Source organism: Electrophorus electricus, chromosome 3 (assembly GCF_041902795.1).
Source record: "Electrophorus electricus isolate QZ-2024a chromosome 3, ASM4190279v1, whole genome shotgun sequence".
Taxonomy (NCBI): domain Eukaryota; kingdom Metazoa; phylum Chordata; class Actinopteri; order Gymnotiformes; family Gymnotidae; genus Electrophorus; species Electrophorus electricus.
The window spans coordinates 8582501-8642500 of NC_137499.1; the positions used below are offsets into that span (position 1 = coordinate 8582501).

General features: G+C 42.2%; 5 protein-coding genes across 13 annotated transcripts in view; 3 read left to right on the forward strand and 2 right to left on the reverse strand.

The window, feature by feature from the left end:
- slc16a2 (solute carrier family 16 member 2) overlaps window positions 1-7085 on the forward strand; it is a 30013-nt gene extending 22928 nt beyond the window's left edge. Inside the window, exons 6-7 of the mRNA XM_027031460.3 lie at window positions 1040-1307; window positions 1522-7085. Of these exons, the coding sequence (XP_026887261.2) occupies window positions 1040-1284 (245 nt within the window). The 3' untranslated portion in view covers window positions 1285-1307; window positions 1522-7085. The remainder of the gene's footprint in view (window positions 1-1039; window positions 1308-1521) is intronic.
- An 11027-nt stretch (window positions 7086-18112) lies between these two features.
- On the reverse strand, window positions 18113-35746 carry f8 (coagulation factor VIII, procoagulant component). Of its 2 annotated transcripts, XM_035527170.2 has the most exons (25): window positions 35494-35746; window positions 35086-35183; window positions 34742-34864; window positions 34008-34220; window positions 33063-33236; window positions 32695-32919; window positions 32272-32539; window positions 31728-31884; window positions 31329-31416; window positions 28045-28262; window positions 27593-27728; window positions 27167-27376; window positions 25547-26741; window positions 25230-25395; window positions 24654-24899; window positions 24032-24260; window positions 22989-23171; window positions 22097-22213; window positions 21794-21865; window positions 21515-21600; window positions 20736-20894; window positions 20372-20516; window positions 20133-20281; window positions 19144-19326; window positions 18113-18821 (listed from the first exon to the last, which is right to left on the reverse strand). In XM_035527170.2, exons 1-25 carry the CDS (start codon window positions 35640-35642, stop codon window positions 18666-18668), a joined length of 5145 nt encoding a protein of 1714 aa, XP_035383063.1. In that variant the 5' UTR covers window positions 35643-35746; the 3' UTR covers window positions 18113-18665. The 2 variants fall into 2 exon arrangements, with proteins under 2 accessions (XP_035383063.1, XP_081566259.1); XM_081710133.1 differs by lacking the exon at window positions 24654-24899.
- A 1857-nt stretch (window positions 35747-37603) lies between these two features.
- ints10 (integrator complex subunit 10) lies at window positions 37604-50239 on the forward strand. Of its 8 annotated transcripts, XM_035532280.2 has the most exons (18): window positions 37604-37847; window positions 38016-38083; window positions 38420-38523; window positions 38831-38970; window positions 39204-39285; window positions 39412-39552; window positions 40983-41154; window positions 41309-41478; window positions 41741-41880; window positions 42032-42185; window positions 42990-43072; window positions 43438-43581; window positions 45480-45588; window positions 45815-45894; window positions 47210-47375; window positions 47557-47650; window positions 48439-48507; window positions 49134-50239. In XM_035532280.2, the coding sequence occupies exons 1-18, from the start codon at window positions 37719-37721 to the stop codon at window positions 49288-49290; spliced, it is 2202 nt and encodes a 733-aa protein (XP_035388173.1). In that variant the 5' UTR covers window positions 37604-37718; the 3' UTR covers window positions 49291-50239. The 8 variants fall into 8 exon arrangements, 7 of the variants coding, with proteins under 7 accessions (XP_035388173.1, XP_035388178.1, XP_081566261.1 ...); XM_035532285.2 differs by lacking the exon at window positions 48439-48507 and having other exon boundaries at window positions 41309-41487; window positions 41741-41895; XM_081710135.1 differs by lacking the exon at window positions 48439-48507 and having other exon boundaries at window positions 41309-41487.
- A 99-nt stretch (window positions 50240-50338) lies between these two features.
- tlr1 (toll-like receptor 1) lies at window positions 50339-53472 on the reverse strand. Its single transcript, XM_035530175.2, is given in 7 exon segments — window positions 50339-50503; window positions 50505-50675; window positions 50677-50882; window positions 50885-51060; window positions 51063-51737; window positions 51740-51951; window positions 53431-53472. Coding segments are annotated over 6 exon segments (1530 nt in total). The 5' UTR covers window positions 51927-51951; window positions 53431-53472; the 3' UTR covers window positions 50339-50388.
- Window positions 53473-55485: 2013 nt separating this feature from the next.
- klb (klotho beta) overlaps window positions 55486-60000 on the forward strand; it is an 8261-nt gene continuing 3746 nt past the window's right edge. Inside the window, exons 1-4 of the mRNA XM_026995911.3 lie at window positions 55486-56350; window positions 57017-57530; window positions 57673-57941; window positions 58091-59207. Of these exons, the coding sequence (XP_026851712.2) occupies window positions 55583-56350; window positions 57017-57530; window positions 57673-57941; window positions 58091-59207 (2668 nt within the window). The 5' untranslated portion in view covers window positions 55486-55582. The remainder of the gene's footprint in view (window positions 56351-57016; window positions 57531-57672; window positions 57942-58090; window positions 59208-60000) is intronic.

A 60000-nucleotide genomic window follows, 5' to 3' on the forward strand; every position in this document is an offset into this window, starting at 1 on the left:
AAGGGTGAATTCCAAAGATCTAGGGCTGGTTGTAGGTTATATCTTGTAGCCTTCTGATGTGCCCAGTTCACTTGTGCTTGTTGCACTTGGGCTAGGGTTAGGGTTAACATTCACCCTGAGATCTCCTCTCGGGAAAAGAAGAAACACCAGAACGTTAAGCTGCACTTTTTCAGTACATCTGGGGAATCATTTCTCAGAAAAAACAGCTCTAGTTCCAGTCCATTAGGATCACATATGGAATGTTGAGAGGTCTTCAGAGCAGTTTTAAAAGCTCTCCTGCTGCTCCCCCTGAAATGTTTGGTTTGGGTTCTGACTGGCATTCATTTGAATGTTGTAGATACTTGGCAGCACTGCCTAACCCCCCTGCTGTTACCCGAGAGGCCCCACTGACACTGCCACACACTTCGCCACGTTACTGCTGCTCCTGGGGGCGCCGTCCTGGACACAGTCTGGAATCTGCACTGTAAACCATAAATGGGCTTTGCATATTTTGCTCAGCTTATGTTTTTTTTTAAACTGCAAACATGAGTAGCTTTGCACGTTAAAGCAGGTTTAAAAGTCGGCCTACGTAAACATATTCACCAGTCCTCCTCCATGGGCCGGCCTCAGACGCTCTGCTGTTTTAACTAGCCGGCCTGTGTGAATCGGCCCTGCAGTTGGATTAGTCAGAAATGATCAAATCTCTGAGATATTTAATAACTAAATAAACTCACATAGCAGAATTCATTTTTAAGATGATAGTGTGTGCGTGTGTGTGTGTGTGTGTGTCTGTCTGTGCATGATCGTGCCCAGGCATGTGGCCAGTTTAACCTTGAGTTAAATTCGGAGTAAGGAAGAGGTCCCTGTTGAGTGGTGTTTAGTAACATTTGCAGTAGCTTCGTTTTAGTTTCTAAACTCTCTGCTTGCTCTGCCCCCTGTCACTTTATCTCTCTCACCTCTCCCTCTCCCTCATTCTCCGTATTTTGGCACTCCTGCCGTCCTCGCTGTCTCCGCCCCTCAACTCAAGCTCACTCCGCCCCTCCTTCCCAATGTCCCTCAGGTCTTCTCCATGACTACTTTGGCAACTACCACGTGGCATTCTACCTGGCAGGCGTGCCCCCAATGGTGGGTGGCATCGTGCTGTTCTTCGTGCCGATGGCATATCGCCGGCTGCAAGGGCGGCAGGGCGAGGCGGCCGACCCCGGTTCCAACCCCGGTGCCGAACCCGGTGCCGACCACATGCTGAAAAACTGCTCCAACGGGGACATGCTGCCTGGCTACACAGACATGGAGGCTGACATATGACCCACAGCTGAGCCCACACAGAGGTGAGCTCGCAGAGATGAGAAATGTCAGACATCTGTGTTCTGACTGTGTAGGACCAGTTTTAGTGCTAATAACTGATCTATAATCTAACCTTTATCCTTTTTGCATTTTCCATTTGATCCCTCATTTTTCTGTTTAGGCTTCTATTTACTTTCTTTCTGATTCATTCTTCTTTTGTCTTTAACTGACTCAGTTCTTTTCTTTCTGTCTCTGCAGGGACTTATTTGACCAGCCGTGTTCCTGGTGATCTGGAGATGTGTGTGCGTGTGTGAGAGAGAAAGAGAGATGTATGAATGTGTGTGTGTGTGAGAGAGTGAGAGAGAGAGATGTGTGCAAGTGTGTGTGTGAACGTCGCTGAGCTTGTCCCTCCTCGGATCAGATCACAGATCATACAGACTTCCTGCCTATTCCTACTTTCAAATCAGGAGAGGTGACCTGTGCAACTATCAAACCTGCCCGCCTCTCTGAACACCCCCTCCCCACACGGCACTGGGGCACTTTAGGGAGGTGTTTCCAGGCATCAACACTACCTCTGTCCCCTGTGGTGTTTCCGGAAGGAAACAAATTGATACACGCACACACGCACATGCACACACACACCACAAGGGTTGAAACCCACAGGAACAGAGATGTTCAGTCCAGTGAGCATACATCATTAGAAGCAGTACTAGCAGCTTTGAGTCAGGGCTAAAGGAAAAGCCAAGACATCTCTGACTTTACAGGGGAAAAACATCTGTACACTTTACATGGAAAAAAAAACATCCGTAAACTTTATATGGGACATACAAACATCTGTATACTTTACACGGGACAGACAAACATCTCTACAAGACTTTTGGTCACATCTTTTTTGGTTTTTCTTTTTATTCCTTTGTGTAAACATCTCATTTTATGAGTTCCTAGTTTCCAGAAAATGTACCTTCTCCCTCTCCTCCACAGCACAGCCAGGTTTTCCATGCTGTGTATCTGCCCTGGACTTTGATAACCTGCTTCATGGTCATTTGAAACAACACACACCGATCAGCTCCATCAAGCGCTAGTGTCACGCCGATCGGCTCCCTCAAGCGCTAGTGTCAGGCCGATCGGCTCCCTCAAGCGCTAGTGTCGTACCGATCGGCTCCCTCAAGCGCTAGTGTCGTACCGATCGGCTCCCTCAAGCGCTAGTGTCGCACCGATCGGCTCCCTCAAGCGCTAGTGTCGCACCGATCGGCTCCCTCAAGCGCTAGTGTCGTACCGATCGGCTCCCTCAAGCGCTAGTGTCGCACCGATCGGCTCCCTCAAGCCCTAGTGTCGCACCGATCGGCTCCCTCAAGCCCTAGTGTCGCACCGATCGGCTCCCTCAAGCCCTAGTGTCGCAACGATCGGCTCTCTCAAGCCCTAGTGTCGCACCGATCGGCTCCCTCAAGCGCTAGTGTCGCAACGATCGGCTCTCTCAAGCCCAAGTGTCACACCGATCGGCTCCCTCAAGCACTAGTGTCGCACCGATCGGCTCCCTCAAGCCCTAGTGTCGCACCGATCAGCTCTCTCAAGCCCTAGTGTCGCACCGATCAGCTCCCTCATGCACTAGTGTCACACAGATCGGCTCCTTCAAAGACACACTGTAAAGATGGTATTCCATGGTATTCTGTGGTATTACATCTATGTGGACTCACTACAGGTCTCAAGGTTTTTCTATGCAGTAACAAAACTCAAGCTGTGCCAGTGTTTTAGGTGCAGTCATCTCCAGCGTAACACTTACAACTAGCCAGCTCCTCTAATAACGCCTTACTTGCTCTATGTTATAATTGTGTTATACCGCTGGCCTGTTCGGTGATAAGGGCCCACTTCAGATATAGCTTTCATAAAGGAATATCCCTTTGCTTGAAGTATGATAGTCATATTATGTTACTTATTTTTATTTGTGTTTAATTTTATTTTATCAGAGATTTTTTTTATTTAAAGGCTTGTAACTTGCATTTGGGAAATGCTAAGATTGGTTGTTTATGTCTGGTGATAAAAAAGAGAAGTAACTAACCCTTACCCCAGTAATTGACCGGTGTTGGCATTTTGTGTCTCGAAGACAATCAGAGTGTAATTCAGAGGGTCTGTATATAAATGGACAATCAGAGTGTGATTTAGTGGGTCTGTATATAAATGGACAATCAGAGTGCGATTTAGTGTGTCTGAGTAGGAATGGACAATCAAGGTGTGAGTTAGTGTCTCTTAATATGAACAGGAGATGCTTCTGGCATTTTAAATGCAGTGTTCGAAGTCAAGCTGTAGGTCAGTATTTGTGCTAGGATATTTGAAACTGAGAAACACCTCAAGATACTATTCTGTTGTCCTTTATTTTCTTCTGTTCATTTTTGCCTTTTATCTTTGATCAGTGATAAAGAACATTTACTTTGACTGGTCAAAAAACAAAAAAATCATAAATGAGAGCTTTTATTGGATGTTCTTCAGCTATTGGCCTTTTTCCTTAAATGTTGCCATGGATACAGTTATCTCCAGTATAAAGAGTGTGTTGATATCATTGATTTCGTGTCCTTAAGCCATTTACCTTATTGGTCACTATGGTGTTGTTATGGATACCTGTCTGTCCAAGCTCCTCATTCTTAGCTAGCAGTGGTCTGCTGCATCACAGACACATCTGGCCACCGCTTATAAAAAGAAAAAATACATAAACAAGAGATGGTCACGATGGGAACCAAGCTGCCTCAGTCGAACCTGTTCATGTTTAACCATGAACCCGTGCTGGTGTCACTACGGCAACCGAACCACATACCTCTGCACATTGCTCTGAAAAGGAAACTGGAATCTGTTCAAGTAAATGTTTGACAGAAAGCTTGAGGGGGTAAAATACTGATGGCGATTGGATGATACTTGGACTATTACACATTAGACATGTACTTTCACATTAACTGAAACAAGGAAACACTTGAGTGGAAGACGGCTTCAGAGCTTTTTTGTGTAGGATTAAGACAAGGTCGCACTTACCTCAGAAATCTACCTGTTAAGATGCATACTGTCATAACAATCTACCTGTTAAGATACTGTTTATCTAGTATGGTGCACCTTAGTGATTCACCTGCTGGGATTTAGTGATTGTTGTGTGAAGAGTTTGAGCCTCAACATTAATGATACTCAATACAAACATCCCTCTTTCTGTTTGTCATTCTCTCATCTCTCTCTCTTTCTGTCTCTGTGTCACTCTCATCTCTCTCTTTATCTCTCTCGCTCTCCGTTTAACTGCCTGCATTTAATTTGCCAGTGCTTACTGTTGGTAACCATGGAAACTGCAGCGTCTCCATTTTCTTTTTACCTGTAAACAGCTGTAGCTGTAGTTAGTGCCGACTCAGATCCAGATTTTGTGTCTGCTGTGTTGGTCTGGGTGTGTGTTGGTGTGTATGGTTGTGGGTGTGTCTGTGACCTCAGATGGCAATCTTTCCATTCTTGTAGTGTTGCAGAAGCTCAGGGAATGTGGTTTCAAGAGACATTTGTCCTTCATGAGAGGTTTGCATGCTCCAACCTCACTGGACCCGTGCAGAGACGTCTGGGGGGACGTCTGCGTCAGTGCAGGGACGTCTGGGGGGACGTCTGTAACAGTGCAGAGACGTCTTGGGGGACATCTGCGACAGTGCAGCGACGTCTGGGGGGACGTCTGCGTCAGTGCAGGGACGTCTGGGGGGACGTCTGTAACAGTGCAGAGACGTCTTGGGGGACATCTGCGACAGTGCAGCGACGTCTGGGGGGACGTCTGCGTCAGTGCAGAGACGTCTGGGGGGACGTCTGCGTCAGTGCAGGGACGTCTGGGGGGACGTCTGCGTCAGTGCAGGGACGTCTGGGGGGACGTCTGTAACAGTGCAGAGACGTCTTGGGGGACATCTGCGACAGTGCAGCGACGTCTGGGGGGACGTCTGCGTCAGTGCAGAGACGTCTGGGGGGACGTCTGTAACAGTGCAGAGACGTCTTGGGGGACATCTGCGACAGTGCAGCGACATCTGGGGGGACGTCTGCGTCAGTGCAGAGACGTCTGGGGGGTCTAGCCCACACTGGGGTACAGCTGCCGTGTGCAGGTATTTAAGCAAGAGAGTGGCTTTATTGAAAGTGACGGCCTGTGGGCAGGTCCAACTTGTTTTATGAGATATTCATCTCAATTTTTCTGTCCAAATATTAATTTTCATGTTCTTATCATCATAGAAATAGAATGTTGTAACCCAGCTCATGAAATTTGTCTTCCATAAAAAAGCCTAATTTAGGTCAAACTGTGTGTAGATATCATTGAATGGCTCTGTGCGTATAAGTGTGTGTGTGTGTTTCATTTACTTAACCTCTAGTTTTCATCTGCCGTTTGTTCCACATTTTGCAGAATGTAAGCATGAAATATTTTTTCATTATATGTGATGATGTAATTTTCCTCTCTTAACTCACATGCCTTCCTGCTTCAGCCCCGACTGACCAATCATATCCAGACTTCACAGATAAATATGCATATTTTTTATATCAGTGAATGACTAATTTCTAAAATTGTTTTTTTTGTAAAATTATATAGAGAAATTTTTAGAAACGAGGGCGTTTCCTGTTTCACATATTCCTGTGAATATTTAAGATGCTAAGTTGATAATGTTGCATTTTACATGTGGTTTTTTAACAATGTTAAATTGTTGATTATAATACTTATTACATTTTAATACTTATTGAATGCATTATAATGTCTATTGAAATTTGAACTCCCCAGCATGTCTCATGCTCACAGGTCAATAATCAATAATCAGTATTGACCTGTAAAGTTGACCATATGGCTTTAAGCCATCACATCTGTGCCTGCTTTAAAAAGGGCCCATAGACCTACCATTTAATTAGCTTTCTTCTTGATTAGGAATTGGATTAACTGATTGAATACATTTCAACAGACTCAGTTTATGATGTACCAGTAACAGTACTCTTAAAAAAGTGTAATCTCTCCTTATTTCTCTCACTCTATCTAGATAGATAGATATACATATTTATATGATAGATATACATATTTATATGTATATGAATATATGTTTTTGTTTTGTAATATTGTATAATTGTATATATTTTCATCTTCTGTGGCTATAGCTTTATGATCTTGCAGAGTTTTGCAAGTTTCTTTGAAAAAACTTTTTTGTAATGGAAACGTGTGAACGCCTGTAATGATGCAATCCTAAGATAACTAATGATATTAGCACAGACCAGAGTACGTCACTCTGAGTTTCTCTGAGTATGATTTCACCACCTGGTGCAGGTCTGGTAAGATTTTATATTGATAATCATGCCATCTTACCTATATAACCAAATATTTACCTTAAAATCATTTTCTAATCATCGACATAACCTTGAATGGACAACCTGAATTGTTAGAAGCAGAAATGGACGGGTCTGTTTAACATCTCACTTTAAGCAATATTAACACTGGCATCCTCAGTATAACATGTAAAACAGGTGAAAAAAGACACAAATATAGAAGATGACGCAAGCATGAAAGTACTCATGCTATTTACGTGGAAGTAAATAGAACATTAATTACATTATATTACTTTATTTTTTTCCTCAATGTTTCTTTCATGTAAGGCTGCTTTTTCTTTGATTGTTTTTCATTCAAACCGTGATTCAGTTCAAACTGGTTAAAAGGATTAAAGCTATGCTGCTACATATGTGTAATTTTGGGTTCATGTGAATAGCATTTTAATAATCCAACATAAACAATACTTTACTTTTTGCTTCTATTTTATATATATAACCAATAATAAACATCACAATACTCTAATATGTATTGTCTGTATGTCGTACGATCTGTATGCCATTGCTTGGTCACAACCATCCATTTCAGTAAGGTTTTATTAGACGCAGGGTTGTAGAGACACAGTGAGCTTTCACCTCATTTTGCACCCTCTTGTAGAACTGTGAGTATTCACCCTTATACACGATATTTCCTTTCAAACCTTTGCTGTGATTTGACATCACACTATTACTATGAGGTAGGAAAACACATCTGTGATTGAGCCTCTAGTATCCACCTCCTCCAATACATACATACACGTCCACACATGCACGACCACCAAACCGTTTTTAGTCTCCTGTCAGCACGTTAAATGTAGTATGTTTTGTATGCATGTTAGGGCAGGGCCAGTTCAATCTGAATAAATCTTTTTCTCACACGGACCATTTTTGGCTCAACGGACCACCCTATAGGCCTATATGGCCACTGCCATTTCTATGCCCTGAGCAACAATTTCATGCAATGGCACAAGTTCACCACAAGAGGAGGCATTTGCACTGTCATATGCGCAAAAAATGACATTTGCCCAGACGTACTCTACGAAAATGTGTTTGTCCATATCATGTAGTCATGACAAGCCATAGCTGTATAATACCACACACTGAACCACAACTAATGATATATATTTATGATATATATGTTTTCAGTTTGTGTTTAGTTGAGGCCTTTTTAGAATAACCTGTTCATAGAACACTGACAGGGAAACTTAGGAAATTAGATAATAGATTTTTTAAAATAAACTTTAACACTATAGTTTAATGTATGTACATGGTGGCTTTCTCTCACACACACACACACACACACACACACACACACAATGGATAGAGGTATTTTGCTTCTGAGTCAATTTTGCTATTGACTCTTGAGTCCATGACTAATGGGATGTCATGCCTGCCTGTGTGTGTGGTTTATATATAATGCAATGTATGTGTCACTTAAGACAACATTTAGATTCACTGTAACAACCGCTTTTTCAATCTCTAGCCTCTCTTTGTCTCTCCACTCTAAAGCAACAAGGTATTATGAAAGAATTCTGTTGACATGCCATGTTTTTTTTTTTTTTTAAAGAAAGCTGCCATAATTACAATAGAACATTCAACAAAATATGTGATACACACACACACGCACACACACAAACCTGCTCATCTCATCTCAGTGACTCACCTTTGAGATATTATCCAGTATCAGTATATTATCCGAAGCATCAGGCACAGTGAGGATTTTACGTAGTTTTACATGAGCATGTGTGTGGTCAGCTTCCCATTCATATAAATCGAGGGGATTAGTCATTAATCACACTTCTCTTACCCCCATCCTATAATACACTGTAAAGTGAATTCTGGATGAAAAATATGGATGTGGCACCTGTTTGCGTAGAACAGATATGACAAGGGCCCTTGGAGTCAATATAGGAAACATGGCCAGTAGTGACACAAAGTGATGTAAGAGGAGCAATTGATAAAGAATGGGCAAAGCATGACTACCACGATTACTATGCTTACCATCTTGTAAACAAAAGAACATTTTCCCCACTTACATGGCTTCCTGTCAGAGCTGTGTAACAAAAAAATGTATCTAGCAGCATTTCTGCCAGGTGCTTTGGAATAAAATCTTTAAATAGCTAACAAAATATCCTGAATTCAAACTTTGATTCAAATCCAAGAACCTCCAGTCCAAACATAACTTTTGAAAAGCCACCTTTAGTGGACAGATGTCAGACACAAGGGCCGTGTGAGTAGAGTGAGCAAAGGGGCCCTGATCTTCTCCCTCCCCTGGTGGATTAGTCAAGGTAGGACAGAGCTGTTAGAGTCAGATCCACTCACACATGTGACAAACCTGAATAATATGCACACATGCAATGCTGTGGTCAGCTACGTAATGTATGGAAATTCTTCAGGTACACCGGCAGACCCAGCGTTAGTAAGAGTTCACTCAGATCTGCCGAATGGCAAGAACGCTGAGTCATGGCTGCATGAGACACAAAAAATCAAACATGTCAAGAACGTGGCTGTTCCACTGATACACTTTGGGAAAATGCAAACCTGTCAGCCCATGAGCAGATCCATGTGGCCCTACTGCCTTAGGCCGGTGCTGCCTGATATAGTCTCTGACCAGTCAGAACCTCCAACTATAACAATAAGAGGAAGTAAGGAATTCGTCCTCATGAAAGCGAAGATTTTCACAGTTGTAGGAAGGACAGCAATATTGTATCAAACATACTATCATCTTCATCAAGAAGTATTCACCAAGAAGTTTGTGTCTTTTATTTAAACAAATGTGAAGGCCTTCAGCATTCTGTGTCAGATGGCGAGTTTCCCAACATAATTGGCCGCAGGCTATTACATAAGGGCAACACACCACAGAGTCTGTTCTTTGTTCTTTTTGATAGAGTGAAGTTGTTTTTTGTTTTGGTTCAGATAGCAGGTGACGCATGGGGTGGCCAAAATCTTTTCCACAAACGTTTGTTCAGTCGGGGGCTTTAACTCTCCCACTCCAAACCAAACACAACTAGCAGCACTCTTCCTGTTACATAGGAACTGATAGTACTGTTCATTTATCACCGTGAGATTGGAAACAGAATCTTGTGCTTTTGGTTTTAATTTTCTCAGTCCAACACACACACACAGAGAGACAGCATACATATTCTCACACATATTGCACAGTCAAGATTTTACTAATGTTTTTACTGAATGAAAGTCTTGATCAAGCCTTTCTTGAGCATCACCGACCTATTGGAAAACCACTGAAATGAGTAAAACCTGAAAATCTTTAATGAAGGATATTATGTCATAGGAAGGAAATGTGTACATGTTGCTTTACTGAACTGCCACAGTAACGCTGGACACCCCAGAATTATATTACAGCAACTCTGCCTGTGATCATATACTTTGGACTTTACTTTGGAAAGAATTGTTCATGTAAAACTCCACCTGTCTCTAACTTATCATGTACCAGATGTTCTGTAGTCTCTTCTTCATCAGCTACACTGTCTACTACAGGACGGCGCTCGTATCTGCCAGGTTCATAGCCCATCTTGAATACAAACTATCGCCGTGTCAAACTGTCTGCAACCCCTGAAGAGTTGAGCAGAAATGGTGGATGGTTTTAAAAACGTGGACAATTCAGCATTTATTGGGATGGCTTGCTGAGAGTGTAGCAAACTAGTCAGAGAAAGTCTAAAACAACTGTACTGAGTTATCAATCAACCAAACTGATTGCACTAGTCAGTCATTGCATGAATGTGAACAGCTCCGTGTTGTGTGCGAGTGAGTGTTAGCATAAAGTAAATATTTATATAGCACTTTTTTGGAATAAGCCTGAAAGTACTTTATAAAGTGCTTACACTTTATAGTTCTATACATTGAAACACAAATCCTATACATATAAAAAAATGCCTAAAATACATACCAACATAAAATATACATAGTTTAAGATCTATTTAAAGCATGTAAATACAAATAAGTCTTTAAACGTTTATTGAAAACATGAATCACAGATGAACATGATATCAGTCTCTAATCTCAGTAGGCACTTCGAGTGTCTGATATCAGGAGGAAGATTATTCCACAATTTCAGGACATAAGATGCAAAGGCTCATTAACATGTGGTAAAGAGAACATAAGAGCTCAGTAATGTGTGCAACAGAGGACACAAGAGCTCATTAACGTGCTAAAGAGGACATAAGAGCTCATTAATGTGTGTTGGAGCCTCGTTATGAAAGGCCTGGTAGATGAGCACTAAAATTTTAAAATCAGTTCTGTAGCTGTAACCAGTGGTAAGAGGCCAGCACTGGGGGAATGTGCTCCCTGTACTGTGTCCTAGTGAGAAGACAAGGGTGCTGCGTTTTGTACAAGCTGCAGACGAGTCATCTCTCTCTGACTCAGACGAACTGCAGACGAGTCACCTGTCTCTGACTCAGACATGTGAACAAGGCATTATAGGGGTCCAAACTGGTGGAGACAAATATATAAATAATTCTTTTCAGTATAAAGGGCAGGGAATTGTTAACTCTGCTAGTGCAGAGTTGAAAAAAATTATTTTATTTAAAGTAATAAAAAACAGGATTGAAGAAGTCTCTTGATGTGTTTAGTAAAAGTAAGATTGGGGTCAAAGGTCAAACCCAGAAATCTCAGAAAGGGCTTAGCCTAAAGCACTGACAAAGCATTCTTAAAACTAAAGATTCTGACAAGACACACTATGCTCTATCCTGTTTACTATATAGTCACATGCCCCTTAACATTTTAAAGTCATGCATTTGATTTTATATCGTTATTTTTTTAACATACAGTTACCATAGCCGATATATGCTTCACTGCCTGTTGATTGCAGACAGTAGGACAGCTGTCAATGAGCAACAAACATTGTGTCAGCTTAGCAGTAACCAAGAATATACAAGTGTGTACTGAAGCATTTTTAGACTTGGAGAATAAAAGATTTGGCAACAATTTCTTAAATCTGAACAAGACAAACTATTCTCTATCCTGGCATGTTTTCTGTTGTTCTGGGGTTAGGGTTGTCTTTAGAATTGAACCTTTCTTAATTGAACCTTTTCTGACTGACCAATCCATTTTACTTTTTATTTTTGAACCTTTTATTTCTTAAATAGAAATATTTTTGCATAAAAACACCTGGAGTGTTGGTACAATTTTATGTGCTGAAACCCCAACTGCATCAGATGCCAGATTAAGAAAGACCATTTTAGAATGTAGTGTGGGACTGCAATGGGTTATACAGCTGACAACAGTGGAAAAACAATATTCTACCTGCCTGCTTATGAACTGAAGCAGCAGCAGCTCCAATGGTTTTCACAAAGTTTGCTGCTTCACTTTTTATAATGGTGATTTGCATTAACTCTAGATTGTGAAGAGTGATCAAATGAATTGCAATTAATTGCAAAGTCATTCCTTGCCATGAAAATGAACTTAATCACAAAAACTACTGCATTCCAGCCACTGCATTTCAGCCCTGCCACAAAATGGCCTGCTAATCATTTCAGTGATCTTCTCGTTAGCTCAGGAGAAAGTGTTAACAAGGACAAGGCAGCTGATATTACTCTGTCGTGCTGATTAGAAGAGCAGACTGGTTGCAGACTGCAGTGCTTGAAGTTTTCTTCTGTTAGCCATGGTTACCTACAAGGAAACACAAGCAGTCATCACTGCATCGAATCAAAAGGGTTTGACAGGCAAAGACATTGCTTCTTGTAAGATAGCACCTAAATCATCCATTTATTGAATGAATCATCAAGAACTTCAAGGAGAGAAAGATTCAGTTGCAGTGAAGAAGGCTTCAGGGTGCCCAAGAAAGTCAAGCAAGTGCCAAAACTTTCTCCTAAAAAGGATGCAGCTATGGGATTGGGTCACCACCAGTGCAGAGCTTGCTCAGGAACAGCAGAGTCAGGTGTTCAAAGTTCAAAATTCAAAGAGGTTTTATTGTCATTTCAGCTATATACAAGTACACAACAAAAACGAGACAATTTTCCTCCAGGACCATGGTGCAACACAAAAACAACAGTGCAACAGACAACATGCTACACAAGTGCAAACAGTCCAATATAGTGCAAAAATACAATACAACAAATACAAAATGAGTAGCCAGTGCAATTATTTAGTAAAGAACACAGCACTGGGCATATGTAAAGCGAGTTGTGCATAGCAATCAGTGACATGCTACCCTGAACATAGCAGTCACCGGTAGCAGCCAGAACAGTTCCGAGTACAGTGCTGGTTTAGTACAGTACTCTAGCAGCAAGTAGGATAATGTGCAAGACTGCAACAGGAGTGCATAGTTTATTTGTGTGAGGTTTGACTTCAGCACTAGTCCGAGGCAAAGCAATGTGTGAGTGTATGTATAGATATGTATGTATGTATGTATGTATGTATGTGTGTGTGTATGTGTGTGTGACTGTGTGTGACTGTGTTGTTCTGGGAAGAAGCTGTTGCACAGTCTGGAGGTGCAGGACTGGATGCTGCAGTACCTTCTTCCAGATGGCAAAAGGGTGAACAGTTCATGTGAGGGGTGTGGGGGGTCTTTCACAATGTTGGTGGCTTTCCGGATGCAGCGTGTTATGTAGGTGTTCGTGATGGAGGGAAGAGAGACCCCAATGATCTTCTCAGCTGTTCTCACTATTCTTTGGAGGGTCTTGCGGTCAAAGGCAGTGCAGTTCCCAAACCAGGTAATGATGCAGCTGCTCAGGATGCTCTCTACAGTACCTCTATAAAAGGTAGTGAGGATGGGTGATGGGAGATGGGCTTCCCTCAGCTTCCGAAGGAAGTAAAGACGTTGCTGGGCTCTCTTGATGATGGAACTGGTGTTCAGGGTCCAGGTGAGGTTCTCCGCTATGTGAACACCAAGGAACTTGATGTTCTTGACGATCTCCACTGAGGAGCCGTTGATGGCAAGCGGGGAGTGATCTCACCTTGCTCTCCTGAAGTCAACAACCATTTCTTTTGTCTTGTCAACATTCAGATACAGGTTGTTGACCTTACACCAGCTCACCAGTTCTCACACCTCCTCTCTGTATGCTGACTCGTTGACAAAAACAAACACACCCACCTTCTCTAGCTGTGTTCCTTGCTCAGTGACAGCAGACCAGATGTTTCCATCATGACTAATGGAGATGGTAAACTCAGTGACCATCATGTGTGTGAGGACAGATCGAGCTCCCTGCATCAAAATACCAGTGATTCTCTTCACTACCTCAAAGTCCACCTGCAGCCATTCATGTGGGTTATTACTCTGACAGAGAGAGGAATGGAAATAGAGGTTAAACCCTTGCAATAAATCTACATCTATTTATCTGTCGCATGCATTTTTAATCAATTTAATAGAAGACATTGAATCTAGAAATCATCTGTAATACTGATTCAACATACATTTAGTTGTCTATATATCTGGATCTCTTTGCACCTCTTTTGACCTCTGGTTTTAAACTCATCTGAGAGTTTTCTGCTCCACAAAACAGAACCTAACAAGGAATCAATATTGACACTTTCACCCACACCCACATTACCCACATTCTGTTGTCTTTGTTGATGAGACCCACCACGGTTGTGTCATCAGCAAACTTGATGATGTGATTCGAACTGTGCATCGCTGTACAGTCATGAGTCAGCAGTGTGAACAGCAGAGGGCTGAGTACGCTGCCCTGGGGAGCACCAGTACTCAGTGTGGTGGTGTTGGAAGTGCTGCTCCTGATCTGGACTGACTGAGCTCTACCAGTTACGAAATCCAGGATCCAGTTGCAGAGGGAGGTGTTCAAGCCCAGTAAGCTCAACTTTCCAATCAGATGCTGAGGAACAATGGTGTTGAATGCTGAACTGAAGTCTATGAACAGCATTCTTACGTATGTGCCCTTTTTATCCAGATGTGTGAGTGCCAGATGAAGTGTGGTAGAGATGGCATCATCTGTAGAGCGGTTGGAGTCTCTCGAAGCACTTCATGATGATGGATGTGAGTGCGATGGGACGGTAGTCGTTGAGACACGACAGTGTGGGCTTCTTAGGCACGGGGACAATGGTGGTGGTCTTGAAGCATGTTGGGACCATGGCGCAGCTCAGAGAGATATTGAAGATGTCTGTCAGGACATATGCAAGCTGGTCAGCACATTCTCTGAGCACACGACCCGGGATGTTGTCTGGTCCAGCAGCTTTCCGTGGGTTAACTCCACGCAGAGTATGCCTCACATCAGCCGCCGTCAGGCACAGCACCTGGTTATTTTGCAGAGGGATGGACTTTTCTGCTGCAACGTTGTTCTGCGCTTCAAACCATGCATAGAAGTCATTCAGTGCATCTGGGAGGATGGCATCACTGTCACAGGAAGGTGGTGTTTTCCTGTAGTTAGTAATGGCCTGAATGCCCCCCCACATGCGCCGTGAGTGCATCTGCATGCACACTGAGGCAAATGCATTTGGTGGATGGTTTGGACAAATGAGAAGAAAAGGTGAGCGCTATCATGAGTCCTGTGTCATGCCAACAGTGAGACATTCTGGGACCATTCATGTGTGGGGTTGCATCAAAATTTTGCCTAAGAACACTACAAATGAATAAGGAATGGTATCAAAACATTCTCCACAGCAACTTCTCCCAATGTTCCAGGAGCCATTTCGTGATAAACAATGCTTTTTCCAGCATGACGGAGCACCATGTTACAAGGCAAAAGTGATAACCAAGTGGCTCGTGTGAACAAAACATTGAAATTTTGGGTCCATGGCCAGGCAACTCCCCAGATCTCAATCCCAGTGGTCAAGCCTCCCATTGTGGTCAATCCTCAAAAAGAGGGTGAACAAACAAAAACACAGAACAGTGATCAACTCTAAGCACTGATTAGGTAAGAATGGGTTGTCATCAGTCAAGATTTTGCCCAGAAGCTGATATCCAACATGCCAATGCAAATTGCATGCTTTATACAATATGTTCATTTAGCATATACCTTTATACTGTTACACTTTATACAATATGTTTGTTTATCATGTACCTTTGTTCTTTCACTGTTTATGGACATAAAGTCATACCAGAGCGGGCCACACCAGCTCTGCTTCCTCAGTCACATCCTTAATAAAGCGTCCATGGCTATGAACTCAGTTTGGGCACATATGTTTAGTTGTAATATACATAGATTACTTACTCACAAAAAATGAGCAAAGCCGACAGGTTTACAGTCCTGTTAATAAAAAACCATAAAAGCGGAGTTTAACTGAATTTAATGATTACGTAACTGGTACCTTAAACAATTAACCAAGCGCTCCAGCACCTGTTCACAGGTCATATCGCTAGTTTTATCTTAGGTTAGAAACATCGCTAGCTAGCCAACAGACTGTTATGTAACCATGCCCCGAGACTAACATTAGCTAGCTAAAACATAACTGTGTTGCACAAAAAGCTCAGACTTTTAAACAAGTGCTAAATAATAGTATGCAAAGAATGTCTCATGTTTTGGGCTGCTTAGCTTGGATTTCAACTGATTTTTCACCTGTGCTCTTCGTGACTGCTCTACGGGGTGCACGTGAACTTGAACTGGTCAATCCCAACAGTGTTGACCATTTGAATTTTCTGATGGTGCGAAGGGCCAACTGGAATCACGAGACCCTTTCATCTATTTTTTGGTTGGAAGGTGACGGATGCGTTCACAGCATGCGTTCCTTTCAATTCAGTTCAATTCAATGCTGCTTTATTGGCACCACAAATATTCATATTTGTATTAACAAAGCTTTGATAACGGAATTTCAATACTACAACCACTAACAATAATATTAATAACAACATCACTACAACAACACTCCTATTACCATTATATAATAATAATAATAATAATAATAATAATGAGCTTCCCTGCAGGAAGAGTTTGAAGGGTCTTACACTGTGAGCAAACGAAGCAAGACGAGACACATCTATGAACATCGTTGGCTAGTGACTCCCACCAATACCGGTTTGACAGCAATTGCAGTGTGCAGGTCTCCCCAGGATGTCCAGTTGTCAGAGATGAGTGTGCCCAGGTTAATAGCCTATAACGACATTGAACGGGTACAAAGAACTTAACCTCTGAACACTCCGCAAGGATCTCTGCCTCAGTTAGTAGCTCCTTAATCTCCTCATCAATCTTCCACCTTATTGATGTGACTTTTATCTGTGTAGGAAGGATGGTGTCAGGTGTCTCTGGGTCCTCTGTCTCCCCCAGGTGCATACATGACAGGGCATCAACCTTAGTGTTGCGGGAGCCTAGACGTGAAGTAATCGAAAATCAAAACACGGAAAGAAAATAGACCAGAATCGAGGCATTTGGCTGTGCACATGTACTCAAGTTTTTATGGTCAGTGAGGACTAGAAAAGGATGGTTAGCTCCCTCAAGCCAGCGTCTCCACTCCTCCAGAGCTACGTTCACAGCTAAGAGCTCCTTTTCCCCAGTGCTGTAGTTGCACTTTGCTGGTGTTGGTTTGTGGGAATAAAAAGCTACTGGATGCAACTTGGAATTTTCAGTTCTCTGAGACTTATGCTGAAATCTAGTTTGTCTTTCCATCTGATCTCACTGTTGTCTAGGAGAAACTATAGTGATATTAAGGAGATCTCCTTTTTTATTTTTATTTTCTCTGGGCAAATTCGTCCGACAAGACACACTAATATAGGCCTAATGTACTGTTCATGGCAAGCAGTAGGACGGCTGTCAATGAACAACAAACACCGTGTCAGCCTAGCGGTAGCCATGAAGATTCAAGGGTGTACTGAGCCATTTTTAAACTGGGAGAATTAAAATTTTGGTAACACGTTTTTAAATCTGAACCTTCTGACAAGACACACTACTCTATATGCTGGTTTTCAGTTATTCTAAGGTTGGGGTTGTCTTTATGGACACAAATGAACTTATCCTAAAAAATTCATTGATACACTGTCACATGCCACTTACCATTTGAAAGTCATGCATTTGATTTTATATCTAGTCATTTTTTAACATCCAATTACCATAACCAATATATGCGGAACTGCCTGTTGACTGCAGAGAGTAAGACAGCTTTCAATGAGTAATTACCATTTTGTGAGCCTAGTGAAAACCAGCAGCAGTAAGCTACGTTCTGAAACATTTGCTGAGTTGGAGAATTAAAGCTATAGCAACTTTTTCTGAAAAGTGAAGGTTCTGACATGAAATACTGTGCTCTGTCCTGTCCTGATTTCTTCTATTACAGCTTTTTTTGCTTAGTGTTGTCTCTATAGCTTTCTGGGGAAAATCCATAAAAATAGAGAATGCACTGTTTAATATTCTGTTTTATTCTTGACTGACAATATGTCATGGTGCCACTTGTGTGTCATTATATCTTTATTTCTTTCATGTAAAAGCCCTTTTAATTGCTCCAGCAGATATTAATGTTATGTTGGGTTTGTAGCACTTTCACTTGTGCACTAGTTTTGTGTTTTCCTTTCTTTTCATTAAAATCCTTCATTTAAAACCTGTCCTTGCTCCTATTTCGCATGTTCTTTGCCTGTGATACAAAAAGGATCAAAGTAAGAAAGTCAGTCTTAAATACACATCACAAAATGTTTAGTTTCATATTAAATACTTTATTTAAAATAAATCATAGAATAGTAGTTTTCTTTTGACAGTGCAAATGCTCAAAACTACAACAGAACACATACTCAGTAGTTTCTTTATTATGTACATATGGTTGCCATAGCTACGATGAGTTTCCTACATCTTGTAATAGCCTGGGATACAGGGTTATGAATAGTGACGGTAATTCTAAGCTGAGAGTTTCGCCCGGTGTGGTCACACAAGCAGATGAAGATGTTAAGTCTTTAAATAAGCAGCTTGTTCACACAGGATACTTCCTTTTAAGCACATCGTTATAAGTGATGGTTTTGTTTTAGTTGTATCATACCGGCAGCATAAATTCCAGCTCTGTGTTACTTCTGCAGATACCCAGTTAGCAAACCCAAATCAGTGTATGGTGCCAGAACACTGAGTGACATCAGCAGCTTTGTAACGCTGCCAAGTGCATCAGTGGAAAATGACTAGTTTACATTCAGTGTCAGTGACTAGTGTCTCTTGCTCACTCTCGTTCTCACATTTTCTTTCTTACTCTCTCTCTCTCTCTCACAGTCTCTGTTGTGTATCGCAACCCAGGAACTCCACCCGCAGGGCGATGTCGTTAACCCAGCCTTTAGGGTGGATTCGAATGAATCGGGTGAACAGTGGTGGCTCGAACAAATTCAGTTTCTCCTCGTTGTAATCGCTGTTACCTTCAAATACCTGTGGATCAACATAAACATGTGTAAGGCCTAGTAGGTAATGCCATTAATGTTATGAGTGAGCACAACTCACTTAGTAGCTGATGATTAAGGGCCTTGCTCAGGGACCCAACAGTGGCAACTAGGTACTAGTGGGGCTTGAACCAGCAACCTTCTGATTACTAGTCAAGTACCTTAACCATTTTTTAATATTTTTTAATGTAACTTTGACGTACCCACTCGATATGAGTCATTAACTGTAATAAATGTGTGACTAGTGACCTCATATCTCTCTCGCTTTCTCTCTCACACACACACACACACACAAAAACAAACACACCCACCTTCTCTAGCTGTGTTCCTTGCTCAGTGACAGCAGACCAGATGTTTCCATCATGACTAATGGAGATGGTAAACTCAGTGACCATCATGTGTGTGAGGACAGATCGAGCTCCCTGCATCAAAATACCAGTGATTCTCTTCACTACCTCAAAGTCCACCTGCAGCCATTCGTGTGGGTTATTACTCTGACAGAGAGAGGAATGGAAATAGAGGTTAAACCCTTGCAATAAATCTACATCTATTTATCTGTCGCATGCATTTTTAATCAATTTAATAGAAGACATTGAATCTAGAAATCATCTGTAATACTGATTCAACATACATTTAGTTGTCTATATATCTGGATCTCTTTGCACCTCTTTTGACCTCTGGTTTTAAACTCATCTGAGAGTTTTCTGCTCCACAAAACAGAGCCTAACAAGGAATCAATATTGACACTTTCACCCACACCCACATTACCCACATTCTGCCGCAACATGCAGCAAATTTGCCAAACTCTCTGAACTGCTGGCGAGGGGAAGCAGAGAGTCATAACTCACATGCGGCTCAGAGAGCGAGACAATGGCCTGAATGTCTTTTCCCCAGCAGACAGATCGCTGGAGGAAATGCCCACAATGGTGTTTAAACTGAGCACCTGCCAGCCAAGCTTGATATCCTTAGCTCTCTCCGAAGGGAAGAACAGCAACATTTATTCAGTAGCAGGGCTGCTACCATGCCCAAACTTTCCTTACAAGCTCAGACAATTCTTATATATTTGTAAATATGTGTATCATTTAGTACTGTTTCAGAACTGGACCGAACTGTATAGATAACTGGACAGAAACAAGTATAGACATTTGGACAAGTGGGTGAACTGATAGATGATAGATGAATGGAAAGATGGATGGATGCTCTACATGGAGGTGGTTAAGGGGAATTAATGGATGGACAGATGCATGGACAGCAGCTGTTGTCAGTAGTTCAGAAGATAGCTTTGTGGAGATGGGGGTACCTTAGGTCTCCAGGCATTGGCACGACCCTCCTGGTTGAGTCTGGAGAGACCAGGGCTCCAAGAAAGGAACCATTTCTGGAGGAAGGAGGAGGCGCTGATCCGACTGTTTGGAATCAGCTGCCGTTGCATGCCTAGTGGCAGGAAGCAGCCTGCAACACATATACACACACGTGTGTTTGTGTGTGTGTTTGTGTGCACATGTGCATGTGTGTGGTGGGGGTGTGTGTATTTCTACTCACTGTTGAGATCACAGCCCAGGAGTTCAAACCTCAGGGTGGGTCGACCCCCATAGGTTAACGGGTAAATGCGGATGTACCGGCCGATGATTGGAGGAGAGAATAAGTTCTCCTTTATCCTGTACCCGTCCATGTTTCCATTAAATTTCTGGTTAAAGATTAATAATCAAAAATATATATGTATTGACATCAAATTTAGAACCTCTGCATGCAATTAGATATCAATACATGTTACTTTGTACAACACTCTACTAAATAATTCAGGCAATCAGTGTAAAAGTAAAATATTACAAGGTGTTGGGTCTAGCTATTGGGCCTCAGTGCTATGGTGTAAGGTGAAGGGTGTGAACTGAGTTTGGCCACTAACATAAGCAGACCCGCTGCTGTTCCCTCTATAGGTCCTCCAGGTTTCCTGGTCCAGGCTGTAGCTGATTGTGAAGATCACTGTGAATGCTTCATTCAGACCCCAGGTCTTGGCTCCCTGAGTGTGAATCCCATGCACCAACATGGGCTGCAGCAAATCCACCTAAAACACACACAAACACACACACACCAGGCATGATAGACAACAACACTAAAGCAAGGTTTCCAGGTAGAAAAACTGCCCAAATGACTCATAATCCAAAAATGTGTCAGCATGCAGAGAACGTGTGGAACATCTGGTAATCTAGCACCTCCACCTTCTTTGTTCATCAGGCTCTCTTGCTTTGGGACTCCAGGTACACGCACATGTTTAAGAGTAGTTCTTCACACAACTGTAGCTTACATTTATCTTACTTCTATCTGCAGCAAATAGTTGCCAGTTGGATTTGATTAATTGTTTATGGACTGCAAATTCATAAGAAAAAAATCAAACAAGAAAATGCCTGAAAAAAAAAAAAACTATCACAATGGCTAATCTTTGGAGTAAACGTCTCACAGTTCTGAACTAACTACTCTTTATAGTGTATTGAACTGACTACTCTTACCGTGTAAATCTTGGTGCTTTCACACTGAGTTTATTTTGGCAATATCACACAGCTATGTGCTTTGAGCAAATAATAACAACTTTAACCACAGTTACAGATAAAAAAATATGGTCCATTAGGTGTCTTAGGAATGTTCCATTAATGCTTGCTGTGTTTTCAAGTGAGCATGCTGTTATACCTGGATCCAGGAGCTCTGTCCATTGCCAATCCAAGCATTTATAGATCCGGATAAGTGAAGTCTGGCTAACCTTGCCTCCCAGTTACCTGATGGAGAAATGTGCTTTGAAACATCAAACTTAATATATGAATATAACCTTGATAGATGTAACCTTAGCAATAATCTTGATAAGAACCTTGATAATAATCAATGGATGCTTTCACATGTTACCTTATGTATGTATACATAGCATTATGTATAGATAGCATTATATTTGTATTTACATCATATTAATTTTACCATAATGATCTGATTCAGTGATCTGGTCATCAGTTATCCACCCTGACTGCATTCCCAATGGCTGGACACATCCTGCAAGACAGAAGCAATCAAAATATAACCAGACAAAAATTGTGACATGCCTCTTTCTCTGGAATATTCTCAGTTATTCCTAACTGACCAACGTACTGGCTGTAACATTGGTATTGGATGTAACATTGGTTTTTGAGAGCCTCTTGCCAACACCAAATTTCACTGTATACCTGTATGAGGACAGTACAGACCCCAGTACAAACACCAGAGTTTCAGCAGGGCGTCTCTTACGTGGGTTGTAAACAAGCAGTTTGGCCCTCATTCCAGACAGCTGGTGCTCTCCAACAGTGCATTCCACCAGCCAGGTGCCAACTGTAGCAGGCCTCATCTCCACAGTCCCAAACACACCTGCAGTGGGCGAACAAGCCGGTCTTAGAAACATCCGCCACTACCAGTGAATCTGAGAAAGGGCGGACTGTTACAAATCAATACTATGAGATATACTATGAGAAGAAAACAAAATGTGCAACTTTGCATTCTTACATATCTTGAAAAATTTTCTAGTTAAAAAAAGGTCTCTAAATGAGATATGTAAATGAATGCTTTGAGGTATATAAATAAGATGTGTAAATGAATGATGTGAGGTATGTAAATTAAGTATGTAAATGACTGTTTTGGGGTATGTAAATGAACGCTTTTAGGTATGTAAATTGTATATGTAAATTATGTATGTAAATTAATGCTTTGAGAAATGTAAATGAGGTATGTAAATGAAGGCATTGAGGTATGTAAATGAATGCTCTTTAATTGTGAGGAAAGATTGTAACTCTCCAGCATTAGATTCATTGAACACAACCACATTTACACAAATGGACACAACCAGATTCTACCACACTGTAGTATCTAGATATACTGAGTGCAGTGAGGCCTGGTAGGGGTAAATGTTCACTCTGTTAATGAGTGAAGAGAGTAAGACTGTCTAGGTGCACTACTGATGAAGGCTTTAAATGTTCTCTGGGTATGTTAATCACTAAAAGGGACTTGAAAACACATTTACCTCACATCCTTAAATTCCATTTTGCCTACTAATTGAAGCTAATGTTAATTCTTATAGTATTTCTATGTCCAGTGGTCAGAGTTGATTTAGGCTGAAATGTGTGGTCTGAGAGACATGTTGGTTTACCTGGATAAAGGTTGAAAATCCCCATTCGGTGGTCCTGGTGTTTCCCAACACTGAATGGTATTCCGTGGAAGTGCACAGCATGAAATTCTCCTCTGCCCCCCACGTTCAGCAGATGCCATCTAGAGGTGCGGTGCTGTGCCACCACCAGGCCAGGCAATGTCTCCGCAACATACCCGTTTATTGCTACGCAGAGACAGTGATGGAACATGGAGCGGTGAAAGAGTTGGATGATAGCAGTAAGGGATAGTGTATGCCGAGCACTGTATGCCGAGCTCAAGAGTTAGCAAACGTTTTTGCCAGATAGAGTAAGACTTTTTGCAAGTAAGACAGAAGATATGTTGATTTGACTTAGCTTCCTTATACTACAGTACTGAAGACTCACACTCTGGGTTACCTGGTCATCCATAGTTAAAACAAAGTGGTTTGTATATATTTTCTATTGTGCATCTTTCCTGAGTGGGCTGGTTTTGACCAAACAGTAGATGTTATGTGCATGGCTTTAATATATTTTTACTCTGTAAATACACTGTATATAGACTGTATATATTTATCCTGTGCATGCACGGTATATATACTGTATATGTGTATATATATATATATACTGTACATGCACTGTATATATATATATACACTTTATATATACTTATAATGCAAATGCACTGTATATATACTGTATGCTCCTGTTTATGCAAACATTTATGAATACAACAAAACTAATATATGCATTTATAAATATTTATCAATTGATTCATGGAAGAGTCCACTCGAAATAAGGCACAATCACATGGATAGCAAGATAATCAGTCAGTTAACTTCTGAGCGCATAGAGCTGATCAGAAAATGATTAGCAGCATACAGACTTAGATAGTTAGAGCCTGGTGTGGTCACCCTGTGTATGTACATTCATTGTCTACAATTTCTGTGTAGATTATTTTACTTATGTACTGCATCCAACATAGAAAGATATAATACTAGGCTAATAATATACTGGATTGTGCTGTTAGTAGTAGAATTAGTATTACTTTTTCAATATTGTACTGTACCAGCAAATCTATTGCTGTTGTCGAACCAGGGATCGTCTGTGTTGGCCTGGCAAGGTGGGGTACAGAACTTCCTGATGTTATAATCGAGGTACCAGCTCTTCTGCTCATCAAAGATTGTGAAGAGGAGGAAGACGTCCTGCACTCCAGGCTGCAGCAGCAAGCGGGGCACCAGTGTCCCAGGGCGACAGATCAGCAAAGGTCCAATCAGACCAGAGTTTATGTCCTTCTCCTGGGCGAGAGAGTGACACATATAATTACATGCCCACATGTCCACTTACATACAAAAATACATACAGAACATTTGCACCTGATAGGCACATTTCCATGCTTTCACCTACGGTCCTCTTGACAGTGATTCACCTTGGTGTCATGAACTCACATGTGAGTTCCTTCAACTCAAATGTGTCTTCTGTTTCATACTATGTCAGGTTATTTGAATTGCTTCAAATGTAATGATTGGGAGTGGCAAATGAGAGCCATTTTTACCATGTTTATAATGGAGCAGTAATCCACATCTTACCATGGTTACAGTGGAGTAGTAAATCTCATCTTCCCATGTTTACGGTGGAGTAGTAAGTCTCATCTTACCACGTTTACACTGGAGTTGTAAGCCCCATCTTACCATGTTTACAGTTGAGTAGTAAGCCCCAGCTTTGCAGTCAAAGTCTTTGGATGATGGTCCTTGTCGTTTACTGATTCTCCAGTTGTACACTCTCTCCTGTCCAGGAGGGACTGGGTCCCCAGAGACCGCCCCATGTTGTAGCTCCTCCCCCAGGCCCACCCCTTGGCCAGGGCTCCCCATTGTCTTATCATATACTCCATGCAAGTGCAGTGAATATGGCCGGGAGGCAAGATTCCTAAAAACCACCTGCCAGACAGCAAATGGGAGTCGTCAGGCACATAGCAGCCACCGAAGGTCACTTTACAGTGCTGAAAGTATTCTCAAACCACTTAAAACGATCCATTACAGCCCCAACTAAGACTAAGATGTGATCATTAATTTGAAGCAATCAGATTCATTCAGTGTAACTGTAAACCAATCAACAGGGATTGGCATATACAATATTACCTTAGTTAACAATTTCTCAGATAGACTTTACATGTGCTATCACATTAAAGGTGTGGTGGCCCTCAGGAATTTGAGCATCCTGTCTGGCCGGAAGCAAATAAAAAAAAACATGATTAGGACTTGACTTACAGTAAGAACATCATTAACCTCAGCCTTCAGCACAGGGCCCATGATTCCGAGGTGCTCATCCAGTTCACCACGTTTCACTGGATTCTGGAATTCTTTGTCATGGTATGCCCGGAACACTACTTTCCTGTAGGATTGGAAGTATTTCCGCATTCCTCTCCTCATCTCCCTATGGGGTATAAAATGCAAATCAGTCTAATTTTAGTCAATTCCATTTAATATTATGGATTGATAGGCTATCAATTTGCTTTCATATTTACTTCCACATTCATTTTTAAAAATGTAGTGTTTGGCCAGTAGTCAATGAGTTTTGTCCCCACCTCAGACTTATGAGTTGCTGTGATTTTTTTATCCCATAATCCCACATGATTTCCTCTGCTGCGATGTAATAACTACGGAATTTAGATTCAGTAGACCGGATACTGATACCATTGCTTCCAAAATTGAAACTTGGTGTGGATTTGTTCCCTTCATTTTCATAATCATCGTATTCCATGGACCAAGACTTCTCGGGGTATGTCTGGTTATCTGAAGAATTGGTTAGCAAATGATGAGATTCCACAGGGGGCTCCTGCCATTGTGGGTCTTTCTTTGCATATTTGCGAGGATACAGGCCTTCCACCAGGTTGTCCATCTTAGCTGAGTCTTTTAGATCATCATTGTGCTTCAGAACATCATTTGAATCTACAAGTTCAGCTACATCTTTTCTGACACTCCATGTCTCTCTCCGACTCCTCTCAGTCAAATTAGGTTTGGATTTCGGTGCAGCCTTAGAGTCATTACTGTCATGCGGATGTTTACTGATGTCAGAGGTCATATTCCACCCTGAACTCTGAATGTATTTCTTGAACAGGTCAGTAGATAAATTACTCCCTAGACTTGAGCCTTCAGTTTCTTCTTCATCTGGGTATCTTGCTGTTTCTTCAGTTTGGGTCATTATCGCTATGAGATTTTGGTCTTCCTCCACCATGACTGCAGCAGTTGTTTCAGTCTTGTTTGACCATTCAATGTCTGACCTATGGGAAATAGGGAGAGGTTGACCAGTCTGTGTTTCTGGAATATTCTCTATAGATGAGAATCTCTTCTGCCGTTCAGAGGAGCTTTTGCTTTTCTCCTTGTCCAGTTGATCCAGAATATCCTGCGGAATTCCGCCCTGTGAGAGAACATCAAGATACTCTGCTTCCTCTACTGGAACATATTTTATCTCACACACAAGTGTGCTCTTTCTCCTCTCATTCTCCAGTGAGTTCTGGGTCATGTTCCTATGGCCACTCAGCAGGTCTGTTTGGGTTCTGTTTCTTGCTGGTTTCTTACACACCCGAATGGCCATGGTTCGATTCCTTTGTCTGACACCCCTTGGGACAGGGAAGTTCTGTTCAATGTAGTCCTCAAAATCATCTTCATATTCTTCACTGTCCACCAAGGGGAGCACTCTCTCGCAATTAAACACGGAGTAACGTGCACTCATACCTTGCTTTTTCATGGCTGGGTCAAATGCGCTAATCTCCCATTCACCTAGGGGAAGCATTTTTAAATTTATGAGAATTAAAATAATTTGTGGTTGGATTTATCATTAGAAACAGTACAAGATGTTTGTTCCAGATTAATCAACACATAAACAATGATGAATACAAAATCTTCAACTACTGAGGGATGAGTGTCCTTTTCAACATTCTCTATAATAGTTAAAAGCTTCTTAATGGTACAATAATTTTGAGAAACTGGGGTCAGTCTATCATGTACTGCCCTCAGAGTCTGATCTGATTTATTAATTAATTTGTTTCATTCTAAACACTAACATGGCTTACAGCAAATAAAAAGTAGCAACAATCAATTGGCATTTCCATATTCGTAATTAGCATGAATCCAGCTGATGATTACTAGCCCTCTTTGGCTGCACTGTTTCTACAACGGTGAGGTCACAACCACAAAATGTTTACCCTCAGTCTCCATCTCAATGGTAACAGTGTCTCCAGTCATTGGGAAGAGAGTGAGAACAGTGTCATAGGCTCTGTCCCTCTCGAACAGGTTGCCCTTGAAGTACACTGACAGAAAGTCGTTCTGCATGCCAGCACTGGCCACGTGCCAGAGTGTGACATCACCAAGACATATTTTAAACTGCAGACTGTTGTGCATGAAACCATTCACACCTGCAGCAAAGGAGAGAGGGGGATGGAGGTTAATTCTTTTTTTTTATTATTAGGAAGAAAAGGTTCCTTTTGGAAGATGTTAGCGGATGTGTTTTATGCAGCCATGCTTACATCACTTGTCTGCACAACACATTTACCATAATTCATTAGGCTAAGTGTCACGTCCATGCGACAAAGGAGCTCCATACTCTGAGCAAACGGATAAACAGTACTTACTGTACATGACATTCGAGTTGTAATAAGTGAGATCATTGTAATTTTCACTGTGCTTCTGGACATTCTCTTCACTGTACCAGCTTTTGTTTTCATCAAACACTGAGAATATGAGGTGTCTTTCTCTATCTGAAGTTACCTGAAAATGAAACAAGCCTACTATCAATGCTTCCATCTATCCATCCATCCACCTATCCATCCATCCATCCATCCATCCATCCATCCATCCATCTACCTATTACCAAATCTATCAATATGTTAATTCATCAAAACCTTACCATTTACTCTACTAACGTTTATTTTGGCATCATCAAACATATAGATAAGGATGATGGTGTTAAGCAAGTATATTTTGAATGAAAGTCTAAAAAATGAAAACTAATGGTACAGTAGACTGTGTTGTATATCTACTATAATGCGATACTCTAGTTGAAGCAGTAATGCATATGTCTCACCACTTTCCCTCGCAGGTCTAAACTCTGAGATTTGCAGATGATCAGGGGTCCCACCAGCCCAGATGCCATGTCCCGCTCCGGATCCACTGTGCTGTGGTACAGGCGGGTCAGACAGCGTGGGTCGGCTTCGGTCGGGGCGTCCTCCGCAGTCAGTTTCCACAGGTACATCATGATCTCACCTGGAGGCACAGCCAGAGACCGCAGATCCACCTGCTTCTCTTCACGCCACACACAGATACACACACAGGTTATTCCCAGAGGCAAAGGAATCATGCTGCATGCATCTACTGTTTATCCAACCTGGATATTCCAGTTTGGTTTATAAGTTTAAATTGGAGTAAATTATCATGGAATATCCACTATCTATATTTATGTATGGAATAAATATATATGGAAAATCTATACCTTCTGCACAGAAACCACTTTCATGGTTCTATCATTTTTGTTAGATTATGTCCTTCTCTCTCTGACTCTGTAACTGAGATTCTAATTCACGTTTTAATTACGTCCAGACTGGACTACAGCAATGTAGAAAGCATAGGTTCTCTAAGATAGTCATTCACGCAGGAGCTAATGATATATGCCTTCGCCAGTCAGAGATTACTAAAAATATTATTGCAGAGGTGTCAATTAGCAAAGGCGATGTCCAATGCTGTAGTATGTTCTGGCCCCATCCCATTGCGGAGCAGTGACATAACCCACATCTTATATCTATCTTCGCTAAACTGCTGGATGTCCAAGTGGTGCTCACAAAACAATGTGGGGTTCATAGATAATTGGTACACATTTGAGGGCAAGCTTGGCCCTTTAGGGCAGGACGATATCCATCCTACCCGGGAGGGAGCTGCTCCCCTTTCCTGTAACATAAGCCAAAGTTTTATGACAGACTTAGTTAACCTATGACAATCCAGAGCGGAGACCAGGCAGTAGACAAAGAGCTTAACATCTAAAGCGCTCATGATAAATTAAATCCTCACAGATCACAGATTTAATGTACTTTGTCTAACAGAAACCTGGCTCAAGCCAAATAACTACATAGCTTTAAATGAAGTGTGTCCTTCTGGCTACAGCTATGTACACCGCCCTCGTCTAACTGGCCGGGGAGGCGGCATTGCAGTTATTTATACTGACACATTAGGCATAAACCAGAAAGCTGGTTATGATTTCGAGTCTTTTGAAATGATTTTTACTAACATAAATGGTGTAGCCAGTGATAAGAAGCCTCTTCCTCGTTTTGGCATCCACAGGCTACCAGGACCCAACTCAGGATTTATTGAGGAGTTTGCAGATTTCTTCTCTAATCTAGTCACTCTAATAGAAAGAGCCATTATTGTTGTGGGTGATTTCAACACTCACTTTGATTGTGCCCAGATCTCCCATATTTGTCATTTCCGACTACACTTAAACCCCACAAAACTTGTTCAAATGACAGATGACTTAGATTTAGCATTCCGCCGCACACTCAATGTTGTTACTTAAGAATTAAAAAATAGGGGCAAAAAATTAATACCTTGGTATAATGATCACATTCGCAATTTAAAACAAAACACTCAAAAAATGGTGCCACGGTAAACTTGTAGTCTTCCATCTTGCATGGAAGGAGAGCTTTCTAAATTATAAAGAGACACTTATTACCACTCAAACGTCTTATCTCTCGAAAATAACAATAAAAATAGATTTCTATTAAGTACAATTGCACATCTAACTAAGAATAAAACTGACACCAATGCTCAGATTACAACACATAGTAGTAATGAGTTCATGAATTTTTTCAGTTAAAAAATTAAGCACATTAGAGATTTACATTTAGAGTATTAATGTGACATCAGGCAGTTACTTAGAGATCAGAACAACCAAGCCAAAAATGACTCTAGAATCCTTTACACCAATCCAAGAGCCAGAACTTACATCTCTGATCTCACGTTCAAAATCTTCTACCTGCTTACTAGATTCACTCTCCACACATGTTCCACCTGATGAAATTCCACCTGAAGTTATTGATCTTAACTAAATTTACTAAACTCCTCCCTGAACATCATAGTACAGAGACGGCACTGATTAACATAATTAATGACCTGTTGTTGCCTTCTGACCGGAGTTATGTCTCTTTGCTTAGGACTCTATATTGCTTGATCCGAATGCAGCATTTGCCACCATATATCACAACATTTTAAAAGATAGACTCGAAAATGTTGTTCGGAATTAATAAACTTAAATATTTAAGTTTATAAACTTAACTGTTTATCAAAACAATTATTCAAAGAATATATTTTTAATAAACAGGTCTTCACCTTTCAGCTATTGCTGTTTGGTGTCGCCACAGAATCTCCCAATTATAATGATATTATATTATTTATTTATATAATTATATAATTATATAATTATACAATTATAATTCTATTATTGAGATGGTCCAAACCATCTCAACCCTGCCTCTCTTACTGTATCTCTAAACCATCTCAACCCTGCCTCTCTTACTGTATCTCTAAACCATCTCAACCCTGCCTCTCTTACTGTATCTCTAAACCATCTCAACCCTGCCTCTCTTACTGTATCTCTAAACCATCTCAACCCTGCCTCTCTTACTGTATCTCTAAACCATCTCAACCCTGCCTCTCTTACTGTATCTCTAAACCATCTCAACCCTGCCTCTCTTACTGTATCTCCAAACTTTCTAACCTGAACTGACCCTCTAATATATGCACTCCTAATCTTGTCCATCCTCAGCACCTAAAACTCTGCCACCTCTAGCTTTGCCTCTGGACCATACAACATAGCTGGTCTCACTACTAAACCTACTCACTATTAAAGGGCGGGGTGTAAATCTTCTAAACCTGCTCTTTCACTCTTGCTGGTACCCACTCCTCACTCCACTCGCTGCACCCTGCCTGTTCTCTTTTCTTCACCAATTCTTCCCACTCCACACTCCCTGTTACTTTTGGACCATTGTCCTCTGTATTTAAACTTCTCTGACTTCACCAGCTATACTTACCATTCCACTACCCCCTCTCACTCACACACACATATTCCACTACCCAGCTCTCATTCACACACGTATTCCACTACCTCTAAATCACATACACTCACACACACACACACACACACACACACACACACACACACACACACACACACACACACACATTCCACTACCCCTCTCTCACTCACACACACACACATGTGTTCTGTTGACCCTCTCTCAATCACACACACATATTCCATTGAATTTTGACTCTACCACTTGGTAATGTCTCTGTTTAAATGAAGAGTACTCCTAATCTTACCTTTATTTCTCTTCTTCACTGGCTGGACACTTGTGAGTCCATTTGGATAAATGTTGAATGGTTGACTGGCCATGTTTTTGAATACTATCTGCAAAAGCAAGCAATACAGCATTAAAGCACTACATCCAAATGTGTGAAGGCCACATGACTATCAAATCCTAGTGCCAAACCATCACCCTAACCCTAACCCTGGCCCTAACCCTAAGCCTAACCCTAACCCTAACCCTAACCCTGGCCCTATCCCTAACCCAACATTAAACTTAACCCTTACCCTAACTCTAACCCTGGCCCTAACTCTAAGCCTAACCCTAACTCTGGCCCTGGAAATGGAGGGTCCTAACAACTAATTCTAAAACACATTCAGCTTTTGAACTAGTGAAACCAGAGTTGTGTTCTTACCTGGATCTGGTCCTCTACCTCTCCCCTGATCTCTGGACCAATCAGCATGCTGTTCTTGCTTTTGCGCACAGTGAAGGTCTTATCCGTGTATTCCACATATGCTACTTTCTTATACACCTTCCTCAAATGCTTCCCCAAATTACCTGACCCCAGGGGCCTGGAAGAGAACAAACGACAAATCCTGATTATACACATACACACACACACACACACACACACGCAGTTAAAATACATTTCTTCTGGTCATCCAAAGTATTTTCTTCCTCTGCTTGTACAGGTTATTCAGAAGAACTTAACCCTAACTCTAACCCTGAACATAACCCTAACCCCAATCCTAATCCTAGGAATATGCAGAAGATCTTAACACTAACCCTAGGGTTACACAGAGGAGCTTAATACTAACCCTAGGGTTACTCAGAGGAGCTTAACCCTAACCCTAACTCTAACCCTAGGGTTACGCAGAGGAGCTTGAAGCAACATACACGACTGCAGACAATTTCCATAAACTCCAGCAGCTCTAGAACAACATGGATTGCAGTCCCACCCATTGCTCCCAGGGTTGTAGTCCCAGGAGATCTCCTCTGCACTGATGTAATGGACCCACACTTTGGGTCGTCCCCTCCCGCTGGACCTCAAAACCGACGCTGGCCCACCGGGCCGGAGTACAATGGTAGAAAAAAGTCCATCCATTTGGTAATCTTCATTTGTTTCTCTGCCTTCATCTTCCTCCTCAGCCCATTTTACATGTCGCTTGTCGGGCAGTTGCGCAGGTTCGGGGCAGTTGTCCACGGTGAAGACAGCACTCATACCAGCTGAGCACAAATACAGGAGGAATGTTAAAATTTAAAACTAAGCAAAGTGAGGAAACTCTTTTTACATTTCTCATGGCAAACTGAGTAAATCAGATATATATGGGACTCATGATAAGGTGATGGGGGGGGGGGGGGCTACAAAGTTGACCTCTGACCTTGCTGATGTGAATGGATCCTGCAGGAGATTAGAAACTTTCCCACAGCATATGGCTTCATCGTCGCTGTGGTGAAGGTCATGGGAGTTATATCCAAGGTTACCCGCCTGTGGTTCATGACCTTTAGGGTGTGGTCCTGGAACTGAATGGTGTGTATGTCTGGAGTGGAGCCCTGGCCAATCAAGTGCCAGGACACTTCAGGGCTTTTCTGACATATCTTCAGACCTGCATAGACAGAAGACAATGACATTTTGTGTAAAATTATCCTGGTACATGATTTGTACATGTTTGTTTATATCAGTTGACTGCTGTACTGTGTCTATATTGGGGTGTATAGGTTGATTCTAAATGGTAGGAGATACTCAGACCTGGTAGAGTGGAGTTGACGTATCCGTTGATCGTATGGAACTGAGACCTACTGGATGATTTCCTGGGTTTGTCTGATCTGTTTTCCACTCTGTACCAACTCTTGCTCTCATCGAACACAGCAAACAACAACACAAACTCTGGAACCTTCCGCTCTGCTTGCTCTGTTAGAGCACCTGACACAGATCAAAGGCCAGAAAGGTTTCAGTTAGGTGAGTCTTTGTGCCAAATGGAGAACCATAAAGATCAGTCCTATTCAAACCTAGAAGAAGCAAGCAGGATAGACTTTCAATGTTGACATGTTTCCATTTTTATATGTATGATTTATTTTGAGTTTATAGTCACTGAGTTTACATTTACAGTTACATTTATGGTATTTACATGTTATTTACATGTTATGGCCAATTTCTCATTGCTAACTAAAATAATTCATTCTTGTCCCCAAAGCAGGGGTGCTACAGAGGCCATCACTCAGGAAGCTAAAATATGTTCTGACTGCTGAAACAGAGAGCTATTATTGGGTCTGGTGGTCAGAGCATGCACTTATCACCTGGAAGACCTGGGATGAAGACCAAGTGTGTTTACTGCCTTCGAGGGGTTTAAAGGGCTTTACATCAATACAGTCACCAGAGTGAAAGTAAACTCTGACACTCATTTCACTGAGTGTTGCCATGGATGTAGTCAATGAGGTCCTGTTACAGGATTACAGGCTCAGTGAGGAGCTGTTACAGGACTACAGAGTCAATGAGGACCTGTTACAGGATTACAGACTCAGTGAGGACCTGTTACAGGATTACAGACTCAATGAGGACCTGTTACAGGATTACAGACTCAATGAGGAGCTGTTACAGGATTACAGACTCAATGAGCACCTGTTACAGGATTACAGACTCAATGAGGAGCTGTTACAGGATTAGGTTTTCTTTGAAAAGCAGATTCCCTCAGACCTGGTTTGCAGATCAGGAAAGCGCCGATGAGTCCAGAGTTGAAGTCTCGCACAATATCCACCTGTGAGGAGTACGAGTAGGTGAGACAGTCTGGGTCTGCTGTGGTTGGCCCACTGCTGGGAGGAATGTCCCAGACGTACTTATAGTAGCCACCAGGGGGCACCGCATCATCTGCCCTCTCCTGGACTGAAGTGGAGTCCTCATATCCAGCACCTGGAGGGAACAGAACAGAAGGGGTGTTTCATTCTCATATATATATATATATATATATATATATATATATATATATATATATATATTCTATGGATAATTCTGTCTATATAAAGGCTATGTCATCAGTTCATTTTTTCAAAGGGTTAAGCTTCTGCCTTTTAGGTTACACTACTTCCCATTTGGAAAGTGAGCCTATAGTTTACAGTTCCTCTGTAATTTCTTCGAATGTGATGTGTAACTGAACTCATAAGTCAAACTCGTAACAATCAACTCATAAAACAAATGGTGTAATCATAATAATCCCATAGTGCAGTGTAACAGATCTGTCATAGAAACAGCCAAGGGCCCCATAGCTTCAGTTTAATTTTTTTAGGAGAAGGGCCAGAGTTTCCAAATAATAGATTTTCATGCATATCAAACAAACAGGCTGAAGGGCCTTTTGACGAGTGCTTGAACTGAGTGTTTTGATCAGCTCAGCTGTGGTCAGTTGAAGACAGGAGGAGAAATTGTGTCAAATTCACCTTCAGATTGTTTCCAGTAGGGGACACCGATTGGGGAGATACTGAAAGGTTGCGAGGCAAAGTTCTTGAAGTGGACCACCAATCTGTCATTGACCTCTGCCCTGAGTGTAGGGCCCTGAATTCCTGCAAAACAAATAAATAGCCAAAAACAATTCAAAGATGAAACATACAGCTTTTCAAACCAGTGATTCAATCTTACCTTCTTCCTGGCCTGATTACTATTCAAATGTCTTTGCTGTTGTTCAAAGCCTCAGTCTAAAGTGAACAGTTTGCAGACAGTAGACTGCTACAGAGAAACTGAAATAAACTGTACGGATTTAAAGAATGAAACACTCCGCACTGACCAGCCCATGGGGGTTTCGTTTTCTGAACACGAAAAGTGGAGTCTATGAATTCCACGTACACTGCCTTCGTGTACCTCTGGACACCAGACGCAAATCTCCTGTCAAAGAGGGAGTGATAAAATCCTCACAGTCATTGCTAAACCCCATGCAAAAATAACAAAAAGTTAAAAACATAATATGCAAAATAACTTTGTGTCTATTAAGACATTTTAAGACATTAATTTTCCTTTAAAACATTTTGTCTAAAAGGCATGTCACAATACACTTAAAACAATATTCAAATAAGGTCAAGTCAAAATCACATCTCCTATGGTTTTGAAACTGGTGTAAAGGCTGTACACCTGTACTTCTGTGTCCTCTCTGTTTATGAAATATGTGTGGCTGTATTAGTTGTAAGTGGACCGGTACCTCTGATTAGCGGCTGGATCAGTGAGGTCTGTGTGCAGGTAGTCCCAGTTCATCTCCAGAGCAGCAACAAAGAGCTCCTGAGTCTTTGCCACCACACAGGGAACCCACAAACATTCTGCGAGAAAGAGTATGGTCAGAAGATCCTTCATCACTAGAGTCTCCCAAATGCTGACACAGCTTTAATCTGTATCCAAGCACACTTTCCTTGTGAACACTTCAGCCTGCCCTGATGCAAAGAAGTTACAGTAAGCCTAGAGGAAGCAGAGGCTTTTAAAGAAAAAGAGGAGGGGGAGGGAGGGAGAGAGAGAGAGAGAGAGAGAGAGAGAGAGAGAGAGAGAGAGAGAGAGAGAGATTATTTGATGATGGCATGTTCAGAGCTAATAAGTATTAGTGAATGAGAAGGAAGGCAGGGAGGTGTGAGAGAGCAAGTGGGAGACAGATTAGCGAGAGAGATTGGGGAGAACTTTCATTTGCAGAATAAGCATTTTCAGCCATTCTTGTTTTACAATAAAAAAGTTAAAATAATATTTTAGCACATTTATCAAAGCTAATTAAAATATAGATTAAACATGGCTGTACTGAAATAATTGTAAACTGTAAATATTGTAAATAAGAAAAGAATTGACTGTACTCATTTGAGTAAATTTCCTATTTATTCTACTTAATGGGGGATTATTGAAAGTTTAAGGGCAAGTTTGACTGACCTACATTTGCTTTAATGTTTTGAGCTCTCCAGTGAATTTCATCCATGCACTGTAAGGCATTCATAATTATTAAGGTAAAGTATCCCCTCTAGTGGCCATAAGATGCACGTGCAATCTAGTCTTTTAATTTTAAAAACGGATCTACTAATGAGACACTGAAACTGGATAATCTAATCAAAACAGTTAATTGAGTGAAGAAAAAAAATTAAGAGTGTAGCATTTTTGTATAGTATGCAACCCAAATCTTGACCTAAACCCTCTGCCCTGATGAAAATTGATCAGAATAGTGTGCAAATCTGATGCAAGCACATATACATTTACACTGGCACTTTCATCCATTCAGTATTCAGTATTAAACTAGAGGTATCAGTGGCAAATAAATACCCATTAAATAAACAGTAACACTCAATGAAAGACCATGTGCAGTATGCGGACAAAATGAATCTTTCTAGTACGCGGATGGCCAAATATTCCAGAGCTATCATTGTGGTGTACTGCACCCCGTCATGAAACGGTGGCAAAAATGACAATTGCATGAGACTTCATACATTCTCATGATATTGATCCATATTACTCAGTGAATAAAATATTTTTAAGTGGATATGATTGATTGCAAAAGTAGCAGTGGCAATATGCTATGCGATTAACTTGTTCACAGCATCAACATTAGACACTATACATTTTACATTTTGCAATATGTCCCTTCTGCACAGCCCAGTTCTCTGGGTTTGGTCAACCTTAGCTAAAGCAATAATAGCATGTGCTCCTTTCTATGCTTCTTAACCTTTCCTGCAAATGCTATATATTATATTATATTATATTATATTATATTATATTATATTATATTATATTATATTATATAACCTGTCAAATAATAGTTTGGTAGCATGGATGAAAACTAGCACATAAGTTATTTTTGTAGATAAATTATTAAAATATAGTTGATCTGAGAAATTGCAATATAAAATGTGATACCTTTTGCAAATAAAGCTAGCCTATTTTAATTTTAAAGTGTAAATAATTTCCAAATGATTCAGTGGGGTTAAAAATTTTGTACACTATAAGTTAAAATGCCATTTTAAGATTAAAGCTCACATTTGGGAGAATGCTGATCTATTTCTATGTAAAGTACTTTTCTGTATTTTGTATCTACGTTCACAACTCTGTGCATAATTGACTGATTATATGAGTTTTACCAAAATTATATTTAAATATTAAAATACAGTAGCTTTTAAAATGTTAGTGTGTAATCCATTCTTCACTCTTGTTACGTAGATACATAGGTATTTATCTTTGTAGCGACTGGTTATCTGTAAATGAAGTAACAGCTTTCATTTTTAATTTTAAAAAGAATAAGACTTTTATTTTGATATACTTGAACATGGATTGTGTCCCGGAAGCTAAAGAGGGTCACGATGTATCAAATGTCCCGCAGCATTCCGGTTATATGAAAATCTATGACCAAAAAAAATCTCAACATTTTCCACCGCAGATCGTGCTAGCCACGTGCCGTATACAGACATGTCGGCGCAAGGCGACTGCGACTTTTTGGTGAAAAGGGCACGAGAGCTCGTTGCGGAAGATCCTTGGGCTGCCAAGGCTTGGCTCATCACCGCGCGCACCCTCTATCCCACAGACTTCAACATACAGGTAAATGGAAAAGAGTCGCTGGGTGACTCGAATGATCTGACATGCAAACGTTTTCATATGTTTGCATATGTTGTATAGCTCACGTCAGCGTCTTTATTTTAACGCTTGGCTCGCGTGGCTGGTTGCCTTCTGTACACCTGCACTCTATACTTCCCCTGTCTGCTCTAGTATGAGATGTACATGATCGAGCGTAACGCGGAGAGGACAACCTCAGCCGGCAGACTGCTCTACGACATGTGAGTTAAAGAACAGCCTCTGGTCAGACTGATGAGAATCAGACATGCAAACCGCATAGTCAGCATCAGTTGACCACTCTGCTGAAATACACTCACTCGATATGGGGTTCAGAAGTGAGAGTTTACTTTGATTTGACTTTTCTTGGTTCTGTTAATGTTTCTCCAAGCAAGTGCAAAAGCTGTGCTATTAACGCAGCTAATTATTAAGCACCTTGAGTTGGTGTCAGGGCACGGTGATGGCTCAGCTTTGCAGGCCTCTTTCTTCGATGTGAATCTTCATGTTGTTCTAGGTGAGTCCCAATTACAGATGTTTCAATCAATTCTGACTCGCACCAGATTCATCAATTTCCCAGACCAGCCAGTGGTGTGGCGTGAAATCACGGTAATCACAGCTGCGCTAAGGAATGACAGCCAGGACAAACATGCCCTCTTCCTCAAAGGTGAAAAGTGTGTGTGTGTGTGTGCGTGTGTGTGTGTGTGTGTGAGTGAGAGAGTTTGACAGGGTACTCAAGTGTCATGCTACAGGATAGGAGTTGATGTTTGCAGAAGCACCATAGTTTTGGCTCCTTTGCTCAGAAGTCATTTTTTTACCCAGTTTTTTTTTTTCAGAAATGTGATTGTGTGTTTTAATGGTGCATGTGGGAGTCTAATGTAGTCCTAGTAATAAATTATATAAAGAGGTGTGCTTAGGAGTGTTTGAGAGTTTTGAGGCTGATGACCTTGTGTATGTCTGTCTGTGTGTTGTAGGCGTGTTTGAGACTCTTCCTGGCCCTGTGCAATGTCAGATGCTGTTGAAGGCTACAGAGCAGTGTTTTAACACTCTAGAGAAAGCAGAGATGCTTCTTTTGTTGCTGAGGAGATTCCCAGAGTCTGTAGTTCAGCACGGGGTGCGTGAACCTTTATTCTACACACACACACATCCTTTTATGAAGGTCTATCAAGCAAGTTATGAAAACTAGCAAAAATAGCAGATTACAGGATGCACGCATATGCTCATATCTCAGCTATAGAATCATACCTCATATAAACTGATGTTTGTTAGTTAGGTTTAGATTGCATTTTATTCATAGTGGCATTAAGAGTGTGTCTTCTGTTGACCTCTGACCCCTTGGTGCTTCAGGTCAGTTTAGGAGAGTCTCTTTTAGAGGCGGAGAATGCGGAGGACTTGGATACACCCGTCAACTGTTTCAGGAAGCTTTTTGGTGCGACAGTTTTCCGCTTTGCACATTTCCTCGTGATTGTCATTGTATGCTTTGGGGTATTAACATGATCTGTTGTCCTTTTCTCCGTCTTTGTCTATGTGTGTATCTTTGTTTACTTTCCCTCAGTCTGTGATGTTCTGCCGTTAATCGTTAATAATGTGGAGATGCGGCTTCCTTCAAGTCTGTTGTACAAGTACATGCACACAGCAGCCGAGTTTTACATCGGCTACGTAACACGAGGCCCCTGCGCAGACACCCAGTTACAGGGTAAGTAGCAGTTACACTCTTTAGGCTTCTGTGGTGTTCTGTCTGCTCACAATTTACCATTTTAAAAGAGATTAAGCAGATTAGAAATTCAAGTTACAATATAGCACGGTTGCAAACATGTAAACTAGTAAAACTCAATTCAGATATCGCCATGGGAGCAAGTTTGTGTGGAAATGGATTACTACTCAGTTCTATTTTGAGCAAACTTTTTGCTAGTCCTTTGAAATACTATTTACAACTAAATATAGATTATGTACTAGGCATTAATTCTGTAAACAAAAATATTAGTAGTGCAAGATGGAGATACTCAATAAAACAAACAAGAACCACTTTAGCCTTATGACTTCTCAACCTGATATAAATACACAATTAAAGGTGTGTTTGGCTGCACTGACTTGGCCTAAAATGACCTTTAGTCTGACCATAGTCTGACCGGACACGAGCGTTTCTACTGTTTATGTTTTGAGGAGAGTGTTAGGGTTGGGATTAGAAAATCCGTCGTTAAGGATGACCGAAAATCGTGCCGTTCTCTAGTTTATTGAAACTGATCTTTAGTGTTACACTACAATATCCACTCCCTTTACGTTCTTCCAATAAAAAGGATCGTGCATTGGGGCGTTTACACGTTACAGATTATTGGGGGACAAGCAACTAACTTGTAGTTGGGTAACTCGGCTCCTGTTATGATGCTGTTGGCTCGCAGTCTTAGCTAACCAGCTAAATGTTCTGATAAAATGTCAGCGCTATTTGCAGTGGCACAAGCCTGGCGATTGGGGATGTTATAAAAGTATATGGCTTGGTCGAATGATTGCTAACTCATTCTCTGCACCCCTTAAGTAACATTACTGAAAAAATATTTTCAAACATTGGCATAAAAACGTTTGTTCCTATGTTGCGCTTATAACCGCCAAAAAAATCAGAACTTGATCGACGTTACAATCATCATATCTAATCTGACTAGAGGACCAACATTTCGTGGCGCTGTTACAATTTTAAATGTACAACGCGACTCTAATATTATTTTCATCGTCTGTGTGTCTGTCTGTGTGTGTCTGTCTGTGTCCGATAGTTATAGGGTCAGTTCCACACTCCACATGTAAACACACAGAAACAGAGTTAATAACACATTCTCCTCTTATAAATTCAGAAACAGCATCAGTAACAGTTATTTTCTCCCTTCATAAATTCACAGATACATCGGAGCAGTATGCACACTTGTTTAGCCACGTGTCTGTCTCATCCAGTGTGATGTGCAGCTTTGCATTTAAGAAAAAGTAGTGAATGTTTATCACCAGATTTTCTCAGGGTGACTTGGTTTTTAAGGCCTGTTTCGTTCCTTTCACCTACGTGTTAGTCTTACACTTGCGCTCTCTCTCTCTCTCTCTCTCTCTCTCTCTCTCTCTCTCGGACTCTGTCTGTTTCTCTTTTAGGATCTCAGGAGGTAGCTGGGCTTAAGTCTCCAGGACTGGGGCGGGGCCAGCGTTACGTTATTGATGGCCTATCAGAAAAATCGTCAGTGGTGGCAGAGCCATGGGAGAGGCTGCTTGAGATAGTAGGTGTGGTTGGAGCACGGTGTGAGTGGCAGGGAGAGAAAGGTAGCAGGTAAGAGTGTCTGTCTGTGTGTGTGTTCTTTAAGATATATACAGGTCTATTGTAGCATGTGAAGATTTGTGTGTTTGTGTTCTTTAGGACACACATATCTATTGCAGCGAGTGAAGGAGGTGCATGTATGTGCATGCGTGTGTGTGTTCTTTAGGACATATACAGAGCTATTGCAGCGCGTGAAAGACTTGTGCCGCTACCTGCCCAGTCTGGAAGGAGAGACACTGTCCCACTGTTGTAGCCAGATCGTCACCTGCTCCACCCTTGTGCTGTTCCACAGCTCCTACCTTTACGTCTCCGCTGTGCAACCCTCACTCTTTCAGGGTCAGACATGTGCGTGTGTGCGGGCGCGTGTGTGACTTAGTGTGTTGTTTCTCTTCAACTGGCACGTCTTGATCTTTAATGCACAGATCGCGGTTTAATACTGTAAATTTAAAGTAGTCACATATTAGGGGCATTAGAGGTTGGTTGGAAGCGGGCTTGTTTATGGTGTTCCTGTCTTACTGCACTAATGGAATATGACATTCTGTTACTGACATATTAGAATTTAACCAACGCTTTTATCTTCTGTGTGTGTGTGAGACAGGTCATAACTCTCTGGCCTCGACTCCATGGGTCCTCTTAGAGGATCTTTCAAGTGTGTTTAATGATGTCGAGGTAGAGCGATCGAGCGGTAAACACACACACAAGAAACGCAAGCTTGCAGACGGACGAGAGAAAACCATGGTGAGGATTACCAAGGTCAGAGGTCAAGGGTTGGGGTCAAAGGGGGGGGGGATAAAAATGAAAAGAATGAACAGTACAATCACTTCTAAATGTGAACAGTGGAATCACTTTTAAATGTGAGTTTTCTAAACTTGATTGTGTGTGCGCGTAGAGTTCTGATGATGAAGACGCTCTGGGTAAGGGACGAGGAAGACACATACTGGTGAATAAAACAGAAATGATGGGGTGGGTGGAGACTTTGGAACATTTCCGCACAGCGAGAGAGAGTTGGGACCTCCTACACTCCCATGACACTCTGGAATCAGGTAGTGTGTGTGTGTGTGTGTGTGTGTGTGTGTGTGTGTGCGCACATGCTTCCTTACAAAGCTGCTTTAGAAGTATAGACAAGACACTGGGCCAGATTCATTAAAACTTGACAGTAACTTACACCATGGAAACTGCCACACACAATCATGGTATGTTCACTCCAACCAGAATAAAATCATGTCTTTAAATAAATGTCTCAGTTAGGCGCACATGCAGGATTTTGTTGACGACTTGCATGTGTGACCAAACATTGTTAAAGAAAAGATCATCCAATCCACGTCAGCCTCTTACTAAAACATTTACCGTTGGACAGGTTCAGGTGGTGGTTTTTGTGGAGCAGGGTTCTGCTATGAATCGCTAACATCATATGTGAATAAGGACAGAAGGTGGAAGCGCCATATATCATACAAATATATAAACAAAACAAAACGTGGAAGCGCCATATATCACGCAAATGTTAAAGTATTTCATCAGTGCGCATACATGGGTGAGGGAACATGTTGGCACGGCACTGTTTGCTGCTGTCATGTCAAATCTGACAGTAGGTTTTAATAATTTGCCCCACTGTATTTTGACACACTGAATTTGAATTTCTGAGCTGTCTCTAAGATCAATCGATTTTCCTTCGCTGGGTTGACATCCACAGATCAACGAGGGTCTACTTTGATCACTCACATTATTATTTTGTAGACCTGCATATCCTGATGTCATGGCATAAACGTCTTCCATTGCATATCACTTATTGTATATGCTTATGCAATGTTCTTATGCAGTAACTAATCAGTTTTATTAATCTCTTGCAGAATTCAATAAGATATGCACAGCATGGAAGACAGAGAACTGGCTGTGGTACAGAATATTCCTCACCGACATGATCATATACCAGGTATGAATCATCTCATATTATTTACCAACAAACTGCATGTCATGGGTTAAGCACTTAAGTTTACTTTATTCATGTGTGCATTTTGAATGCGTTGGTGTCTACACGTGCGATAATGCTTGCATATGTGTGCACGTGTGAGTGTGTGATGACCCTGATGATGAGTAAGGATGAGGATGATGAGAAGAGAGGGGAGTGACTGTGTGTGTTTGTGTGTATGTATACTGTTGAATGAGACTTGGGCTTGTCTGAATTGTAAATAAATTGCACTTGGAATCTCTTCCCTTGATTCATGGCTACGCGCTCTCTTCCCTTGTCTACTCCAGCTGCACTTTGACGCCATTACAATGTGTGCGTGTGTGTTGCAGGGTCAGTACAGGAAGGCTCTGTCCAGTCTGGTGCAGATGTCTTCTCTACAGCCCCAGAGTTCACTCACAGCAGCCTCCAACCTGGAGACACACAGAGCCGTAATACAGCAGGCGTCCTGCCACTACGCTCTGGGGGAGCACAGGGTAACATGCACGTGCACACACACAGATCCATAATACAGCAGGTGTTTTGCCACTACGCATTGGGGGAGCACAGGGTAACACACACACACACACACACACACACACACACACAGAGCCATAATACAGCAGGCGTCCTGCCACTACGCTCTGGGGGAGCACAGGGTAACATGCACGTGCACACACACAGATCCATAATACAGCAGGTGTTTTGCCACTACGCATTGGGGGAGCACAGGGTAACACACACACACACACACACACACACACACACACACACACACACACACACACACACACACACACAGAGCCATAATACAGCAGGCGTCCTGCCACTACGCTCTGGGGGAGCACAGGGTAACATGCACGTGCACACACACAGATCCATAATACAGCAGGTGTTTTGCCACTACGCATTGGGGGAGCACAGGGTAACACACACACACACACACACACAGAGCCATAATACAGCAGGCGTCCTGCCACTACGCTCTGGGGGAGCACAGGGTAACATGCACGTGCACACACACACATCCATAATACAGCAGGTGTTTTGCCACTACGCATTGGGGGAGCACAGGGTAACACACACACACACACACACACACACACACACACAGAGCCATAATACAGCAGGCGTCCTGCCACTACGCTCTGGGGGAGCACAGGGTAACATGCACGTGCACACACACAGATCCATAATACAGCAGGTGTTTTGCCACTACGCATTGGGGGAGCACAGGGTAACACACACACACACACACACACACACACACACACAGAGCCATAATACAGCAGGCGTCCTGCCACTACGCTCTGGGGGAGCACAGGGTAACATGCACGTGCACACACACAGATCCATAATACAGCAGGTGTTTTGCCACTACGCATTGGGGGAGCACAGGGTAACACACACACACACACACACACACACACACACACACACACACACACACACACACACACAGAGCCATAATACAGCAGGCGTCCTGCCACTACGCTCTGGGGGAGCACAGGGTAACATGCACGTGCACACACACAGATCCATAATACAGCAGGTGTTTTGCCACTACGCATTGGGGGAGCACAGGGTAACACACACACACACACACACACACACACACACACACACACACACACACACACACACACAGAGCCGTAATACAGCAGGCGTCCTGCCACTACGCTCTGGGGGAGCACAGGGTAACATGCACGTGCACACACACAGATCCATAATACAGCAGGTGTTTTGCCACTACGCATTGGGGGAGCACAGGGTAACACACACACACACACACACACACACACACACACACACACACACAGAGCCATAATACAGCAGGCGTCCTGCCACTACGCTCTGGGGGAGCACAGGGTAACATGCACGTGCACACACACAGATCCATAATACAGCAGGTGTTTTGCCACTACGCATTGGGGGAGCACAGGGTAACACACACACACACACACACACACACACACAGAGCCATAATACAGCAGGCGTCCTGCCACTACGCTCTGGGGGAGCACAGGGTAACATGCACGTGCACACACACAGATCCATAATACAGCAGGTGTTTTGCCACTACGCATTGGGGGAGCACAGGGTAACACACACACACACACACACACACACACACACACACACACACACACACACACACACACACACACACAGCCGTAATACAGCAGGCGTCCTGCCACTATGCTCTGGGGGAGCACAGGGTAACATACAAATAGAGCCTTAATGCACACGCGTAGCACACATGCACATTACAGTGTAAAGTAAACAACTGATTGCATAGTACAACACAACAGGAAACACGTAAATATAATCCATCGGTTTATACTGTTAGAATTGTCCTAAATGTGAACACATTTGTGTGAATTTTATTCTCTAGCTTGCATGTGAGAAGGTCTTGGAAGTTGTCAGTGGTCTGGTGCCTCAGAATCAAGAACCAGTGAAGTGCAGTGAAGAATCCAGCCGTGCTAGAGGCAAACCCAGGAAAGGTGAGGCTGTCTGGGCTTTGCCAGAAGACCAGAGGTCCTTGGCACTTAGTCGAGCCTTTTTCCTTCCCGCTATCTGACTTCATCCACAACCTCAGGAGTGTGAGAACCTGGTCCAAGTTTTTAATGTTAATAATTATTTCTGTAATGTTGAGCCCCTCTGCCATACCATTTTGGATCTAGAATGATCTAAGTTGTTCTAAGAGTGTTGTCATACCCTGTTTCCTAGGCAACGACCTGAGGCTTGTTCCTTGCACCAGCAAAGACATTCTGCCCTTCTGTCTGCAGCTCATGCTGGCATGCTTCAAGGTGCTCACACACACACACACACACACACACACCATCGCAACAACATATCTCACTGTGCACAGTCACATTCAGGGCTCAGGATGGGTGCAAACGGATGCCATTTCCTCAATTTAAAAAAAATAAAAAATAAAAAATTTAAAAATTAGATACCGAAACAAAAATATCACTGATGTTCGTATTTTGTGTGCGTTTCATTGTGAAAGCATCGTTTGTCTAACCATAACTCATGGCAGCCCATAATGTAAAGGAGCAATAAATCATTTTTTCAAAAAATCTTTGCATTACGAAACAGCCGTTATACTGACACCTTGTGGCCTGGATCTTTCTGCAATTCTGTACTGAGTCTGTTTTAAACATGCCCGCCTTCCTGTGGGGGACCTGTTCTGTGGCGCATTAACAGGTTCATTTGAGGACTGTAGAGCAGTTTGATTCTTCATCTCACATGAGCTGCACTTTTAATAAATAAATAAATAAATAAATAAAACTTTTTCTATAATCACTTCAATAAATGTTTTTACTTTTTTGGTAGTAAATGGCTTACCATTGTACTTGGCTGTTGTCCGCAGTTAGGTCGGTTCTCACCAGTGTGCTTCCGTTGTCCCCTGTGCTGCAGAAACTTTAAGTTTATTTATTGTCACAGTAGCAGACACACACCCCCACACCCACATCCACACCCACCCGCACCGCCATCACCCTATGAAACAAAATGTCCTTTGGACGATATACAATGTTTATGCTAAGGTAGCTTTTTGTCAAGATGTAAGTGTTCAAGTTACCTCCAGTTAATATCAGTTCATTATATAAGCAGTTCAAGACAATTGCCAGGGGCAGATTGTTCGTGTTTTCAGCTAGTTGCATAACAACTGTTTGTAAGCTGTTCTGTAAGGGTGTTCAGTCCCATAGATGGCAGTATATTGACATAACCACATATTGATATTCAGGTGTAAACACTGAACATAAGTTCAGTATTCTTACACTGCTACATTTAATAAAAACATTGCTATGGGTGATGCAGAATTCTGTGGTGTAGCAAAAACGTAACTTTCTAAACATCTGAGAAGCTTCTTTATTGCCCCCTCCCCTCCCCTCCCCTGCCCTCCCCTCCCCTCCCCTCCCCTGCCCTGCCCTGCCCTGCCCTCCCCTCCCCTGCCCTCCCCTCCCCTCCCCTCCCCTCCCCTCCCCTGCCCTCCCCTCCCCTCCCCTCCCCTCCCCTCCCCTGCCCTGCCCTGCCCTGCCCTCCCCTCCCCTCCCCTCCCCTGCCCTCCCCTCCCCTCCCCTCCCCTCCCCTGCCCTCCCCTGCCCCTTTTTCTGTCAGCTGCGGGCATTTGCAGATGGTAGCAGAGATGACCTGGCTCTGGGTCATGTGATCGTTCTTCTACAGCATGATTGGCCGCTGGGAGAGGCCCTCTTCCTGAAGGCAGTGGACAGAATTTGTGACCATGGGAGTTTTCAGTATGAGAACTTCTTTAACTACGTCACCAGTATCCTTTAGTGTGTCTGAAGTTCAAGCCTGTTGGTCCTAGTCTTGAGGAGTGGGGTGTAGAATCTTGTGCATGGCATCTGTTCCCGTGTGTGTGTGTGTGTGTGTGTGAGATATGTGAGATTACATGGTTTCTCATTAGATTGCTGTTATATTTGGAGTCTCCTTGACCACTGATCCAGACATTGACATGCTGGAAGAGTTTGCATATCTGCGTACGACAGAAGGGGGTCGGGTCCAGCTAGAGCTGCTGCCTAACCAGGGCCTGCTGATTAAGTAGGTCACCCCCTGACCTCTCCTCTACTGAACAGGTGGTGTTGGGGCAATAAGACATGATCGTATACAGGATTTTTTTAAACCTGGTTTTCCCCTTTTGTTTTGTTTTTCTTTTTCTTTTTGACATGAAAACACCTCCGTAGCTGATTGCTCTTTGTGCTTCTGACAGGAGCAGCAATACGTTTACAGTCCTTTCTATCTCTTTCTTTTTCTTTCTTTCTTTCTTTCTTTCTTTCTTTCTTTCTTTCTTTCTTTTTTGCCCCAAAGTTGTTAGCTGGCTTAGCTTCTTGTGACTTCTGACCTGCTCTGTGATTGGCAGATTTAGCTTCTAATGACCTCTGACCTCTTTTTAGAACTCACACCTGGGGTGCATTCAAGACATGAAGTGATTTCTAAACAAAATCCTTTTTAAAGTACTAATGGGAAGTACAACAAATGATGTGGGTCTGTAAAATCAACCTCTGAGTGCTGGTTTAAGTCGATATTAAAAGTCATCAGTAGTTGTCCAGTCTCCCCATGAGTTATTTTTTGTTGCAGTTATAATGCTTTAGATTAATTGACGACTTATTTTCCTTTTGCTGTTGAAGATGTTTTAACTGTTTTCAGAACAGTTGCTTTTCAGCTGTGGGGTTTTTTCTTCCCTTGCCTTTTACCTGATCTCTGTATATGTTTGTATGAAGTACAGTATTTGGTAGCCTGGTGCACTCACAGTACTGCAGAGTGCGTTCAAGGTCTTGAATGCAGCCCTGTTCTTAGGGTGTTGATGAAATGGTGTTTGATGTTTGTAGGAACCCCAGCCCCGCCCTGGGGGTGGAGTTAAATACCCTGCTGCTTCCAGGGGCTCAGAAGGCTGACAGGTACCCTATCCCCATCACCCAATCAACATCGCTCCTGGCTCCTCCCATACCCAAGCTCCTCCTCCTAGCCTCCTCATACGCCGTAACATTCCCTCTGTATTCTGACTCCCCCTCCCCAAATACTTTTTCTTTTCTTTCTTTTTTTCAGGTCTTCTTTAGTTTTCATTCCACAAGTGTTTTGGTTTTAATACATGACATCCGTTGCATATGTTTTTTGTCATGTTTTGTTGTGAAGCAAATGTGTTTTTATTTCAGAATCATTGACAATGTATCCAGTGTTCACTGTGCAAATGTTTGTTATATCTCTGTATATTTTAACATTGTGTTGATCAATGTACACAACTTTTGCTTAATGCAGAAGTGAGAAATGAGGGTCAGAGGCAAAATTATTTGTGTGTCCGTGTGTGTTTATGTAAAGTTGAGAGGCAATGTTGCCAAATCTGTTTTGGATTGTGTCCAAGATCATAACTTGCAGAAAAGAAAACAACTTGTTCTAATTGTCAATATCATAACAGATTTCTTTTACTATGATCCTGGCTTTAGAGACAAAATAGGGCTTTAAGTCAAATCTTCATTATTGAGCCAGTCATCCACGCTCACACACACACTCATCTTTGCTCTTTCAGACATCACACCGTGACCCGTGGCATCACCAAAGGCGTGAAGGAAGATTTCCGTCTGGCGATGGACCGGCAAGTGTCTCGCTGCGGAGAAAACCTGCTCAGTGTGTTGCATCGTTTCTGCATCAACGAGAAGATTATACTCATCCAGTCCTTACCTTGACCTTTGACACACGTCCTCTGCCCTTTGACCTATCACTCCATTGTGTCCTTTAATAGGGCTGCTTGACTCCCTCTGGTACAGGTGCCCATCATAGCAGCACGTCCATTCGCACTCATTAATGTGACTACAGGTTGGACTGAAATACAGACAACACTGTCCTAACATACATAAATCGCCACTCCACATTTTGTTTACTGCCTCTTTTTCAACTGTCAGTGTTTCCTGTTGACTGTTGTAGACTTATAAAGCAGTTTTAGTGGTGGATCAAATGATGTGGTGTGGCCTCTAAAGAGCATTGGTTTTCATTTTCACTTCAGTTGAATTCCAGTCAGGCTTGTTGTACTTACATGTGAACGTGCAGGGAAACCTACCTCATCACATCTCTTGGATGTCACCCAACAAGCTCGGTCTCTATCTAAGGGGGTTCTTACAAGGATGGTTCTGCCTGACTGAGGCATCACAGGACGTCCGCAGTTTCCACTGCTGGAACCATGGCTTGTCTTGCCATAGACAGCACGTATAACACTGAGTGCTAATGACTACACGGATTTACAGTAGCTGGCATGATCGGACTGAGATTTGGTTATTAAGTTTATCTAGGAATGTGTAGCTTAGGAAAAAAAATCTTGAATGTGTCACTTTGCTTTCGTAGCATCCTACATTTTTCCCATATGATATTTTGATTTTGTTCATTGAAATGTTGGACTCAGTCATTTCTTAATGCAGCTACGCTAGCAATCTGAACCTCAAAAACAATATCAGTACTCATTAATAAGTAATTTGTCCATATTTTGGACATCTTAAATGATGATTGACATTGTATAAACTTTTATTTCAAGAAATCAATAACATACAAATTTGTCTTTATATAAAATTTCTAAGACTTTCATTTACATTGTTGTCCACAAATTTGTCCACAAACGGTAATAAATATCTTGTTTTGTATCTACATTTACTTTTGGTGCTGTTTCATTTACTAAGTCTAAACAACATGTGTCTACACAGTCTTGTCCCTTTAGATGTCTTCACTCCTCACCATGTCCTGTTCTCTTCTGTCCCCATTCTCTGCCGTTTCACTTTCCATCTATTAGTTAGTTCTCACTCGCTGTCTCCCTCGTAAGGGGGGCTGGGTAAATCTGCCTGTAGGGCTGCCTGCAGATGTGCCCAGAACATTCCTTGTTTAGCTTTGTCCTGCGGCCATTCAAGGTAGGTGCTTCAGCTGGTGGTACTTAGGCAGGATGAGGTATGGGGGCAGCGGCTCCAGGAGAATGAGGAGAATGTTGTCTTGGGATCGCGTTAGCCTCTGGTGGCTGGCAAAGTACAGCTCGTAATGACACCATTCGCTTTGAAAGAAGTGGGTTGAGAGCACAAAGACACAACCTCGACTGTTCTATGCAACGTAAGATGTTATGCACGATCGTTTTGCCAGGGATAAAATTTCTCTCATGGCACACTCGCAGCCCCTTTCGGATCGCAGCTGGATCCTTGCCCTCCAGCTTGGGTAAGAGTTGACCTTTGACCCAGTTGGTGTTACGTTGACTATATGAGACAAAAGCATGATAGTACACCCCCTGCAACTCGTCGGGTTGTTGGGCAATAGATATCTAAGATTGTTGACCCTCGGAACCAGAATCTCCAGATTTGTGAAGGTATCACATTCCTGATGTAGCCCTCTGAAGAAGACATTTTCAGATAGGGTGCAGTCAGACAAATAAAGCATTTGTATTGCACTAACCACCTTTGGGCAGGTCATGTGGATTATTGGACTCAGAGCTCCTCCTGAGAAAACATGAACATGGTCACTGATGACTGTGTGACACTAAAGGAATCAAAGATGTGGCTTTGGTTGATACTTGTGCCTTCAACCATTTGAGTCAAGGTAAGATTAAATAAACTGAGCTGGTGAACAGAGGATGTTAAGATGCTGTTGATGAGGGCTGTAACAACTTTCCAGGTGATCTGAATAGTAGATAAGTGTAAATTAACTGTTTAAATTTCTGCTTGTTGCAATACAAGGTCTCCGACGAAGTCTTTGGGATGATTTAAGCCAGTGAGCTCTACTTCCTTAAAAAATGCTAAAGCATCAGCAATCACTGGGTTGTCAAGATAGTCATTGTTTGACATTACAATGGAAATTTTTATTGCCTTTGCATATAGCAGACTTCCCACTTCATAGGCCTTCAGATTCTGGGCTTGTATGAAGAGGGTCTGGAGTAAGTGTGCAGAGATGTTTGCAAAGTCGTTATTTCGAATGTAGTCAGCATTCAGACCAAGCCACTTTATGCTTGTCAGTCTGGCGAACTCAACACCCAGTGCCATAACTGAAAACCTGTTGGCACACACGTCCAAGCACTGTAGGCTCTGTGCTTTTAAAAGGTATTTCTGATTGGACAGGTTTTGGAGTCTGTTGTGGGACAGGTCCAGTGTTTCCAGAAATGGAGGCTGGGTGTGCCATGGAAGTCATATTTTTTCAGGGTCTGAATGTGATTCTGAGACAGATCCACGCTCAGAGCCGATGATGGGATATTAGAAGGAACGTAGGAGAGGTTTCTGCAAGAGTAGTTAAGGACAACCTTCTCCAAAACGAGCAGGAAGGAAGTCGGGAAGGATACCAGCAATACAGCCAGTGTCCACATGGTGTGCCCTGGAGCCCTCGTTACCCTGTTTGCAGAGGGCACAAAGAAAGAAGATGTAAGCAACACAGTTGTAACTTTGGTTGGATAAATAATCATAATACAAGCTATAGTATTTCCCAAAATTTACTATGTATGTATGTATGAACAAAAAATAATAATGTTAATTTACATTTGTCTTTGTGGGTAGATCTTTATTAGATGTTTATTATTAATGCAAGTTCCATATGAATAAACTAGTTTTATCTTTGACATGTCTGTACAATCAATCTCATGTCTCAGATTTGGTCAGTTTGAGTATAATATTTTAACAACTAGAAAAATCAACAATTTAAAATATCAGAATCAATAATATCAAAATATACATGTATCAGGGAGTATAATAATTTTGCTACTTTAATTGTCTGATAAATATGAATTTAAATATCATTGGCTTATTTTTCCAGCTAGGTCTTCAACTAACTAGTAACGCTACACAAATAAACCCATTCATTTATTGCACTCATATCACTGCTCACTTCAATGTCTTACAACAGTTTAATGAAACAGATAGTCAAAGTCAAATTTATTTCTATAGCGCTTTTCACAACAGCCGTTGTCACAAAGCAGCTTTACAAATGTCTGAGTCCAAGCCGTCAGTGAGCAAGACAAGAGCGACAGTGGTGAGGAAAAACTCCCTGGAGCACGAGGAAGGAACCTGGAGAGGAACCACGACTCAGATGGGGGCCATCCTCCTCTGGACGACAACGGACACTAAATAGTAGCCGCTAGATTCTGCCTTGTTTTTGGTTTCTGGATTTGGATTGTATTACATAGTCTATGAAAATAGTCTAAAATAATGATGTCTGCATGACAGAAAAAAAAGGCATTGGAAAGGTTATGGATAGTCACATAACTCTTACATTTACTGGACTTTTCCCAAAGCAATATTTTTGTCAATTTGGTCATTTCAATTTCTTTAATTTTTGCTTTTGTAGTGGGTTAAAGATTGGGTATTAACACATGTGGGATTCTGAAAGTTTGTTTACAATGAAAAGCACGTCTTTGCATGTTTTACACAGATGAGGACAAACAGAATGCTGTCATAAGCATAAATTCACTGGGAGTGTCCCTGCTTGCTCACTTGATAATCTTAAGCATATGACCAAATTCACAACACTCTTGCAAGAATAATGAGGGCCCTGTGGTTATTTCACCATTTTACCACTCACGATTAATAAGATTAAGGAAAATTAGGATTAAACATTAAGATTAAATAAATATTCAAAGTATATTTTTACAAATTGTTGCTGAGCTCATTTGGTTTCAGAATAGTTATTCAGTTTAATTGTTAGGGGGTTTTTTAAGGATAAAGTTGCAAACAAACTCAGGGTTTCCTTAATGTATTTGCAGCAATTAATGGCTTATTGTACATTTAGTTGATTTAGTGTGCACTGCATTCAATATCTTCCCTTAAACTGTAATTAATTAGAATCAGAAACAAATCTTGTAATGATATTTCACATACCGGTTTATTGAAGAAAGTCCTTCTGCCTGTGACAGTCTAAGGCTACAGTAGTTTAGTTAGGGAAGTGATGCAAATGAACATGGTTGGTTTAGTTGATTTAGAGGTAGCTAAAAAATATGAAAGCAGATTGTTCAAATAATGACAACCTACTTCTGCTTTTCTGTTTCAAAGATATTTCTTTAAAAAACAGATTGTACATTAGTATCTCGCAGACAGGGTTGTTTCCTCACTAAAATGAATCTGAGACAAACCAATGTTTTGTTCATTCAGAGGCTTGATTACTGTATCTGCTAATCTGCTAAAATGGTCTGTGTTATTTATCTGTGAACTGGACAAGCATTCTGTTTTTAGGTGCAAATTTAGAAGAAATGGTTATTTGTGTGCCAAACTTGTGTGTGTTTGTGTGTCATACAGAGTCAAACTTACTTGTGTGTGACTGTGTGTGTGTGTTTATATGCATATTTGTATGTGTTTGTGTGCATCATATAGTGTCTAATCTACTTGTGTGTGTTTATATGCATGTTTGTGTGTGTTTATATGCATGTTTGTTTGTGTGTATATAAATCTGTATTAGTATGTGTTCGTCTGCAAGTTTTTTTTGTGTGCTTGCATGTTTGTGTGCATGTATGTGTTTGTGTTTGTGGGTGGGTTTGTGTGTGTGTTTGTATACATGTTTGTATGTTTGTGTTTGTGCGTGTTGTTTTGTGTGTTTGTGTGCATGTTTGTGTCTGTATGTATATGCGGTTTTGTGTGTGTGTTTGTGTGTGTCATACAGTGTCCTAGTTTTAGTCAACAGCACACGCAGCAAGGCAGAAAATGGAATTTAATATACACCTCTAAGAAATGAGCAAATACACACAACACAATGGATTTGCAAATATACTCAAGCACACAAGCACAGATAATGGCCCGGCTGCCTTAGATGGGGATGTGTGTTAATTAAAGTATAATCTCACATTGGTAGCCAGGTTTCCATTTATAAAGGACAATGATCAGGGCAGTAATGAACTGAAACTCTCAGTTCGCCATTAAAATCCTTACAAATCATCTTCCAGACCTCTAACTCATTAACAGAACTGTAACCAAGCAATGTTAAAATGTGGAGTACTTAATAGAAATTTGAGGTCTCTCTCGCTCTAATAAACATACATACACACTCTTTTCATTAAATTTTGTGTTTGCATTCGCTGAACTGTAATGTTAAATTGCAGAGTACTTAACAGACATTTGAGCTCTCTCTCTCTCACACACACACTCTCCCATTTCTTCGCATTTCCCTTTTTGTGTTGTTTCTCTGTTTGTTGTTGTTTTGCTGTGCTGCACTGTTCTACCTCAGGGTAAGTCTTATCTAATCAGCCCTGCTCCTGCCACCTGCTTGCATTTCATGGCATCATCAAAACCTAATTCTGGCTCACTGATGGATGACATCAACAACAGCAGCTCCACCTCTGGCTCGGAGATCAGATCAGAATCACTTTTATTTCATCGTCATGGATGACTCTACGCTATATTGTTGCGACCTTTTTTCCAAAAAAAATTGTTCCGGCTGGACCAGTTTGTCTAATGGCATCATATATTACGGATACCAGGGATCAAGTGAAAATGTAAAAATCAGATTTGGGATGTGTTCACTGATCTTAGATCTCATCTATTCATTTGTTTCAAGTCTCAGTTACCGGCCCTGAAACTACCATAGCTGCCTCATGACGAACCCTGTCCAGTACTTCAGATAATAACAAACAACAGACCATTGTAAATAAAACATACTTTTTTTTCCTTTTTTCTCCAGCTCTCTCCTCTCCCCTCCCTCCATCACTCTCTCCCTATCACAGGGAGGGGAGGGGAGAGAGAGGAAGAAGAACAGATATCCACGCATGAGGATTAGAGTTCATGTTAATCATTGATTAGAGGTCCTCCTTCCTGCTATCCAAGAGCTTCTGAATGTATTTGTGTCTCTCTATGTAACCACGAGAGAGGCCAGAGGGAGTGGAAGGCACTTCAGGTAAAGCAGTCGCACATCTTCTCAGGCTCCAAGGTTTCATTTCTCGGGTTCCATCACCCTGTGTTAACATGAGTCCTCATTCCAAAACAACGTCCTTTGCTTCTTCTGCAGTGCTGTCTCTCAAGATATTTCTCTACGGCTTCCTTTAAGATGACCAGTGCCCTGTCCTCTTCCTGTCTGCTCTTTCTTCATCTGTCCCTCCTCATCCTCGTGTGTGTGGTGGACAGAGTGCAGAGCGCATCAGGAGATGGAAAAAGCCTGTGGGATCGCCCACTGAACCAACAAGACTTCCTCTCTGGTACGTTTCCCCCAAATTTCCTCTGGGGTGTTGGAACGTCAGCATTCCCAACAGAGGGTTCCTGGGATCAGGATGGGAAAGGAGCATCTATATGGGACCACTTTTCCTACAACCTGCCCCAGGGTCAGCGTGGGACGGGAGGCGACGTTGACACGGTGACAGATAATGCAGCCAGTGACAGTTATGCCCTCTGGGAGAAGGATGTGGAAGCAATTCAGTACCTTGGAGTGAAGTTCTATGCTTTCTCACTCTCATGGCCGCGACTGTTTCCAGATGGTAACGCCACAGGACAACCCAACTACGCCGCGGTGGAACACTACAGACGTCTGATCAGCAGGCTGAGGGTTCTGGGTCTGGAGCCCATGGTAACATTGTTCCACTGGGATCTACCCCAAAGCTTGCAGGAGCAGCTGGGCGGCTGGACGAGCCAAGCGATGGTGCAGATCTTCACTGATTATGCCCAGTTTTGTTTCACCACATTCGGCCAAGAGGTGCGATACTGGATCACGATGCATAACCCACTACTCATCGCAACTCTAGGGTATGGCACGGGGGCCCATGCTCCGGGCGTGACCGGGGACCCTGCTGACCCCTTCATCGTCGCACACAACCTCATCAGGGTGAGTGCAGGGTCAGAAGGTCAAAGGTCAATGCTGGGGTTCATTTTTCTCAATCAGATGTTTGGAGGAGCTGGTGCAGAATAATAGTACTCTACTCGTAGTGATGTTTATTGATGTGTCTTTTTAGGATAAGAATGCTTGATCTGTCTGTGAACTTTGAACTTTACACTTTATTACTTCACCACATAGTCTGCCATTTCTTCTTACATTGAATTACAGCCAGTCAAAATGTATGCAGTCAACATGTAATTGCTAATAATGAATAGATTATAATATGTAGATTTTATAATATGTATATTTTTTCAATATTATGAAAATTTTTCCTATTTCTCTCAAGTACAAATTGTCATTTTGGTTGAAAGAGACATTGAAGCCTTTCTTCACATCTGAATCTTAAACAAAAATTCAGATGGAAATTTTGAGTTGACGCTCCTCAGCTGTCTGTTTGTGTCTAAGCACGGAACTGGATAACATCTTATTACAGGAAACTCCCTTCCGGAGTGTCAAGTGAGGTTTAGTGATTTATTGTTGCATAATAGGCTGAAGGTGCACAATGATTCTGCTTGGAGTCACCTGAGACTTCACCTGAACATGTCTGGTGCCTCTGACCACTGTCTGCTGACCTACAGGCCAGATAATTTCTTCTTTGTTTTTCCACACTGACAGGCTCATGCACAAACCTGGCATGTATACAACGACCACTACCGCCCCCACCAGCATGGCCTAATCTCCATCACGCTCGGCTCCCTTTGGGTGGAACCACTTCGAGGACAGGCCACACCAGACAATGTGAGGTTGTGTCAGGAGTCTATGGAGGCTGTGATTGGCTGGTTTGCAGAGCCTATACATGGAGGAAGGGATTACCCACAATCTCTGCGGGACTCACACCAGGGGCTCGTCCCAGAGTTCACCCCAAAGGAGAAGCTTTTGGGTCACAGAACAGCTGACTTCTTCTCCCTGGCTTTTGGGCCGGACACTGTACAAGCAATGCGAGGGCTGGCTCACCCTGGCCTGCCCGTGGTGCTGAACATGAGGAAGGTGCTGTACTGGATTAAACAGGAGTATGGAGATCCAGAGGTGCTGGTGGCAGAGAGTGGCTGGTTTTCTAATGCCTCTGTAGGAGTGGATGACACAGTAAACATTTATGTTATGAAGAGGTTCATTAACCAGGTGCTTCAAGGTAAGTGCAGGTATGAGTGTATTTAGGAGGTGTAGGTACTTTTCCTGTAGGTGTAAGTACTTGTATTTCTCATGTAATGCGTAATGTTGATAACAAGATCTGTTTGCATCTTTAATTGTCATTGCTGGCATGTGTGTCTCAGCTACGGTTGTGGATCAGGTGAAAGTGTTTGGCTACACTGCATGGTCCCTGGTGGATGGTTTTGAGTGGAGCAGCGGGTACAGCATAAGACGGGGACTCTTCTACGTAGACTTCGACCAGCCTCAACGCACAAGGATCCCAAAGACAACCGCTCAATACTACAGGCAGATTGTTAAGGACAATGGGTTCCCGACCAATCAGACAGAACAGAATATCATGGGATATTTTCCATGTGACTTCCACTTTGGTGTGGCTGACTCTATCCAGCAAGTGAGTGTGGGTAAGGGGTTGAGAAAAGGGAGAGATAGATTTAAAATGAATGTTCTCTGTCTGTCAACATTAAAATCCTGAGCACAACTCAGTCACATGAAGTTGTTGCATGCTGGATGAAGTGTTTGTGTTTGTGTTTGTGTTTTCAGGTACGCCACCAACCCTTCTCACCCCAGTTCACCGACCCTCATGTGTACCGCTGGAATTTTACGGGCAACGGTGCCCTCCGCCCTATCGCTGGGGTGACGCTTCAGACACGCGCCTCACAGTGCACTGACTTCCTGGCTATTCCACGTCACATCCACCTGATAGAGGTCATGGGGTCATCACATTACCGCTTCTCCCTGGACTGGCTCCAGCTCTTCCCCCAGGGAGACATCTCAACGGTGGACGTGGAAGCTGTGCGCTTTTACCGTTGCATGCTGACAGAGCTCCAGAGGAGGGGCATCCAGGCCGCCGTCACACTCTACCACCCCAGCCTCAAGTCACCCACCCTGGGCTTGCCCAGCCCTCTGTATGCCCAGGAGGGCTGGCTGAATGCTAGTATCGTGGAGGCCTTTGTTGACTACACCACATTTTGTTATCGGGAGTTCGGGGACCTGGTGTCAGTTTGGATCACCATTAACGAGCCGAACCGGCTAACAGATGTGTATAACCTGAACGCACGTAAGGTGCTTCGTAACCTGCTCTTGGCGCATGCACGCGCGTGGAATGTTTACCACAAACACTTCCGCCAACAGCAGGGGGCGGAAGTGAGCTTTGCAGTGCATGCAGACTGGGTGGAACCAGCGAATCCATTCATGGAATCTCACACCAGCGCTGTTCAACAATGCCTGCTGTTTGAGCTTGGGCGTTACCTTGATCCTTTCTTGAGGGATCTGGCCTGCCCTGACAAAACTACCTGCTATGGATATGATCACTCAGGCCCATTTCACCTTCCTTACTTCTCTGAGGAGGAGAGAGCAGAGCTCCGAGGGGCTCTGGATTTTATCGCCCTTAATCACTTCACAACACGACTGGTTTACCCTCACACCCAAGCCGGCAACCATGCTTGCTCCTTAATGCCTGACCCCACATGGCCTACCTCAAAGAAAGGACAGGCTCTCACCCCCTGGGGGCTCCGAAGACTCCTTGGCTGGATAAAGAACCGCTATGGAGACACTCATTCTATTGTTGTCACAGCGACGGGGATTGATGACCAGGCATCCCATGATGATCAGCTGAGACAGACCTATTTGAGGAGTTACTTGCAGGAGGCACTGAAGGGTAAATTCAAAATAATGACATATTTAAAATCTTTAAAGTTTTGATAACTCCACGTTAAAAAGCCATTGAAACTCTTTTCTGGTGCAGTCACCAGTGTAAATTACTGGTATTGGTGAATATATACTGGTAATATTAACAGATCTCAGCACATTGAATAACAGTGAAATAATCTTAAATATTTTATGAAAAGTCCAGTTCTCAGGTTTGTGAATGCTACCAAGACTAAGGGACTGACCTCAAGTGTAGTGCAATTTTATTGGACAAAAGATCCAAAAATATTTGGATGCAAATTTTGATGGATCCAGCTTGGAGAGCATAAAAAATTCCAACATAAATTTGCCCTCTTGTTAGAAAATAATTTCACACTACAAAAGATCCAAAAAGAGTAGGCCTACACTGGCAATAGCAGTGCAGTTGAGTTGACTGGTTTTTGTTGGCAAGAATACGATCCAAAGCAAGTAATATTGTACCCACTTAGTCAAGATAAGCCACAGTGAATTTTATAAAAGTGCTTAAACTGTGTGAAAGGTTTAACACATTTCAGAACTTTAAACCGTTCAACCAATAAAACAAATTGCACCCATGTAAAGGACTTAATCAGGTGACTTCCTAGCTGAGTTCTTTTTGCGCACTCCATCCATCTTGACATAAATGTGTGGCAATATCCTTTCCCAACATGGTGGTTTACATGCTCTCCAGAGCATGTAAGAGCTCTCTCATCGTTCAAGCCATTAAGAACATTATTACTTATATCAGATCAATGTTGACGCTTCGCTTCCTCATGTCTTCTTCT

What these genes read in the sequence shown, in the direction of transcription:
- f8 (XM_035527170.2), bottom strand. Translation starts at nt 35,642, where the DNA reads ATGAAGGATCTTCTGACCATACTCTTTCTCGCAGAATGTTTGTGGGTT. An exon ending in AACGAAACCCCCATGGGCTG is followed by an intron (nt 34,865 to 35,085) that starts GTCAGTGCGGAG and finishes TTTGTTTTGCAG; the next exon opens with GAATTCAGGGCCCTACACTC. An exon ending in GATTTTCAACCTTTATCCAG is followed by an intron (nt 22,214 to 22,988) that starts GTAAACCAACAT and finishes CGCCCACTGCAG; the next exon opens with GTGTGTTTGGGACTGTGGAG.
- ints10 (XM_035532280.2), top strand. Translation starts at nt 37,719, where the DNA reads ATGTCGGCGCAAGGCGACTGCGACTTTTTGGTGAAAAGGGCACGAGAG. An exon ending in ACGGACGAGAGAAAACCATG is followed by an intron (nt 41,881 to 42,031) that starts GTGAGGATTACC and finishes GTGTGCGCGTAG; the next exon opens with AGTTCTGATGATGAAGACGC. An exon ending in GGGGCTCAGAAGGCTGACAG is followed by an intron (nt 48,508 to 49,133) that starts GTACCCTATCCC and finishes TTGCTCTTTCAG; the next exon opens with ACATCACACCGTGACCCGTG.